At 61.2% G+C, this 67,356-nt stretch overlaps 2 protein-coding genes across 5 annotated transcripts; one reads left to right on the top strand and one right to left on the bottom strand.

Annotated features, from left to right (window-relative positions):
* Positions 1-35,638: 35,638 nt before the first annotated feature.
* CACNA1H (calcium voltage-gated channel subunit alpha1 H) lies at positions 35,639-60,296 on the top strand. 4 transcript variants are annotated; one of them, XM_028515006.2, is made up of 33 exons: positions 35,640-35,788; positions 35,907-36,040; positions 36,482-36,579; positions 37,754-37,913; positions 38,236-38,554; positions 38,737-38,829; positions 39,918-40,707; positions 41,858-42,300; positions 43,939-44,090; positions 44,766-44,951; positions 45,558-45,675; positions 45,952-46,107; positions 46,335-46,425; positions 46,556-46,764; positions 47,931-48,341; positions 48,868-48,968; positions 49,139-49,262; positions 49,343-49,411; positions 49,561-49,745; positions 49,902-50,028; positions 50,214-50,339; positions 50,582-50,671; positions 50,910-51,102; positions 51,641-51,658; positions 52,915-53,066; positions 53,955-54,064; positions 54,309-54,442; positions 54,625-54,695; positions 55,987-56,065; positions 57,067-57,188; positions 57,263-57,692; positions 57,817-57,977; positions 58,513-60,296. In XM_028515006.2, the coding sequence occupies exons 1-33, from the start codon at positions 35,696-35,698 to the stop codon at positions 59,479-59,481; spliced, it is 6,714 nt and encodes a 2,237-aa protein (XP_028370807.2). In that variant the 5' UTR covers positions 35,640-35,695; the 3' UTR covers positions 59,482-60,296. The 4 variants fall into 4 exon arrangements, 3 of the variants coding, with proteins under 3 accessions (XP_035876992.1, XP_028370807.2, XP_028370801.2); XM_036021099.1 differs by lacking the exon at positions 57,817-57,977 and having other exon boundaries at positions 35,639-35,788; positions 58,513-58,694; XM_028515000.2 differs by lacking the exon at positions 51,641-51,658.
* A 2,709-nt stretch (positions 60,297-63,005) lies between these two features.
* On the bottom strand, positions 63,006-64,740 carry LOC114503298 (tryptase beta-2-like). The gene is made up of 6 exons (XM_028520807.2): positions 64,718-64,740; positions 64,446-64,506; positions 64,127-64,298; positions 63,751-64,016; positions 63,431-63,594; positions 63,006-63,356 (listed from the first exon to the last, which is right to left on the bottom strand). Exons 2-6 carry the CDS (start codon positions 64,504-64,506, stop codon positions 63,192-63,194), a joined length of 828 nt encoding a protein of 275 aa, XP_028376608.1. The 5' UTR covers positions 64,718-64,740; the 3' UTR covers positions 63,006-63,191.
* Between the last annotated feature and the right edge of the window lie 2,616 nt (positions 64,741-67,356).

Here is a 67,356-nt window from a genome sequence, read left to right as displayed (position 1 = left end):
CCCGCCCTTCAAAGGATGCCCTTGGATTTGGGGGGGGCTTCATACTTGGACCACCCAAACTCTGCCCTGATCCAGGGGGGCGGTGGGTGCCCTCCCTTGAAGAGCGGAGTGCTTGGGGTGGTCCAGGTTGTCCTTCACAGCGAAGGGGGTAAGGCAGCCCGCTCCCCCAAACTGCCGGCCAGACTCCCTGTTCCTGGGCCGGGATGTGAGGGAATGCGGGGGATGGGCCAGACTGTTTAACGTTCTAGGGATGAATGCAGGTAGCAGCTCTGCACTCAAGGTCAGGCGGGAGGTACGTCACCTTTATTCACTGGGCGTCACATGCGCTCCCTCTGCCCTGCCCCTCAGAGCCTGCCCAGGAAGTGTGGGCGGCAGCCCTTGAGGCTGAGTGAGGAATATTTTTTCTTTCTCTTTCTTGCAAGTAGGTATTTAACTCAGTGGCATGAAAAAACAATCACTCTCACCTTCCCTCAACGGTGAATTTTGACACAACTGGCAACAACTGTAAGTCGTGTGACTCTCAGTTGAATTTTCAGGTGGATAAATGTGGGCACCCGTCCTGGACTCACACGAGGAGGGAAGTCGGCCTGTCAGCCCACAGCCTGACGTGGGGCCGGGAGGCCCAGTCAGTCAGCGACGGGGAGGGAGGCAGCCTGGGCTGTGAGCTCGCAGCGGGTTCAGCACCGTCCCCAGGGGCAGGGCACTTGGCTTGTCTGGGTGACAGATGGGGGTCTCTCTGCTTCAGCGCCTGCACAAAGCGAGGAGCAGCACGTGGTCTTCCTCTGAAGGGCCGCAGAATAGACGCTCGCGTCCAAGGGAGGCGAGGGTGTGCCGCCCCGCGTGGCCCTGCAGGCATGCGCGCTAGCAGACTCACGTTTCCCGCCTCTAGGGCGCTTGTCCCTGCCCTGTGCTGCAGGGAGAAGCAAGGAGCCGTGTTGGTGGTGCTGTCAGCCTGGAGTTCTGACTAGCAGGGGCAGTTGATGAGCGTGCTAAATTACAGCTTGGGGTGGGTCTGCTGCCGCCTCTAGCTCCCCCGGATCAGGGGGAGCAGGGAGCCTCATACTGTGAGCAGCTGCCTCTCTGTGCCCCAGCACCTTCCTTGGACTTGGGAGGATTTCTTGGGCACCAGGAGCAACCCCTTCTTACATGTGATGCAAACAAGGGTCAAGGTCATGTCCCAGAGCAGCCCCCCCGCACCCTAGCCTCAACCACAGTTTCTCTTTGTGAAGTTGGAAGTAGGGCTGGCAAAGAAGGGAACCTGGAAACCACCCCCTAGGCTCCCTCCCAAAAGTTAGGGATGGCCCAGGGTGAGACCAGGTGTGCCCCCCTGACCCCCGGTCTGGTGTAAGAGAAGGGGCCGGTGGGGATGGAAGCCCCAGCAGGGGCCTTGAGGATAGGAGGGTGAGGGCATGCAGGGCTGGCTAGCAGCACAGGAGGGGCTGGGAGCCCCCTGACCTGTGTGGGGTGGGGGTGGGACACACCATAGGCATCCTCCTAGGTGGGCACAGCCCGCTGCCCCCGGGACCCTCGCAGATGTGCCTGGCATGCCGCTGCGGGCCTGGTTGGTCACTGTGTCCTCTTTCTGCTCTGGGCTCTGCTACTGGCCCCGCCCCCAGGCCTGCCCCCAGGTGAGGTCAGGGAGCTGGCAAGGTGGGTACCATGCCTGGGGAGGAGGGGGAGAGGGGCTCAGTGCCCCTTTTCTGGGCTGCAGTGGCCTCCAGCTGGGAGCCCGTCTCTCCCCTTCCCACCTTTGTTCTAGTCTCTTTTCTTTCCCTGCCCTTCTGCCCTGGGCTGGCAGAGTACCTGGCAGGCGGTGGCAGTCCCTCAGACCCTCACTGCTTAGAGGACTGTGGTAGGGACACCCTTACTCCTCTTCAGGACCTGTGGCCTGCAGTCAGTGGCCTCAGAAGTCAGTGACAGCCGCCGCGGGGAGGCCAGGTCTGTGGCCTCCTGGGCTTCCTGGGATCTCCCTGGCCACGGGAGGAGGGGGTCAGCTGCCTCCTGCAGCCTAGGTGGTTTCTCCCTCACACCACCTCTGACCATCCTTCTCCATCACCCACAGGGTGGGACGTACCCGGATTTGGCTGCTAGAGGGCCCAGTCCAGCCCACGGCCTGCTGGAGAGAGGGCCGAGCAGCGGAGGCACGGGGGTTCTCCCGCCCTAGCTCACACGGAGGGTGGGTGTGATGCCTGTGACGCGGTAACCGAGGGAAGGAGTGGCTGGGGGAGAGTTTTCCGGAAGGTGTTAGATTCTTTGGACAGACTTTGTGTCCCTGAGGTTTCCCTCCTGCTCCAGGCCCTGTCAGGGTGTCAGGCTGGGGCCCCGCTGCCAAGGCCAGTACCCCAAAGCCACGGGGCCTTGGTGGAGGAGGTGACGTCAGGGGCCTTGGCTTTCTGAACTGGATGGGTCTGTGCCCCTCGAGACCTTCAGTTGTGGTTGCCCGTGGACAGCTGGGGTGCCAGTCACGTGCCCCCGGACCCACTTGCTCCCCTGGCTGGAGCAGTGCCACAGGGTGTCACTCGGGAGGAGACTGGCGGCTGGGACCATCTGCTGGACTGAGGGCTAAGCACCACATCCCCCCCGGAAGGATGCCTGGGGAACGGCTTTCTCAGCCTCTTCCAGGTACTGACAAGCTTCCCCAGTGGTGTTTGGGGAATGGGCAGTGTTCGTGGGAGCGAGCCCCCTCATGTTTTTAGGTGCGTGCACCGGACGGGGTGTTCCTGGTTCCAGGCCTGATGCTGAGTCGTGGGCCACCCACTTTTTGCCGCTGGGGACTCCTGAACCCCTGCTGCCTCCAAGATACCCTAGGAGGTCTGGGGCTGGCTGCGCCCTGGCTTCCCCGTCCTTTGGCTGGTGCTGGGGAGCTGACAGGGGCAGAGAGATGCAGAAACGTAGGGGGCAGTGTTAGAGGTTGGCAGAGGTGGAACCCCTGCCCTGTGGCGGGAGGGTGGGGGGCGTAAAGCAGCTAGGCCGGGTGGGTGTGTTAGGAGCTGTTGGGGACAGGACGGTGGACAGAGTGGCAGGAGGGCACGCCTGGCAGGGGGACGCAACGTCTGAGGGCGTGGCTGTGGGGTGTGAACACCATCCACAAAAGCTGGCTGTGCGGGCCGAGTGCACTGGCTTGAAGAGCATCCCCCAAATTCACGACCACCTGGCTCTTCTGAATGTGGCTTCATGGGGACATAGGGCCCTGAGTCCAGTGACTGGTGTCCTCACAAGAGGGCACAGAGCATCCACATAGAGATGGGACGGGTATTGTGGTGACAAGTCCACAAGCCGTGGGATACCAAGGGCTCGCTGCAGCCGCCAGAGCTGGGCGGGTCTTGAACAGACGGCACCTCACAGCCCCTGGGAGGAGCCAGCCTGTGGTGCCCTGCTCTCTGCCCTCCGGCCTCCACGGAGACTGTGAGGACTCCTGTGGTTCAAGGCCCCATCTGTGGAGCACTCTTAGCAGGCAGCCCCTTCCCCAGCCCGCACACCCAGGCGTGCCCTCGCCACCCGCAGAGGGAGGGGCAGGAGGTGCCGGACGCGTTAATGAGAGGCAGTCCCTTCTACAATAAGTCGCCGTCAGCCACCAGGTCAGGCTCTCTGATGAGGAGTGGACCCACTGGGGAGGGAAGCCAGCTGAGAATCAGCCATTCTGAGCCTCGTGGAGGGGAGGCCTTATCGCACCCTGTGCCCTCGCCTGGGGGGAGCCCAGTGCTGTCTCTGAGCCACCCAGGGGACTTCCCTGAGGATGCGTCCACTGGTGTCTGTCTATGGTGTTGGGTTTTCAGACACCTTTCCCTAGTCTGGTCTCTTCCCCCCGGGGACAGAGCCTCTGGAGACCACTGTGGGGGTCTCGGACCCTCACTCAGCAAATGCTCCCCCTGTGATCTCAGGCGACAGCTGCAGAGGGAGCCTTGGTTTGAGCCCCACCCGGCTCTGTCCACAGACCCTCAGCCAAATGGAGAGCTTCCTTCAGGGTACAGTGAGGGCGGCTGGCAGGGCTCACCGGGCTGGATGCCCAGCTGGGGTCCCCTCTGCAGCGGCGAAGGCTCTGGGAGGCGTCTGGGCTCCAGCTGCTGCCGCCGCATGCTCTTCTGAGCAGCCATTGAGAGGCACTCCCCACAGGTGGCCGAGGAGAGACAAGCCAGAGCTGGGCTCCCCTTAAGGACCTCCCTTTCCAGAGCCTGGCCTGGGCTGTCCTGGGCGATGAGTACGCGCTGCCTCAGGTCCAGGATTTCCAGAGTCCCTGTGGTCCCAGCTCACCTGTGGAGGGTCTGGGGTGGCTCAAGGCTCCTCCCTGGTGACCCTGGGCTTATTGGGGCCCTTGTAGAGAACATGGGGCAGTGCTTGGCTGCGTGGTGGGGGAGGGGACACGGATGGATGAGACCCTGGGAAGGCCGAGGCCAACTGTCCGTCCTTGGTGGACAGTGTTCAGGTTCAGGGTTGGGGGACAGTTCGCTGGGGCCAGGCTGTGGGTGTGAGCAGTGCGTGGGATGCTTTCAGGTTGCTGGGGAAGGCTGTGGCCAGGCGGGCAGGTGTTGGGTGGACCCCTACGTGCCTGTCTGAAGGGGGCGGTCAGGGACCCGAGACGGAGAAAGGGAGGTGTGGGGGCATCTGAAAGTGGGCTGGGAGCTTCAGGTCTTGGAAACGTCTTAGATCTTCCTAGAAGGGGGAGGTCCCTGGCGTGGTGTGACCTGGGAGGGTCTCTGAGCAGCTGGCCTGTGCCCACCACTCTCCCTGGCCCCACACGGCTCAGCCCGCTCCAGGGACAGGAACCCAGAGCGCAGCGGTGGCTGCCACCTGCCAGGAAGTTGTGGAGTGTGTTGCCACTCCAGAGCCAGCTAGGTGCAGGCCACACACACCGTCCAGCTGTGTCCCTTTGTCTTTGCGAGCCTGGCCAGCCATGGCGCAGTCCGATGAGTCAGCCCGCATTAGCACCTCATTGAGATGGATGAGGACACAGCCCTGGTCCCGGGCGGCTGGCAGGGCAGCCTCCCAGCCCTGGCCACGGAACAGGCCCGCCGCTCTTGTGACCACGAGTTTGGTAGGGTGCAACGTGCCCTTGGACCTGGCCAGCCGGGCACTCCTCAGGTTCCCATCTAGCAGGAGCACCCTTCAGCAGCTGACCTCAGGGGTGGCTGTTGGTTCAGTGAGAGTTTGAGGACATGAAATGTGTCCCATGTGGGGGCACAGGGAGTGGAGTCCACCATTGGGAGGAGGGCAGGCAGTTCAGGGCGGCCTCTCCCAGTGGGGGTGCCTGCAGGTGGAGCATGTGAGGCGAGGCTGAGGCAGCAATGAGGCTGGCTGAGTGCTGGAACACTAGGGGGACATCTAGTCCCTCATTAGCTGAGCTGGGGGCTGCAGTTGATGGGAGGGAGGGGGCAGGAGGGCCATGCCATCCTCTGGAGGAATGTTCTGGAAGCCAGCAGCAGCATTGAGGAGAATGACCTGCTGGGTGGGCTTGGGACACAAAGGCTCACAAACGGCAAACCCTAAAGCACAGTTTATGTCTTAGAAGCTGAGCTTCCTGACACTCCTTCCTGAATGTGTTCCAGAGCCTTTTTTCCTTTAAACCTACATTCAAAATCCAGATCAATTGAATAGGAGGCGCAGGCGGAGCCGCTCGGGGAAGCTCTGGCCCAGGAGGGTTGGCTCCGGGAAGGGAGTTGGGCCCCGCCCGGGGGAGTTTGTGGGCGTTGTTGCTGGGGAGAGGGGTGCCAGGGCAGAGTGTCTGGGCCTTGGGCGCTTGCGGGGCTGGCTGGCCCTGAGAAGGCGTGAGAGGGCCGCCGCCGTTCGCACCTGGTTCTGAGGCCTGAGCAGCACCCCCACGCTCCCTCCCTGCCTTGCCCAGCCTGCATTTCCTTTCTGAAGTTCAGGGGTGGGACCGTCCCCCTGCCCCCGCCCGGCCACTCAGTATGAAAGGGCAGCCCTGGGATTGTGGCTCCTGATTGGGCAATTGGCTGTCACCACATGGGGTGTGAATGGTGGCGCTTGCATTCAGAACAGGCCTGGGTGTCCTCCAAGTACAAAGCCCACATTCCTGGGCTGTGATGGCTCCTCAGCCATCTTGCACGTGCCACCAGGCATCTGTCCCGTCTGCACATTGAAACTGAGCAACTGCGACTTGGTGGCAAGGATTCTTGCATTTGCACGTTTGCTTACTGGGACGGCTCCAGGACTGGAGGATGACGGGGGCAGGCCACCCCAAGTGACCAGGATGGGCTTAGGGGTGGCCAGGCTCTTCCTGGGAGGTAGGTGCCTTGGAAGATCATGCTGGGCTCTGGGTCACGTTCTTTCCCGCAGCAGATGGGGTGCCCTGTGGGTGAGTCATCTCTGACCTTGAAGCAAGGTAACTGAGGATGGGCCTCACCCCATGTGGTGGAGGAGCCCCTTGTTTTGTGTCAGAGGCACCCCAGCACCCTGATTCTGTCAGCCAGTGAGTAAGTGGGCTCCGAGTGGGTCCTGTGTGGCCCCAGGGTCTGGAGCCCACGCTGGCCACTTGGGCCCCCACGTGGGTGCTCGGGTGTGACACACACACTGCACAGCTCACGGGAAGTGCACAACTCGGTGGTTTTCACTGTGGTCACAGAGTCGTGCAAGTGTGACTACATCAATTTTGGAATTTTTTTGTTACCCGAGAGGGACACCCTGTCCCCATGAATGGTTGGTCCACTCTCTGTCGCCCCCTCAGCCCCTGGCACCTGCTGACTCCCCGTCTCCGGGTCTGCCTGTTTGGACACTTCGTGCAAATGCAATCAAATAGTGTGTGACCTCCGTGTCGGGCTCCTCTCGCTGGGCTTCATGTTCTCAAGGTTCACCTGCATTTGTTGTACCATCTGTCGGTGCTTTGCTCCTTTTCGTGGCTGAGTGATATTCTTGTAAGTTTTGTTTGAACCCCCGTCTTCAGTCGCTGGGTCCCAGGGGAGTGGTGTTGAGGCGTTTGTGGAGCAGCACCTGCTTCCTCAGCCCTCACCTGCTGGACTTGGGTCTCTAAGCCGTTGCAGCGGTTTCCCCAAAGGAGGCAGCCAGTGGGCATGGGTCGCCACAGGTGGCCTCAGCCCAAGGCCAAGCCAACCTGTGGGAGCAGGACGTTCTCTAGCATCCCCTCAATAGACACTTCAGGTGACCCCTGGGAGGTGGGCAACCCTGTGCTGTTGATCTAGAGGAGGGCTCTTTAAAAACATTATTTTTAGAGAGAGGGGGAGGGAGGGAGAGACAGGGAGAGAAACATCAATGTGCGGTTGCCTCTCGTGTCCCCAGCTGGGGACCTGGCCCTTAACCCAGGCATGTGTCCTGACTGGGAATCGAACTGGCGACCCTTTCGTTCTCAGGCCGGCACTCAACCCACTGAGGCACACCAGCCGGGTCTTGAGTGCAAGCTGCCCTTCTGACCTGGATCTCCCTTCCATGGTCCGTCCTGCGGGGCATGGCCGAGGAGCCACGTGGTCTGCAGGGCCGGCATCCTGGCGCGGTGGGCACAGGGTGGGCGGGGCGTGTGTCAGCAGGGAGCCCTGGCAGGGCTGTGCCAGGCTGCGGGTGGGAGTACCTGGCATGTGCGTTTGCTCGGCATCCATCCCTCCGTCAGCCCTCTGGAGAATTTCGACACCCACACTTGGCATAAAAAAAAAATTATTAATGAGCTTGGTGCGGTTGCCATGGGAACCTGTTGCTAATGAATCTCTTGGGCTTCCTTTTACCTTTGCCTAGCTGCGCCAAGGCCTGAGTTGAGACGTAAGTTTCCCACTAATCAGGTTGCCGTGGCAACACGTGTCACTAATCCCCTGCCAGGCTCCTGGTTTACTGGTCTGGTCCAAGTTACATAAAGCAATTTATTGAGTTCAAGGCTGCTCCCCGATTAGAGACCTCTCAGCCTCCCTCCCTCCCACCTCCCAGGGCCCCATGTGGGTTCCTCAGTCACAGGAAACGGAGGCACCCGGAGCCGGTGGTGGCGTTGGGCATTTGACTCGAAAGAGGAGTCCTGGAGCTTTGAGCTTGGCTTGGTCCCCTGTGTCTGCCCAGCTGCTAGCTCACCCTAAGTGCTCGGTGGGCGCCGAGCGGGGGAGCAGGGGAGCACTCAGGTCCGCGGGGGCTGGCGGCTTCCCAGGTGGCTGCTCGTTCCCGGGGCTGGCGCCCGTCCCTCTCTGCCCGCCCCACACCCAGCATCACCAGAACTTTCTAGAAGGAGTGAGGGCACCTGCCCCGAGAGGTAGAGCAGAATCGTCGGGTTTCTGTGTGGGACGTGAGGGTGATTCAGGGGCCCCCGCCCGTCCTGAGACGGGAGGGAGGCCGCGCTGGTGCCCACGAGGACTGTTCACGCTCTCTGCCCGCTCCAAGAACCCACACGATGCCAGCCAGACACCGGTCCGCGCTCGGTGGGCGTCTGCAGCGGGCGTCGATGGCCCCTCCCCGTGGGTTCCTCTCACCGGAGCGGCTGAGGCCCCAGAGCCGGGACCTGAAGCAGGGGTGGGGGTCCCGCTCACCCAGGTGCTGCCGTCTGCCCCAGGCCTGGCTGCCGGGCAGGGCCAGCCCCGCCGAGCGGTGCTGTGAGGCTCCTGAACTGGGCCAGGCGGCCACGAGGCGTAGGGTCCTGGCTCGCTCTCTAGCCACTCTGGGACACCCTCCAGCTGCCTGAGTAGGTCCTGGGTGAGTGGCAGGTGGCCCCCATAGCGGGAGCGATGCAGTGCTGCAGCGGGGAGGTCCCTACATGGCTCCGAAAGGACTGGGGGTCTCTGTCAGGGTGAAGCCGTGTGTCTGATGGACCCTGAGAGGCCCTCATTCATTCAGGATGATGCCTGCACCCAGCTCAGAGATCTGCTAGGGACCTAGAGCCCCCTGCACCTCTCCGCTCTGGGAATGCCATGTCCTGGGGGGCCCAGAACCCCCCAGGCCTTGCCCCCCTGGATTAGTCTGCTTGGCTCTCATGACAGAGCACCGCAGATACCACAGACACCACAGGCAGGTGAGGGCCACCACACACCTTCATTTTTTCCCGGGCCTGGGGTCTGGAAGTCGGAGGTTACACCAGGGGGCTGGTTCCTTCCCAGGCCTCTCTCTGTGGCTTGTGGGTGGCTGTCTTCTCCTCGTGTGCCCACTCGGCCATTTCTCCGTGTGTGTGTGTCTCAGTCTCCTGTCCTTGTAAAGACACTGGTCACACTGGATTAGGGCCCACCAGAGTGGCTCCCTTTCATCTTACCCCTATAAGTGCCCTTTCTCCAAGTGCAGTTGCAGGCTGAGGCCCTGAGGGCCAGGGCTCCGGTGGAGGGCTTGGGGCATCCCGGCCGCACCCCACTCCCAGCTCCGCAGCCCCTGCCTGGGCTCCGCCTCCAGCTCTGGCGTCTCTGGCCTCCCTGAGCCCCCAGGTGGCCCCCGTGGGGGCTGCTGCAGTTGAGCCAAGCCTCCCTGTGCCCTCCTGACACCTACGTGCGCCCACACGGGCTCCCCTGGCTCCCCACTCTGGAGCCTCTGGGGAGTACTCACCCGGGAATACCTGGCACGCGGGTTTCTCAGCCGTGGGCCTAAAATAGGCCTCTTGGAGGCAGCACTTGTTCTGGCAGCCGCTGGCAGCTACGTGTATGCCCTGCGCCGCTGCGGCCCCGTCCAGGGCTTCCCTCTGCAGACCCCCCCCCCCCCCCCAACACAGGCCCTCGTGACCCCGGCCTGGGCAGCCTCAGAAGAGCCTGTTCCCCTCCTGAGCTGAGCTAAGGGGCACCTTTGCCTGAGGCCCATGGCTTAGGAGTGGGGTGCTCAGTAAAAACGCAGAGTCCGACAGCTGGGAGGATGAAGGGGAAGTTTTAGATAACTGCAGTTGGTGGGGTGATCTCCCGCGGTGGGGTTTGCTGGTGGTGGGCCAAGACGGAAGAAGGGACGGAGGGGGCCAGGCCTGGGTGGCAGTGTTAGGCCCAGGGCCTCAACTCTATACCTGGCTCACACGCTCCCTGGCCTGGGGCTGCGTTCGCCTCGGGGCGCCACCCGTCTCGTGGCTCCGGGAGGCCTGGGCGGCAGGTGGGGTCTGGAAGCTGCCGCACCCCTCGGGCGTACTGCCGGCGGAGGGCAGGTCCAGGCCGTGCGTGGAGTCTGAGTGGCGCCTTGTGCCCGCTGCCAGCGCGTGTCACGCATGGGGTGTTTCTTCCCGCGCTGATGCCACGGGCCGGGGAGCCGCTGTTAGGTCAGAGGGAGCTCCAGGGAGCCCCAGGCCACCGGCGCTGGCTGCATGGGGGGCCCTCCTGACCATGCACCCCTGCCCTGCTCCGCTCCCCGGAACTGCCACGTCTGGTGGGTTCACACCCGGAGTGACTGGGGCCCCGGTGGAGCCAGGAGTCTCGGTTCATCAGCACCGGCGCCTTGGCAGTGTCCAGGGCACGTGGGGCCCCCAGGCGTCTGCGCGGCTCGTCCTCCTGGCGGCCGCTGCGGTCTGGACCGGCTGCTCTAGCGCTGTCGGCCTCCTCCCGCCAGAGTGCCAGCTTGAACTGCACTGGGCTGGGCAGTCACGGCTCTCGAGTGGCCGGGGGACGGTGCAGAGATGTTCGGCGAGTGGCAGCGTGCAGGGTGTCACCAGGGGTCCTGCAGGGGCTCCCAGGCCGAGGCAGGGCAGGCTGAGGCGGGCCAGGTGGTGTCTGGGGCCAGGTCCCCAGTGTTCGCTCTGGCCAGTTGGGTTCTGCAGGTCAGCCCCCTGCCCTCCCTGCCTCTCACAGTCGCCGAGAGGAGCACGTGCCTCCTGTGCCATGGCTGAGCTGTGTCTGCTGGTTCTTCGTGGTGGGGGGTGGGCTGGGGCTGGTGGAGTGTGTGTTTGGGGGGTGAGAGCCGAGAGGGACAGGGACCCGCTGCGCACAGCCAGAGTGGACAGGTCTCAGCCATTGTCACCAGACAGGTTCCCAGATGAGGGTGTCGGTGAGAGCTTTGGAGTAGGGCACCCAGTGGCAGCAGGCACCCCAGGAGGCATCTTCTCCCTTGCCTGGGGCAGCCGCAGGCACTGTCCACCTAGGGGCTGCTGTGCAGGGGAAGAGCCCCTCCCTGGGCCGGTCCACCCTCCCCGCTCTCAGCTCCTGACACGCCCCCTTCTCCCAGCTTGACCTTGGCCCCCAGTCCTCTACCCAGACCCCCCCCAGGAAGGTGGGGTCCTCTGTACCACCCTGACACCTGTCCCCTGCCTCCTGGGCCCCAGGGGACCCATGCTGGACTGGGCCAGGCGGCGGTAACTCGGGGACTAGCCCTGGAGTTCGGTCGACTCGCTGAGGCCTGAAAGTCCAGCACAGAGCTGCCTCAGTCCCAACTGCACCCTGCTCCGGGCAGCACCCCACCCCCAGGTCCCATGGGGAGTGGGTGGGTAGGATCCGGGTTGGGCGAACCCGGGGGCACAGGGAGGGGTGTCCCTGTGGCTCTGCCCTCCAGAGACCCCACGTTGTGCCTGAGGGTGGAGGTTCTCACCCGGCCCCACGGAGCCCTCTCCCTGAGTGGGAGACGGTACAGTCGGTTAGCCAGGGTGGTCAAGGGCGTGTTTACTCCTCCTCCTCGCAGCCACGGGGCTCTGTGCCCCCATCAGTCCCCCTTCTTGGGGGCTGGCTGGAGGCTGGGCAGGGCAGCACGGCCCCACTGGGCACTGGAGGCCCGGACTGGGCCGGCTGGCTCAGGGAGGCCGGCCGGGGGCAGGCAGCTGCGCCCGGCACAGACTCTCCCTCTTGCGCAGCCGGATCCCACAGAATCACGTTAGGAAGTTCTGAGGCCGCAGTGGCTGGGGTGTTTCCTGCATGTTTGAAATACAGCCTGCTGGCTGGTGGGAGCAAGGGATGTTTTAATTCCTAATTTAGACTGTTTATCTGCAGAGCTCTGGAGGCCGGGCAGGAAGAGACAGTGTTCCCCCCCCAGCACCCTCCCACCCTTCCCAGGGTGCCTCCTGCCTTCGAGGCTTCAGTGCCTGGTGGGCACGGAGGTGGGGGTTTCGCCTCTGGACCTCAGCCCAGCCAGCCCCAGGGGCATCCGTGCAGTCTGCTGGGCAACACCCAGCCTCCTAGAGGGGCAGCCCCCTTCCCAGCCTTCTGGGCCTTTCTGTGGGCCAGCGCTCCACCAGCAGGGTGGGGCAGGGCCTCGGGAGTTCTGAGGAATCTGGGGCAAGGCCGGCAGACTGCGCTGCGGCCTCAGGTCAGAGTTCTGGTGTGGAAGAGAACCAGAGATACCAGGGGACGTGGGGTGTGGGGGCAGCCAGGCCAGGGGAAAGCAAGTCGGACGCGCTCCCCCGGCCTGGGCAGAGCCCCTCCCACATCCCCGACGTCCCTGCTGACCGCTGGGGATAGATGTCGTCTCTCCCGTCTTAACCAGAGTATCTTTCTCTTTTGAACACGTAGTGATCCTGTTGAGGTCCGGGCTGGCTTCCCAGTTGCCATGCCAACCGGGTCTGTATCCCCTCTGATGTCCCTCCTGGCACATCCTGTGCAGATGGGGTTTGGCAGGTGTGTGGTGGGGAGAGGCCAGGACCCCGCCTCTGGTGGGGGCCTGTGGTGGGCACTGGCTCGCATCTTCCAGGTGCTGTGTTTTATTTTCATTCCACATGTCCCCTTGCTCACAGGGGCACCCGTGACGTGCTTGCCACAGGTAAGTCACCACTAGGAGGGCCCCGGGGTGAGTGGACTCCTCACAGCCATGAAAGGCAGCTCAGCAGTGCGCCGGGGTGGGAGCCCGAGTTTTACATGGCGGAGGGACTCGTTGAGGGCCCACAGCTCTTGGTCCTGGGTCGTCTCGCGCTTCAGTAAGCAGCTGCCCGGCACCAGCCATGGGGAGTCAGTCGCCTCGGGACCTTGGTGCCGCCGGTGCAGGTGCTCCAAGGGGATGTGCTGGCCAGGCCCCCACATCCAGCTCTGGCTCACCCCTTGCCCAAGTCCTCCCCTGACCCTGTCACCTCCCCACCTCCACCCGGTACAGCGGCCCCAGCCCTGTTTCCTCTCTCCCTTCACACGCTCTTGATGCTGGCTAACCAAGCCTCATCTGGCCCCACACAGGCCTCTGTCCCTGCTCAACAGCACATGCCCCCATTCTCCTGGAGTGTACTCTGGGGGACCCCTGGTTACCCAGCAGCCCCCTCATGCTGCCTCCTGGGGGGGGCATCCCCACTCCTTTGGGCTGGAGCTCCTGAGAGTCTGGGGGCCTGCAGGGGTCCTGGGCTGCTTGGGGCAGCTGCTGTCCCACAGGTCATCATGGGAGTCTGGGGGAGGCCAGAACTGGAGGTGGAGATGAGCTGTCCTTGGAGAAGCTTCCTGGACTGTGGCAGCCAGTCTCTGGCCTGCTGGCAGCTCTCCAGGCCTCACGCGGCCCCTTCTGGGTGGGGAGCTTGCGTTAGTCCACGTGCTGGCCACAGGCCCAGGTCCAGCCTCCCTGGTGCTTCTATCTCATCCGGAGCCAGAAGCCAAATTGCAAACCCTCATACCTCTGAACCTTGGCCTCACAGAGACTTCCAGAAATGTGTGTGGGGCAGGGCAGCAGGCTGAGCTTCCCAAAGTGCCTTCTGTGTCCACACGTGAAGGACGCGCCCGCCCTCAGGCAGATGCAGGTGCGCCTCGCCCCCCACCCACCAGCTTCCCCCAGAGCTCTCTGCCCCAGGCGCTGCCCTTCCCCCAGCAGCCGGCAGCACGGGCCTGCGGCGGAACCCTGGGAACCCTGAGTCGTGGGAACAGCGGCTAACCTGCAGGCCTGTCCTTGGAGCGGGATTCCCTAATTAAAGGATTTATTATTAAAGCGCCTGGCTTCCTCAGAGCTGCCTTCCTGTAACCACAGAGACGGCCCTCACTGCAGCAAGCAGCCTCCTGGGCAGTGAGGATGAGCCTCAGGGGTGCCTGCCCCTGTGGAGGTCACTTTGGTGCCTTTCATCAGGGAGGGTCTGCCAGTGGGAAGGGTGGGTTTCATCAGAGGCCCGCCAGGCACTGAGTGGCCCCACTCGGGGCCTTGTGGGGCAGGGTCACATCTGGGTTCCCTGGGGCTTGGGCCAGCCCCTTGGTGGTGTGCTCAGGTCTGTGGCAGACACAGGGAAGGGGTTCTAGGAGGGAAGCTCGGGTAGTAGGGCGGCTGGCATGGGGTGGGGGCGAGGGGCACTGTCCACTCGGGGGTGGCGTTTGTGCGGCTGAAAGGCCTTGCAAGCACTTTCTGTTTGGTGGTTGTTGAAGAGTGTGTTCAGGTGGGTTGTTACTGGGGTCTGTCGAAACCTAGGGGCTGTCCCCGGTTGGGGGGCTGACTCCCATTGGGGGTCCCTGAGAGATGAGCAGGTTTGGGACATGGGGGGCAGCAGGACTGTGGGGGCCGAGAAGGGAGCCCATGGAGGGGCGGGTAGGGGGTTGGGGGCCAACAGGCAGTGGGGTGGGCGGTGGGGACCTCCTTTGGAGTGTGGGAGCCCCTGGCCGGATGTGCCTGGACACCCAGGTGTTTGCTGGCAAGCCCCTGTTCCCCAGCTCAGGAGAACAGAGGTCTGCCACCTCGGGCTGTCAGAACGGTCCCACTCATGGGTCCGTGGGGCCCCAGAACTGTCACGGGACTGTCTCGGCATTCACTTGACTGGAATTTAAAACTGAAAAACTTAGAAGTTGCTGTTTAGTAATTCACTTAAAACAGTAGTAAACCTCTTATGTGTTAACCTAGCACTTTTCTCAATGAAAAGTGAGTATATTTTCCAAAACAAAAATGCGGCAAGAAAAGGGGTATTTTGTGGTTTTGCAAGTCTCCTGACTGCCTGGCCCGATGGGAGAATCCTGCCCCTTCTGCCACCCCCACCGCACGGTTCGGTCAGAAGCCTCCGGACTAACCTGCGTGCACAGGAGGGTGCGGGTGAAGAAGCCGTCACCTCAGATCACCTGAAGGGGCTGGGTCCTCAGCCCACTGAGAATTCTACAGGTTCTTTCCGAAGTGGCTTCTGGGTGGAATGTGAGGTCTGGGGTCCCCATTTTCTCGATGAGGTCATGTCTGCAGTGCTGGAGAAAGTTCCCCGGGGAGAAGCCCAGGAGTCCTGGGGCCCAGCCCCCCCCCCCCCCCGGGGCCCCCGGCAGGTGGCAGCCTCCCACGGCTCCCCTCTGCCACAGGCCTGGGCGCAGAGTTCGCCAGGCTCGCTCTGGGCCCTGGGCTGCCGTCAGGCTCCTCCCCCTCCTGGCCCAGGTTCCCTCAGAGCCCACACTTGGTTAGGGCTGGACCCTTGAACGGCGTATGTCCCTCCAGGAGGAGGTGCTAGCACGCAGATCCGCCCCCCCCCACACCTCCCTGCTGTGGTGGGGAGCGCCAGCCCCCAACCAGACTGGACTGGAGAGGGAAAAGCAGTTATGTGGCCAGGCTGCAGGTGGGAAGGGCAGGGCCCGTGATGCCTGGAGGGAAGATGGGGCCCTGCAGGCTGTGGGGTTCCGCATGCCCATGGCCTCCCCGCCCCCAGCAGGGGAGCCAGCACCCTGGGCCTTCCTGGATGCAGTGAGTGTGGATGGATGCTGTGCTGGGGAGGGGAGAGGCACCCCATCAGGCGTTTAGAAAAATGACTCAGTTCACAGAAGCCATCCTATTCCTGATGGTTTACAAGAATTTTGCTCAAACATTAATGGATCGAGTTATTAGGGGATCGATTCAGACTTGGGTAGCTGGAGGGGAGCCAGGATGGGCCAATCCCCGTGCTGAGTGGCTGCAAGCTCCCTGGGGCCCCAGCCTGCAGTCAGCCTGTGGCGGGGCGGGTGGCCAGTGCAAGATATCTACTCTCGTCAGGGCTGGGCCACCAGCTGTGTGGTGGCAGCTGGGTACCAAGGGCCTACTGTGTGCATAACCTGTGAGTGTGCCTCTCCTTCAGAGGAGCCTCAGCTCAGTGACTCTCAGAGGTGAGGCCCCACTATGCAGAGTCCTCCATCCACAGCCCCACCTGATGTGAGGCCCTACTGAGTGCTCGTTCCATTGAGAGTGAATTCCTACTGTGTGCACAGGACTGAACCCAAGCCCCACATAATTTGAGGTCATACAGAGTGATTTCATTAAGGTCCTACTGTGTGCACCAGCCCAGTGCACAGCTTTATGTACCATGCTGTCTTCATGATCCATTTGGGAGTGAGGTCCTACTGTGTACACTAGTGTACCGACCAAGCAAAGCCAGCCGTGTGCTGGGTCTCCTGAGGGTCCATCCCTCGGTGTGGGGGTGAACAAGGAGTGCTCTGAGGAGGCCCAGGAGGGCTCCTTGTCTGCCTTTAGTTCTGTGCCTTTCCTCGGTGAGTCGTCCTGCGTTGTACCAGGAAGCCCCACCCACAGGACCCCCGCTCTTCATTGTCCGGTGCTGTGAGTGAGGTAAGGAGCTGGGACTGGGAGTTGCCTCAGTAACTCAGGAGACTGCCACGTCACTGGCCCCCACTCTGCTTGCCTGCGGGACTCCCCGTCCCTGCCGCTCTGTCACTACCCCACTCCACGCCCACTGCAGGGCCCGGGCGAGGGTGGGAGTGCCCTCAGCAGCCAAGGGGTTCCTTTCCTTTCAGACTGAGGTGTGAGGGGGGTTCAGGCCTGAGACACCCCTCACTGCATGGACATCTTTGTTGGCACTTGTGACTGCCGGACCTGTCATCCGTTTGCATGGTCTGCCCAGTGCCGTGAAGGTGCGCCCGCTCACGCCCGGCACCTGAAGTGCTCCCTGACACACAGGGGTTGCTCAGTGGAGGACCGAGTCAGCAGAGGAGTCCTTGGTGGGGGTTTTGAGGGGTGACTAGGAGTGTCCCCACGGCAGGATGTTAAATGGGTGTCACAGGGGGTGGGCTCCCTGGGGCTGGGCTGCAGCCAAGGGTGCTCCAGTGATTGTGTCAGGCAGAGTGTGGGTTCCCCGCTGTTGCCACCTGGGCTCCGCTCCCTGGTCCCCCGTCTACTCTGGCCTGGGGCTGCGATATTCAAGGACATCCTGGTGGCCATCCAGGGGTTGGTGCTCCTGTGGCTGCCGCCCCATGTCCAGTCACGTGGGTGTGCGTCGTTCAGCAGTCTCTGCCTGTGGTGCTTTCGACTTCTCTGCAAATTGGCTGCTATAATGGCTCAGCTGGCTTCTCAGCTTCAAGACTTTCAGCCCATAAATGCAAATACTGTGTCTTTTGAAATGTTTGTGCCGGGGCCTCCCCAACTCCTGGCGGTGACTGTGCTGCTGCGTGGAACTCTAATTAGTGCTGAGGGGAGCCGGTGTCACCTGTCTGAAGGACTCCCTCCTTTGTCTCGGGTGGGGCCGACTGTGACTGCTGACGGAACAAGGGCCTTGGCCTGTGGGGAGACGTGGCACCTGCTCGTGCCCGTCTGCACTGGAGGCTTTCCGGAAGCCCAGCCGTGCGCAGCCACCTGGGTCAGGGGCCTTGGGTCTGGGGCCTGTATCTGCAGAGCTGGTGGCCAGCCTTGGGCAGCACAGGGAGCCTGCCTCTGCGTGTGACCCAAGCTGCTGGGTCTTCTCTGGCAAGGACAGCCTTGGCCCCGGGGAGGGTGAGGGCACTTCGCAACACAGTAGAGACAGTGGTCCTGGCCGCCACTGGGGAGGCCAAGAGCGGTGTCTGTGGCAGGGCAGAGCCCCTTGGGGCTGATGGGGGCCGAGTCTGCCTGTCTGGGGAGGATTCCCAGAGAGTGCAGGGGACGAGGGTGCCAGGTTGAGTGTCCACAGGCACTGCCCTGGGCAGCGAGGTAGGAGGGCACACTGGGGTCCTGGGGCTGGCCAGGCTTGGGTTCTCTGGTGACCGGCAGGTGAAAAGTCCTGAGCCTCAGTTTACCTACCAGGAGAGCAAGAGTGTTTGGAGGAGACCCGCCTCGGCTGGGGAGCCTCCACTGTCCAGTCGTCTCTGTTTCTGGGCAGCCGGTGTCCCAGCCCCGGCCATTCCCCCAGGTCTCTTGACCCAAACTTCTGGAAGTTTGTGGGGGCAGGGCATCGTGGCCACACCCCCAGGGGGCTCCAGCCAGGACGGACCAGCAGACAGGAAGGGCCCTCAAGGATGTGGTGTCCCATGGTGGGAGCACTCATCGGCTCAGGGCCATGGAAGCAATGCCCCAGAGGCCTGGTGGCTAAGTTTCCCGGAGGCTGGGAGTCCCGGGGCGGTGGCAGGGGGCAGGGCCGGTTCCCCCCAAGGCCTCTAAAGGCAGTCCCCTCCCGGTGTCGTTGCGTGGTTGGTGTGGTTGGTCATAGAGCCTGTGTCCCAATCCTGTCCTCTTTCAAGGACAGGTTGGACTGGAGCCCACCCATACGGCCCCATTTCACCTCGATCACCTCTTTAAAGGCCCTCTCTCTAAACCGTTGCTGTGAGGTCCTGGGGGCCAGGGCTCTCACGTGTGAAATTGGAGGGAAGCAGCCGAGCCCTTAACCAGGGCTGAGGGGCAGGGCTGGGAGGGGCCTAGAGAGAGGCAGTGGCCTATCAGGGGTGGTCAAGCAGGGAAGGTGACTGCAGCCTGGGCAGAAGGATTCAAGGAGCCAGCATCCCCTGGGCCCAGCACCAGGGGCTTTTTGCACCTTGGCTCCAGGATTCCTCGCGTCGAGTGTGCGCTGCACGCCATGGCCCTGGCCAGAACTTGACCCCGAGCTGCGGGAATCTATTCATCATCTGTGCAGAGGGCCATCGGCCCTCAACTGCGGGCAGTATCTCCAAGGACACCAGCAGTGGCATTGTGTAAATGTCAGGTCTGGGGCTGGGCCGGCGGGGACCGGCCCTGGAGAGCAGTAGCTGGAGGTGTGGGGGGCGGCAATGCTGCGTCACTGACCCCACACCTGGCTCCTTTGACTTTGAAGTTGACATTCTGAGGGCCTGGGTTGTCTTTTTAAAATGGCACTGCTATTAATAACCTGGCTGGTGGAGGGAGGACTGAGGTCAGGCACCTCGTGTCCCAACCTCCGAGGCCAGGGGGCCTTTGGGGTTCAGAGGGGGGTGGCGAGTGGGGCTGGGGGAGCAGCTCCCAGTGAGGAGCAAGCAGACTGCCCGGGCCTTCCCAGAGGAAGCAGTGTGGGTTGGGGGTGTGCTCGGACGAGGGGTTCCTCAGGGGCTGGGAAGAGGTGCCCTGGCGTGATAGGAGACTCCTCTAGTCCCCTTACTGCCTGACCGGGAGCAGTGAGTCCCTCTGCGTGTCCATCTGAGACAGGGACGCTGGAATCTGGCCTCCATCCCCGCCCCCCACAGCCCAGGACATTCCTGGCTCCTGCTGTCTCTCTCTCGCTCGCGCGCGCGCTCTCTCTCTCTCTCTCTCTCTCTCTCTCTCACTCACACACACACACACACACACAGAGCGCTCAGGCTGGGCACTTCTCAGCTGTGGCTGAAAGCCACCTGCTTCTCCCGTGGCCTCTCACATCACAAGCCAGCCCCCAGGTTCCCGGCATCTCGGTGCCTGGCCTGGCTCCCCACTGGCCCCGTGCTCTCACCCCCTTCTTGCAGTCCCAGGATACTGGGTTCTTTGGTCAGCGGAGCCCGGCTCATGTCCTGCTTGCTGTGTGGCCGGCTGAGTCTGTGCCCCACTCACACTGCGTCCCACGGGCAGGAGGTTCCCACTGCTGTGGGAGTGTCACTGCCCTGGCGGGGTCTCGGGAGCCGTGGTGCCTGGGGGTGGCCTGGCGGGCCATTAGTCAGTCCCTGTGTCCAGTGTCTGTCCAGGCGTCTGTCTTCAGCAGCCCACTGGGGCTGCTCTGGAGAACAGAGGCCACCTTAACTCTCAGCGATGGGACTTGTCTGGAAGGTTCTGGACGCTCCCCACAGAGTGTGAGACCATGGCGCAGCCTTGGGCCCTGCTGGGACGTCCTGCAGAGGGGCCCAGCCCTGTCTGGTGGGGCACGGGCTGCAGGGAGCCCTTGACTCCAAAGGCTGGAGAGGAGTTAGCTCCTCTCTGACACGCTGCTCCCCGGACCTGCCTGGCGGGGAAAACACTACGCCCCAAGGCCCCAGCCAGCTGTCCCCGCCGCTGGGGGAGGGGGCTATATTTTTATCCAATACCCCAGGGATTCTTGAGCATCAGCGTGTTTGGAAAGGCGCCCAGGGGGGCTGGTGGACAGGGTGTCTGGTCCTGCCTGTGGGTGGAAGTTGGACTCTGGGGTCTCTGACCTCAGCTTCAAGGGTCTGGAGCCATTTCCCTGCCCCCCACCCCAGAGGGAGACCGTGGCTGACCTAGCCCTTGGGCTCTGCCCTGGTGTGGTAAGAGAGCAGGCCCAGAGGGGGCCTGTCCTTCCTTCTTTCTACTGAACACCCGGTTGACAGGCAGCGCTTGTGGGCAGGCCAGGGTTTGCAGGGCGTGCCAGCGGGGTGAGCTGGGCTCGTGTTGGTGCAGAGGCTTATGTCCACGTGGAGTGCGTGTCCCCACCACGGCCGCATGTGTCCCAGCTGTGAGCTTGATCTTAACACACAGGATGAGACCACGAACGTCACCAGCAAGGGCAGGGAGGAGGGACTCAGCTGCCTCGGATTCCCACCTAGGGGACAGAGCAAGGGAGGCCAGGCCTACCCAGGGGCACTCCTGGCCCTGGGGTGAGGAAGACGTGTCCCAGGTGCTGTAGGCCCGGGCTTGCAGATGCCCTGTCTCTACCTCCCAGCTCCCGGGCAGGTGGCTCACCCCATTTTCTTGCAGGAAGGAGCCTTCTTCACCCAGCTTCTTACAGGCCCTGAGCCTCTCTGGGGCGCAGGCCAGCAGTGGGGCACTGCAAGCCTCGTTCCCATGGAAGGAGTGTCCAGTCCCATGGTGTCGCTAATTCAGGCCTCGGGCAGCTGTGTGGCTGTGCTGAGGCAGTTATTTCTGGCCTGGAGAATTCCTGCCTGGAGCAGGCCCTGCAAGCCTGTCCCCATGGGCAGGCGGTCATCTTCCCCAGGGGCCCCTCCTGGCTCTGTGCCCCCCACCCCCGCCACCCACGCTTTTCCTTTTCAGGGTCTGGGTGGGGTTGTGCAGAGCCCCCGAAGGGTTCCAAGATGGGCACGGGTGTGGCTGGGAAGGAGGCCTCACCTGGCAAGGCCAAGTTCCTTCCAAGCTTTCCTCTCCCAGACCCTGTCCTAGGAGTGGTTCTGAGCCCTCAGCTGCTCCCAGCAGGAACGGAGCCAGAGCTGTGACATGGAGACCCTGCGGGGGAGCCTGGAAACATGGCGCAGACAGCGCTGGGGGCTGGATCCACTGTCAGGCTGGAACGCTCTCCGAGAGGAGGGCCTCCCGCGGCACTCGAGACTTGACTACGCCACCACAAGGTGACTGGCGAGGTCTCTGTGAGGCTCTGCAGGCTGCGTGGCCAGACTCTGCAGGCACGGTGACCACAGGTGGAGACGTGGGGCACTTCTCTGCCCAGTTGTGCCTTGAAAAAAATGCCAAATCAAGGTCTTTATTAAGAGCTAAGCAGAGACATTAGCACTTTTACTAATTAGCATGCTCTTTGAGAATGTGCAGTTAAGAGGGAGCTGTGGGCAGGTGCTTGGCTCCGTGGTGTCTGTGTGAGCATTTCCTTCAGTGCTCAGGGCGGGGATCTTGCTTCCTGAGTAAAGCTGACCTCCAGCTCCTCCTAAGGCCAGTGCTTTGAAGGGGCGCATCCGAGTCTGCGTGAGAGCGTGTGTGTAGGTGTGTGTGTGTGACAGTGTGTGAGATTGTGGTTGGTGGGCATGGGTGAGTGTGTGCACACGCAGACAGTCCTGCTCAGATGCGTGTGGGGGGAGGCACGCAGGAACAAGTGGTGGGTGCACATGTCCAGACGCTGGTCTCCAGTGCCCGGTGCACATGCCTGCCGTGGCACCGGCTGGCTCTGTTGCCAGGGCCTGGGTTCCATGTGCCACGCGCCTGCTGCCTGTGGGCCCTACCTGGCTGGGATCAGGGGACTGCCCGCCTCATTCCCTCCTCCCCCCGCCATGGCTGATGGGTGCAGACACCACTGTTGAGCTGAGAACAATGCACTGCCCAGATTAGCTCAGTAATTACGTAGGCGTGGAGGGGGCATTCGTGTCTCAAGCTGCTCAGAACCCCATGGCAGTTTCCAGGCACTGGGCTCTGCTGGGCAGGAGGCAGGCCTCAGCCCCTGGGCCTAACCCCAAGCTGTGTAGGAAGCCAGAGACCCAGTCCTGCCCGTCCAGAGGTCCGCAGCACCCCTCTGTCCTGAGGGCCTGGGCCCCAAGGGCTCAGGGGTCTGGGGAGGGGTTCCTTACAGGCTGGGGTCAGAACTCACTTCCCTTGAGCCACTGGGCACGGGGAGAAGCTCTCAGAACACACACTTGGGTCCCAGAGAAAGGATGTCTGGCAGTGGAGTCATCCACTGGTAGGGTGATGAAATGGGTGGCTCCTGTGGGGTGTGGGCCCGCAGCCCCTCAGCTTCCCAGGGACAGCCCAGCCCCGCTCCGACTCCTCCTACGTGACCTTGAGCCATCAGGGAGAACAAACAGCTCCATGTTTGGCCAGCTGGCTCCCCACCCTGGCCAGCCGACTGAGTACGAGAGCTAGTGAGTCACGCAGGCCTGGGCCATGGTGAGGATGGGCTGAGGGAGAGGAAGGGCTCCCCGCACTGGAGTCCAGCCAGAGCGAAAGCTGGGAGGAATCTGGGGCTCAGACTGGGCGAGGCCCATGGGATGCACACTGGGCAGGGGGCCAAGAGAGCCTGCAGGTGGGGACCCCAGCCTCGGTCCTCAGGGTTGCTTCTAAACTGGACCCTCCTTGGCTACTGCCACCTGTCAGGACCATGGGTAGGCCATGGCCCTGTGATGGAACAGGGAGGGGAGTGGGGGTACTGCTGTACCCCACAGTATCAGGGCATCTTAGAACGAGTGGGCGGACCTGTGATTCCGAGGGGCGTCACAGCCTGGCAGTCACCTGTCCCTGCAGGGATGGATGAAGGGGCACCTGGGCAGAGACTTCCTCATGCAGAGCTTGTGGGAGGGGCTCCCAGTGACCCCGCATGGCCATTTCATTTCTGACTTTAGAGTAACCTGCCTGCAGCCCGGCCAGCTGACACCCAGCCTTCTCTAGCGTCTGTGCCCCCTCTGGCCTCCTGCTGTCCCAAACTAAGGTAATCCTCCAGACCCTACCCCGTCCCTCAATTAAAGCCCCGTGGGATGGTTTCCCCCAGGGCAGGTTTGGGGGGGATCCTCTGCCAGTAAGGAGTGATGGAGGGTGGGCTGGGGGGCCCTTCTTCCAGAGGCCCCCTTCTGTTCTCAGAGGCTGCACCGGGTCTTCCTCAGGAGTTGGCATCTCGTCGTCATGGCAACAGCTGGGGAAAGCACACTTCAATAGTGGCCGCCTGCCCCTGCCCTCAGAGGCCTTCTTGGGAGACCTGACTGTGTGCCCGTCTGGGCACTGGGGTGGAGGATGCGCTCAGGCCCTGCTCTGGGAGCCCTAAGGGCCCTCTCTGCTCCCACAAGCTGTTGGACGAGGTTTCTGTCACTTCCCCCATGAGACGGGACTCCCTGGGACCAGGGCCGGTCTTGGGTGGCACAGTGGGCTGAGGATCCCAGTGGCTGGCTTTGCCCTGAGGCCGTGGGGGCCAGTGCCTTCCCCCAGAGCCCCGGGTCAGCGCTCCTCCGTGTTGGAGGGGGGGATGTTCCCACAGGCGGTGGCTCTCCCGCATGTCCTCAGCAGCCAAGGGGTGTGGCCACAGAGGTGTCTGTGCCCCCTTGTGTGGCTCCTCCTAGCTCCAGGGCGTTCCCGTGGGTCTGGCACAGTTACAGTGGGGTCCCGTCCACTGTGCAGGACCTCTCGTTTCAGCCATCTGGACGCGGCCTTGGTGTCTCCATCGCCGACCATCCGTGGTGCCGCAAGGGGGTGTCTGAGGCTGTGGGTCAGTCCCACCTAACAGGAACCCTGGGGCTTGGGTCAGGACATCTGATGCCACCGTGGGGGCAAGCGTGTGTGCGTGTGTGTACACATGTGTACCAGATGACCAGTGCCTGCTCTGTCCCATGGCCCAGAGACCCTAAAATCTTCAGATGAACACCCTGCCCTGGGCCAGTGCAGTTGGAGCTTAATTAACTGCCTCACTAATTAGTTAACCAAGAATACTTACGGAGCAATTGTCCTAAGCCACCGGGGAGGGCCCATCTAACCTGGGGGGGGCTATGCTGGTGCTTCAGGTGGGGCCAGCTCCCCCAGACTGAGGCAGAAGTGTTACAGCCTCAGGGGGCTCTTCCTGGACCTATTGATGGCAAGATGGTGGCTGGCAGTGGGGAATTGGTGGTGACGCACCCACAGGGTGTAGGCAGGGTCCATACCCTCTGCCCAGAGGGGATTCTTAGTGCCTCGGGAAAGGGAACCCCCCTGCCCCGCCAGACTGCCTCACAGGTCAGATCTCTGAGATCAGGAGCAAAACCCTCCATCCAGAGCTGAGTCCCCGAAGCCTTTGGGCATCACTTACAAAAGGAAAGCTGGGGATGAAGGGGGGTCATCTAGCTGTGGGGTCAGAGGTTAATTGGGCTGATAGCCCAGGGCGCGCTGCCAAGTGGCATGGCCCTAGTACCCTGCCTGCACCTGTAGCTTCACCTTTGAAGGTGCAGAGGACCTGGCTCCCCATTGGTTAGGCTCAGCCCTGCCTGGTGAGTCACTTGCAGCCCCAGCTGCTGGTCACGGGATCCCTGAGCCTCCTCGCCCTGGTTGATGGCCACTGAGCTCTGGGAGGAGTTGCTGGACTCTGCTGCCTGACCCCGCCCTTCCCGTGCATTGGGATCTACTTGTAGGAGGCAGGTTTCAAACAGTGTCACCCAAGCCTGGTCAGCAAGAGCCCACCAGGAAGACTCTGGGATGGTGGGGGCCCCCAGGATGTGCTGGGGAGCACATCACCCAGAGGGTGGTGTGCATCCAAGTTGGGGGGCCATTGGGCCCTGTAGGGAGGCCACCTGGCAGAAGAGCCAGGATGAGTCCCCACTCGTCTGCCCATGTGCTGGGTCTCTGCATCTCCATCCTAACTGTGCTTTGAGTGATGCCAGCTGCAGGCTGGGGGCTCAGGCAGGACAGATTGTTGTTGAAAACCCCAAAATATGGATTATAGTGATTTTTGAGGTGAAACTAATATACCACACAATTAGCCATTTTAAAGTGAACAGTTCAGCCCCGGGCTGGTGTAGCTCAGTGGATCAAGTGCCAGCCTATGAACCAAAAGGTCGCAGGTTCGATTCCCAGTCAGAGCACATGCCTGGGTTGTGGGCCAGGTTCCCGGTTGAGGGTGTGCGAGAGGCAACCAATTGATAAATCTCTCACACATTGATGTTCTTTCTTCCTTCTCTCTCTCTCTCTCTAAAAAGTAAATGAATAAAATCTTCTGAAGCGAACAGTGCAGTGGCATTTAGCACACTCAGTGTTGGGTCATCACTAACTCTTTCTAGTTCCAGGACATTTCCATCACCCCAAAGAGAATCCCACCGCCATGCCCCAGGAAACCACTGTCTGAGGATTTGCCTGTCTGGACACTTCATTTCCTTTCTGTGGAATCCTGTAATTCCTGTCCTATGTTTGGCCTATTTCACTGAGCATCACATTTCCAAGGTTCATCCGTGTGGAAGCATGTGTCCATTGAATGGACCCACCATGCTTTATGTACCCATTTGTGTACTAGTGGACATGGGTTCAGCTTTTGGCTGTGGTGAGTCATGCTGCTGTGAGCACGTGTGTGTGTGCATCTGTCAGAGTGCCCACTCTCAGCTCCTTCGTGTGTGTGCCCAGGCGTGGCATTGCGTGGTCACGTGTGAGCACTGGGTTTTATGATGAGCTTTGAGACTGTGGTGACTTGTCATGTCTTCCCTTGGGCTTGTACGAGCTCCCTGGGTGGGAGTGCACTCAGACGGTCTCTGTGGGTCCTGTCCGGAGCCACCCAAGGTCCATGTGGAGCTGGCTGCTCACAGAGGGCCCAGCTGCCCGGCTCAGCTGTCACCTATCCTGTCTGCCCTCCTGGGGCTCCTTAGAGGTGCCCAGAAAAGCCTGCGTGTGGGTGCATAAGAACAGAAGGTGGGGACAGTCACAGGGCCAGAGGTACAGGTCTGGGGTGTGCACTGCCAGCCCTCCTTCGGGATCCCTGCAGGTGTGAAGAAGGGTTGGGAGAACCCCTCATTAGTGATGTATGTCTCAGCTCCTTGTTAAGATGCCTGGCCAAGGAGGAGCTTGGCGTGAGTCTGTTGCCATGGCAACTTGGAAGCTGTAGTTCACCAGCTGATGCACAGAACAGAAGACTGTGGGCACCCGCTGCTCCACTAGCAAGGAGCTAAGTGTGTCTGCTCTGGGTGGGCAAGGAGCCTCCCATTTGCTGGGGGAGCCCGTTAGGCAGGGGACCCTTCCCCCAACTCATTTATGCCGCCAACTGCAGACCATACAGTTGGGCTTTCTGACCCCTCGCTTCTGTCACTGCACAAGCAATGCATAGCCACACTGTGCAGAAACCCAGACAATAGGAATAGGGAGAGCAAAAGTGGCCTCTTGACTCCCCTCTGGGCGCCATCTCACCCCCTTCCCACAGTGAGCCACACATGGGTCCTCCTGTGAGTCCCCAGAAGTTCCCTGTGCGCCTGTGTGTCCGCACACCCTGAAGAAGCATTCTTCCGTGCTATGGCCTTTTCATGAATGAGGTCGCCTGTTCTCCCACTGCTGGCTCCTCCCGCTCCATTCTTCCCGGCCGTGTTTCTGTGCTAATACAAGCAGCACCACTACCTCCTTCTAAGCTGCCACGTGGTGCTCCATGGCCTCACACACCCAGCAATAGAGACGTCCTGACGTCTGTTAGCCAGCCTTGTAGGACCACAAATGGTGCTGCCTGACACGCTGGCCCTGACCACGGGGCCTCTCCGCACCCTGGCCGAAGGCGCTGTAGGTGGCTGGTCCTGGGAGCCCCAACGGCTCTCTGAAACTGCTCTGGTTCTCAGGGACCTGTGGATGGGGCCAGCAGGGTTGGGGTTCAGCCGGGCCGTGCTGCTTTCTTTTGTTTTGTTAAATATATTTTATTGATTATGCTATTACAGTTGTCCCATTTCCCCCCCTTCACTCCCCTCCATCCTGCACACCCCCTCCTACCCACATTCCCCCCCTTTAGCTCATGTCCATGTGTCATAAGTTCTTTGGCTTCTACATTACCCATACTATTCTTACCCTCCCCCTGTCTATTTTCCACCTACCATCCATGCTACTTATTCTCTGGACCTTTACACCCTCTCTCTCGCTCCCACTCCCCTGTTGCTAACCCTCCATTCTGTGGAGGGTTCTGTGATCTTCATTTCTGTGGTTCTGTTCCTGTTCTAGTTGTTCACTTTGTTTTTGTTTTTGTTTTGGGTGTGGTTGTTAATAGTGAGTTTGCTGTCATTTTACTATACATGTTTTTTATCTTCTTTTTCTTAGTTATATGTATAGTTATATTTTTCATGATTATATGTATAACCATGGGTTGTAGATATATGTTCTTTCAGTCCTCTGTTTCCTATACCCTTTTTTATCTCTCCCCATCTATTTTATGCCTACTAATTATGTTTCTTCTCTGTACCTTTTCCCAGCTATTCCTCCCTTCTCCCTCCCCACTGATCTTTCTCCATGTGGTGTCCATTTCTCTGATTCTAGTCCTGTCCTGGTTGTTTGCTTAGTTTTTGTTTTCATTGTTTTTCTTTTCTTTTAGGTTTACTTGTTGATAGTTGTGAGTTAGTTGTCATTTTATTGTTCATATTTTTTATCTTTTTCTTAGATAAGTCCCTTTAATATTTCATATAATAAGGGCTTGGTGATGATGAACTCCTTTAACTTGACCTTATCTGAGAAGCACTTTCTCTGCCCTTCCATTCTAAATGAAAGCTTTGCTGGATAGAGCAATCTGGGACATAGGTCCTTGTCTTTCATGGCTTGGAATACTTCTTTCCAACCCCTTCTTGCCTTCAAGGTCTCTTTTGAGAAATCAACTGACAGTCTGATGGGAACTCCTTTGTAGGTGACTGTCCCCTTTTCTCTTGCTGCTTCTAGGATTCTCTCCTTCCTTTTAATCTTGGGTAATGTAATTATGATGTACCTTGGTGTGTTCCTCCTTGGGTCCAACTTCTTGGGGACTCTCTGAGCTTCCTGGATTTCCTGGAAGTCTATTTCCTTTGCCAGATTGGGGAAGTTCTCCTTTATTACTTGTTGAAATAACTTTTTCACTTGTTGCTCTTCCTCTTCTCCCTCTGGTACCCCTATAATTCAGATGTTGGAACATTTAAAGATGTCCTGGAGGTTCCTAAGCCTCTCCTCATTTTTTGGAATTCTTGTTTCTTCATTCTGTTCTGGTTGGTTCGTTCTTTCTTCCTTCTGGTCCACACCATTGATTTGAGTCCTAGTTTTGTTCCCATCACTATTGGTTCCCTGTACATTTTCCTTTATTTCACTTAGTGTAGCCTTCATTTTTTCATCTAATTTGTGACCAAATTCAACCAATTCTGTGAGCATCCTGATTACCAGTGTTTTGAACTGTGCATCTGATAGGTTGGCTATCTCTTCATCGCTTAGTTGTATTTTTTCTGGAGCTTTGATCTGTTCTTTCATTTGGGCCTTTTTTTTTTTTGTCTTGAAGCACCTGTTACATAGTGAGGGACGGAGCCTTAGGTGTTAACCAGGGTGGGGCTGTGTTTGCCAGGTTGTGACGCTGTGTATGGGGGAGGGGTCCAAGAGGGAACAATGGTGCTTGCTCCGCTCTCAGCTGGATTTCAGTCCCTTCTGCCACTTCCCACAGCAAATTGGGCCCTTCTGGTGCTGATTCCCGTGTGGGTGGGCTTGTGTACGTTCTAGGACCCTGTGGGTCTCTCCAAGGAACTCTGTGAGGCTGGGAGTCTCGCCCGGCACCTCAATCCCCACAGGTGTTTTCAATGAGTGGCTTGAGGCTTTATTTCCCTGCCCTGGGACCTTAGGTTGCACAGTCTGTCCTGCTCCCCATTAGTGTCTCCTGGTTTATCTGCGTGTGTATGTGGGACTGCCTAGTCGGCAATCTGCCACCTCACCGGGTCTGCCAGCCGCTGCCTTGAGTGCCCCGCTCCACAATCCGCTGTCTCACTGGGTCTGCCAGCCACCACCTAGCCATTAGTCCTCTCTGTCCCAGCTCCCCATCTCCGCCCCTCCTACTGGTCTGGATGAATGTTTCTTCTTTAACTCCTTGGTTGTCGGACTTCCATACAGTCGATTTTCTGTCAGTTCAGGTTGTTTTTGTTTTTAAATTGTTGTCTTACTTTTGGTTGTGCAAGAGGGCACAGTGTGTCTACCTGCGCCTCCATCTTGGCCAGAAGTCTGGGCTGTGCTGTTTTCTGAGTGGCGGGTCTCTGCACTGGGTGCTGCCCGCTGGGCCCCTTAGTCTGCAGCCAGCTTGGCCTCACGTGGGGCACTTCTTTGGGCTCTGGAGCTGCCATTCTCTCCGCTACCCTCCTGATCCTCTCATCTGAGTGGGGTTAGCTCATGTTCCCTCTCCATTGGCCCAGGGTCATTCATGCAGGATGGGCTCTATCCCACCAATAAACATGCTTTTCTTCTTGAGCAAATTGGAAAAGCAAAGTTGAGTGCTCCTGAGAATGAGGGGGTTGTGGGGGAAGGTGGTGGCAGTGTAGGGGTGCGGGCTGGGCGCGGTGGTCCCTTTGAGCAGAGCAGTGGGGAAAGGCTAACCCAGTGTCCCCACCCCCAGGGCATGGAGGGGTTTGCCCACCAGGAGTCCACACTGAGCAGGGAGTCCTTGGCCCAGGGTACCAGGGCCTCAGTCGCCCACTGGCTGTGTGCCTGGGGGCAGGTGTGCGTGAGTATGGAAGTCCTGGGCCTGCCTGGACGTCCACCCTTTTGATCTTGTTCTTGCATCTCTCTACCTGTTGGGCCACTTGTCCATGCCACAGGGGAAGGCTTGAGATCACGAGTCTGACCAGGACTGGAGGCCAGTCCCTGTGGTTGCAGGCCCACACGTGGCCAATGCCCCTGGTGCTCACCGGTGCCCCAAGCCTCTTTCTGTCTGCAGCTGGCCAAGATGGCCTGGAGTACAGGTGGCAAACACAAGGCTCGGGGGCTGAATCCGGCCCCCCACCTTGTCTTATCCAGCCTGGCACCTTGTTTCTACCCAGCGGCAACACAGAACTCCTTGCTCCCTAGTTAAGGAGTAGTTACATTCATGAAGTCCTAAAATTGCCTTTGGCCCTTTGAAGGCAGCTGTGAGGCTGGTGTGGCCCCTGGTGAAAATGAGTTTGACACCCCTGGCCTAGAACCACCTCTCTGGTCTGTGTGTCTCAGGCCTGGAGGCTCTGGCAGTGGGGTGAGGACGTGTGAGAGGTCTGCTCTACGTACAGGACAGATAGCAGGGACTGGGGAAGGCTACAGTGGTCCCAGCAGGAGTCAGCATCACTTGGTTGGGGTGTGCTGAGTGGCAGGCTCTGGGCTGTCCGATCCTGGGCTCCCTCCTTTCTGTTCCATGCCTTGGTGCCCAAAGGGGCTCAGGAAGCTCACATCAAGCTGTTGTGGATTCGGCCTAATGGAGCTTAGCCGGCTGAGCAGATTGCTCTGGGGAGTAGCAGCAGGCAGCATAGGGTAGGGTCAGCAGCTGGTGCCTTCTCCTCCCTGTCCCCGAGTGTCTGTATGATCTCATGACAGCCTGGCAGGGAGCTGGCCTGTGGGATCAGAGCCTTGTACCCACACAGCCCTCTCTTACCACGGGGGCCAGGCAGCAGCCATGCCTGGGGATTGCATTCCTTGTGCCACTGTGTCCCTTATTGGTTTGTGGCCCTGGGGTTGGAACCACATCTTAGCAAGGGGTACCCAGCTCACCTGTCTGTGTTACACAGATTAAAGCACCCCTCCATCCCTGGCCAGTGTGGCTTAGTTGGTTGGAGCATTGTTCTATAACCAAAAGATGGCAGGTTCAATTCCCAGAGAAGGCACATACCTAGGTTGCTGGTTCAACCCTTGGTACAGTTCCCTGGTCCGGGCCTCGATCCCTAGACTGGGAGGGTACGGAAAGCAACCAATCGATGCTTCTCTTTCACATTAATGTTTCTCTTTCTTCCTTTCTCCCTTCTTCTCTAAAAGCAATGGAAAAAATGTCCTCAGGCGAGGATAAAAAAATTATCTTACAAAATCTTTGTCCTACACACAGAACCAGTCCACCGCCCAGTGCTCTCAGTGTGGTCGAAATGCCTCCCTCCCTCCACGTGTCTGGGGCAGGTGGTTTGTAAGATGAGGGACGAGATGGGGGACTTGGAGCCTTTATAGAAGACCCTTAGACACTTCATAGAAGAGAATCTGGGTGAATCCTTCAGCCTCTCTCGCCCCCGACTCAGCCAGGCAGCATGAGAAGCAGCTGGCTCTGTGGGCCCTGGGCACCCTGCGTGAGCAGTCCTGGGCAGGCTGAGGATGCTGCCTGTTAACAGGATTTGATTCAGGCACCAGGGCCGTCCTTGGGTGCACACTGTCCTGCACTTTGCAGCCCATCCTGGGGGTCCCGCCCTGTTCCAGGACTCTGGAGGTCCCTATTATTGGTGAGAGCCCATGTCAGGGTCCCCCACTGCTGCCAGTGAGGGGCTTGCGGCCCATAACATTCACTAAGTGGCTGTGCGCCCCTTCTTCTGGCTTTCACACACGCTCCCAACAGCCCCAGGCTTTGCCTCCCCTTCCAGGTAATTTCTACCAGATGACGGGCATGTGGGCTCTGTGGCACTCAACAAGGCAGGTCACGTGCCCCTGGGGGCCTCCTCATGCACATGCCTGGGAAGAAGGCATTTGTGGGCCAGTGCCATCTTTAAAAAGAGACCTTTGGCGGCTTTTATTGACCAGCTGGGAATTCCCAGCAATGAGAAAGGGAGTTTTTTAATTGATTTGACAGAGAAAGAAACATCAATTTTTTGTTTCACTTATTTATGCATTCATTGGTTGATTTTTTTATGTGCCCGATCAGATTGAACCCACAACTCTGGTGTGTCAGGACAATGCTCTAACCAATTGAGCTATCTGGCTAGGGCAACTGATGGGGTGGTTTCCCTTAAAGCCTGGATGAGCAGTGCCCCTCTCCAGCCCTGAGTGTGACCTGCACAGGGTTGCTTCAGCACCATGGACAGAGATCACAGCCTGAACTGTCCCACAGGGCATTATCCTCCTCTTGGCCAGGGGACCTGACATTGGGAGGTTTGGGGTGTGTTGGAGCTGTGTCTAAGAGGGAGCACTGCTCATGGGGAGAGTCACTCCAGGCCTCTCCAAGCCAAGCTCTACACCAGGGGCCTGTTTGGCTGGGGAGGGCCTTGTAGTCTCCCTCACAGCTGTCCAGAAAAGGGAGCATCAGGAAGCTCTCTGGGGGCCAGGGAGCTGGGCCCAAGGCAGTCATGGATCTTGGACCCAGGCCCAGGCCCAGTGCCCCTCTGTGGCCAGGCCTCAGGCAGCTCGAGAGCCACCTCCCCGCGCCAGCATGGCCTCCGCCTCCTGACCACATGTCAGCCTGGCTGTCTTGGACCTTCAGTGGAAATTGATTCTAATTTGTAAAACTTGATTTAAAACCTAAAGGATTTTTAATTAAAACCCAGAAAATCCATCTGTGTAATTAAGCCTCCAGAAGTCACTGGGCCTCATGTGATGAGTGGCCAGTTGGCATGGTCTGTCCTCAGCTGTCCACCAAGGCCTGACTAGGGCACAGCTGTGACATGTGGGGGTCGGCCTTGTGTGCGGGGGTGCTGACTGAGCCCGAGCCCTCCCTGGAGGGGACCCGTGCATCCTGGGCTGGTCATCACCCAGGGCAAGAAGGGCAGGGTGGCTGCATGGCGCTTCTCTCAAGAGCTGAGCACACGTGTGTGCACCTCCACGCGGACCACGGCAAGGCCTCCAGGCCCAGGTGCAGGACCCCGGACCTCGTTCCTCCCAGGCGCGAGTTTGGAGTAATGGGGGGAGAAGGGCAGGGGTGTGTCTTAAGGATAGTAGCCCCGAAAGGGTGAGTGCTTGCAGGGATGAACGGGGAACTTTCCGGGTGCCCGGGCTGTGCTGACTGGGTTCGTGACTCCAGCCACTGTGGTGGTGATGTCTTCACTTCTCAGACAAGCTTGTGTTCATGGTCTCCCTGCTGTGTCCTGGGTCACTAGCCATGGCTGGCTGGCCTGAGTCTCAGGGTGTGCCTCAAGAGCAGGGAGGCAGGCTGGGGCCGGCAGGGTCAGGGTGAGCTTTGCTTGTCAGAGGTTGGGAAGGTGCTGACCCAGGGACCCCAAGCTGGCTTGTCTTTGCAAGTGGCTGGGACTCTGGGTTGTAGTCCGTGCTGGGGAGTGGGCCTTTCCACCTCCTGACCTGAGTAGCTTCTCAGGGGCCTGGCCCAGAACAGTCCGGACACCTTCACTCCACCACCGAGGACCAAGGTCCTCAGCTTTGCCCGACACCAGCTCCAGGGTCCAGAGCAGGTTCCTTCAAGAAGCTTCCAGGTCCAGAGATTCCTATAGCTGCCCCTTCCATCCTTGTCTGGTACCCAAGAACCAGCTCCATGGGTGGGCCCAGCACCCTGTGACATAGTCCAGGCCCCTCAGGCGAGTCACCCAAGGCCCCAGTCTGTGGGGCAGAACCAGAGTCCACCTCATGGGCTCCTCAAGATGCGAGACAGAGCCGTTCTAGTGCACAGGCATGACGTGGGCATTTGGTGCAGCTTTTCGCCATAGATCTGTCCTCTCCGCTCACCTACTCACGGAGACTGACACACAGCAGGCAGGGCCTCCCAGGGCTGGTGCAGGCTCTGCAGGCTCTGACTGCAGAGCTGCCCTGCCGGACCATGCAGCCGGTCCCCATGGGGCTTGGGGGACAGGGCCCTCGGTGCTGCTTTAGCAGGACGCCGATGTCTTGTTTTTCCACAGCTAAATCACAGCAAAGGCACTTGTTACTGCTGAACCCATTAAGTGTACTTACGGCACTCTCGGCGGGAACGTGTAATTACATTGGTGGCCCTGTGCCACGCTGCACACTGCGCTGTGGGCATGGGCTGCCAGCATCAACTGCTGTTCCGCCCTCCCACCCCCGCTCTTGTCTGGGAGGCTGCGGGGAGAAGGGGTGAGGCTGGCTTTCGGGGTCCCACAAAGGAGGGGTTACACCGGGTGTGACTTCCTCCTGCTCCTCATCACTGAGCGCATCTGCCTGTAGGCATGGAGGCCCTGAGCCTCCCCAGACCAGTCCCCTCCTTGACCCATCACAGCACAGCCCTTGCCGGTTTGTCACCCAGGGCTCAGAGGCCCTTGAAGGCGGGGCTGCATGGATCCCCAGCCCCCCTGCCCGCATACAGCAAGTGCAGCATGAGTGCCCAGAGCTACTTTATGGAGCACAGCCACGTGCCAGGCAGCGTCCTGCTGCTGTGGTCACCTCCCAGCCCCACCAAGGGAAACATGGGGCGGGGAGCAGGCGGGCACTGACCCGAAGGCCCTGCAGCCAGGATGTGCCGCAGCCAAGGCTCCCATCCCTGTCGCCTCAGGGCCAGGCGGGGTGGAGCCTGCAGGATCCCGGCCCTGGATTTCCCAGGGCTGTCTGCTGACCAGTGGTGTTTTCCAAGCTCCCCCATCCACCTCGCACCAGCTTCAAGGTGGGCTGGGGGCCCTTGCTCTCTAGCCTGAGCAGGGCAGGCCAGCAACCCCACAGAAAGCCCACCTTAGGGTGGGAGTGTGTAGGAGGGTTCCTGACCTGGGGATGGTGTTGGGGTGGGCACGTGGAATTCCCCTGAGGTCTTGGGCCCTCCCAGCTATGAGAGACAGCTGACTGCCTGTATCCATAGGGTTCGGGTGAAGCCTCAGCCCTCCAGCTAGGGGCCCCCTGCACACAGCCCTGGCCCCATCCTGGTGGCCCTGGGCTCCTGCCTGGCCCTGTGGGCCCGGGATCTGGGACCTTTCCTCATACCGTATATGGCTGGCCTGCTGCAGGGCTCCTTGGTTTCCTGATGAACCAGCTGGTGCAGGTGTGGGGGTGCACCCCTGCTGGAGGCAGCTGAGGAGGTGACCCTGCCACACCACAGCCTGCGTGAAGCCATGGTGCCATCTGGTGGCCACTCCTCAAATGGGCGGGAGTTCTCACTGAGGTTCTGAGTGGCCTCTTGTTCCTGTACTCAGGGCCAGCGAGCCCACAGGGTGGCTGGCCCACCTGTGCTGGACACATTGTATGCCAGATGCACTCGCTGCTGACAGCACTCTGAAGCCCCGTCCTGGGCCGGACACCCTCCTGCCAGCAGGGAGATGCTCCTGGATGTGGCTGTCCAGGCAGCTTTTCCTCCCGGGACCGACTGGCTGGTGGGGGGCCCGAGGGTGTAGGCCCTCCCCCACCTGTCCTTCATCCACTTCCCGTTACCCTTTATCCAAGCACGCAGTAGGGCTGCATATCCTCCAGGCCCTGTCACCGAACTGACCTGAAACTCACATCCTCCTCCCCCCATCGCCACAGTTGGGGCTTTCTGTCTGCTGGAGTCACAGGGGAGCCAGGGCAGTGCCACGGGCGGGGGCTCTGGGTGCACCCCCCACCAGTCTGCAGACATCTGCAGCACTTGTCGGAGCCCGGGCAGCTGTGAGATGTGCACCTGCGTGTGTGACCTTGGTTTAGGTCACTAGTTGGGAGAAACCTGGTGAAGGGCAGCAGATAGCCTCCAGCCTCCATATAGGGTCTCACTCTGTGCCTCTGTTTCTCCTCTGCACCCAGGGTTGGTGTCAGGGTTCTGTCCCTTAACACCCAGACGATGGGGCAGGTGCAGGGGTGTGGAGGGCTCGGCACCCTGGCGGCAGTGGGGGGATAGGGTGCAGCCTCCCCTCCTGCTTTCCCTTGGCCATCTACCAGCCTCCTGCATCGACCCTTAACTGCCTGTCCCACGTGGTTCGAGCACGTCAGCATGCTGGTCATCATGCTCAACTGCGTCACCCTGGGCATGTTCCGGCCTTGCGAGGACGTCAAATGCCGCTCAGAGCGCTGCAGCATCCTGGAGGTGGGGGCCTGGGCAGGCGGGGGCGGGGCTGGCCCGCTTGCCATGGATGACCCTTGGGGACACCCCCTCCCGGTATGTGGAGGGCATAGGTCCCACTCTCAGGCCCTCCTCCTGCCAGGCCTTCGACGACTTCATCTTCGCTTTCTTCGCGGTGGAGATGGTCATTAAGATGGTCGCTCTGGGGCTGTTCGGGCAGAAGTGCTACCTGGGTGACACGTGGAACAGGCTGGACTTCTTCATCGTCATGGCGGGGTACAGCTCCACGCCACCCGCAGCCCTGCCCTGCTCAGCCAGGGCTGGCCTGGGGCCGTAGCTCCTGAAGCAGCCTCTTGTCTGACCAGGCCTGGCCGGGAGCCCCCCACCCCAGGCTCCACAGGTGGCTCTGGGACCCCCAGGGAGAGGGATGGAACAGGTGCACTCCAGAGGGCTCCGGGCTGTCCCTGGGAGGCAGGAGGCCAGTATGGCCTATGTCAGGGGTGGACACTTGTCCTGGGGACCCCTGTGCTAGCAGCAGTGATGGTGGGATGGACATGGGATATCCAGGAGGGCGAGGGAGTGCCCAGTGGTGACTCAGGGTCATGCCCCTCCTGCCTCAGGACCCAGCCTGGCTGGGCACACGGCTTGGGGGCCAGCTCTCCAGCATGTGGTCACCTGCCCACCACCTCAGCCTCCCTCCCTGTACCCCTCCCCCAGCATGATGGAGTACTCTCTGGATGGACACAATGTGAGCCTCTCAGCCATCCGAACAGTACGTGTGCTGCGGCCCCTCCGCGCCATCAACCGTGTGCCCAGTAAGTGACCATCCCTCCCCGGCCTGGAGCAGGCTTCATGGAGCAGCCCTGAGAGCTCTCCAGGGCCTGTTGGGACACAGGACCAGGATGCCACATTGCCCTGGTTTCCGGACACTGTGGCCCCTGGACACTGTGGCCCCAGCACTGGAGGAGGGACTGTGGTCCCTGAGCATTTGCCACTTTTTCTGGGAAGGAGAGAGCAGACCCTGACCGAGCCGGGGTGTGGTGGGCAGGCTTCGGGGGACCCTGGCCACCCTGAAACTCAGACCCCTCACCTGCACAGCATGAAGGGTGGTACTGGGTGAGGGGGCTGCTCAGGCCCTGGTGGCTTTTTCAGCCCATCAGGGAGGCATGGAGAAGCTTCTGGGAAGTTATGTGGCAGCTTATGGGGAAGATGGCTTGTCCTCACACTAGTCACCTGCCCACACGGGATGGTTCGGGATCTTTTGGTGTTTTCAGAGTGTTCAGTGCTGTGGCTGAGTTCGGGGAGGGGGTAGTGCCCATGAGACTGTGTGAGGCTCTAGTGTATACATGGGGGGGAGGGTGGGTGCTCTGTGTGTACCATGCAGCTGTGTACACAGCCTTCTGGTTTCCTGGCCTGGGTCCTGGTGGCCTCGCCACCCAAGTCCAGGTTGTTAGGACTTGTCCTCCAGCCCTCTCTGAGAAGTCACATACCCCCCAGGGCAAGTGCCACCTTGCCCTGGGGCCATCAACTCCACAAAAAGGCATGTGGGTCAGGGTTGTGCTATGGGGAACCCCCACCCCGCCTCCCTCCAGGGCAGGGCTCTGCTCCCCAACCCCGTACCTGCTGCAGTGCCTCTAGGTTCCCCAGCGTGGAGGCAGACCAAAGCCCATTTGCTGGCGGCCCCTAAGGCTGTGCCTCTCTGCCGGAGCTAGGACCGCTGGACTCACGACCAGACCTGGGGCCTGAGCAGGGTGTGGTTCTGGCCATCGTTCAAAGGGAAGAGGGTTGCACCTGGCCAGCAGCCTTGTTCCCCTTGCTGTGGGCCTGACCCAGAGGTGTCATTACCCCTCAGTGCCTGCTGGACATGTAGGGACCAGGTGCACGTTCCCCCGATAGCTGCCCTACCCGTCTGTGAGCAGTGGGAGGGGCTGGGGGCGCAGGGCACGCTCCAGAAGGCCCCCGTGCTGACTCCCACCCTACCCCTCGCAGGCATGCGCATCCTGGTCACGCTGCTGCTGGACACCCTGCCCATGCTGGGGAACGTGCTCCTGCTCTGCTTCTTCGTCTTCTTCATCTTTGGCATCGTGGGCGTCCAGCTGTGGGCCGGCCTGCTGCGAAATCGCTGCTTCCTGGACAGCACCTTCGCCAGGTGCGAGGCCACACCCACCAGCAAGTCCCGCCCCCTCCAGGGCTCCTCGGAGCGGCCAGCCCCCAGCAGGCACCGCCCCCAGGGGCTCACCCTTCCTGGGCGACTCTAGCTTGGGCCCAGGGTTCTGGCTTCTGGGTCTTTGTCTCTTTATCTTTGTTTTTATGTCTGTTTTTGTTTCTCGTTTTCTGTCTCTCTGTGTCTGTACCTATTTTCTGCTTCTTTATCTTCCTCTCACTGCTGCTTTGTGTCCCCCACTGTCTCTCCCTCACGCTGCTTTCCCGCTCTCTGTCCTCGTGCCCCGCCCCGGGCCTCCCGCCCCCAGGAACAACAACCTCACCTTCTTGCGGCCGTACTATCAGACTGAGGAGGGCGACGAGAACCCTTTCATCTGCTCCTCACACCGAGACAACGGGATGCAGAAGTGCTCGCACATCCCCAGCCGCCGTGAGCTGCGCGTGGAGTGCACCCTGGGCTGGGAGGCCTACGGGCAGCCGCAGGCCGAGGGCGTGGGCGGCACCGGCCACAACGCCTGCATCAACTGGAACCAGTACTACAACGTCTGCCGCTCCGGCGACTCCAACCCCCACAACGGTGCCATCAACTTCGACAACATTGGCTACGCCTGGATCGCCATCTTCCAGGTGGGCTTCCGCGAGTCCCCGTCGTGCTGGGTGCCCAGCGCGAGGGCCGTGAGGAGGGGTGGTGTTGGCCTGCCCCGCCAGCCCCACGTCTGGACCCCGGGGGGACACAGACCCGCTGAGCTGCGGGTGCCCCCCTCCCAGGGCTGGGCCACCTGTGTGCCTAGCCACCTGCCCCCACACAGGTGATCACGCTGGAAGGCTGGGTGGACATCATGTACTACGTCATGGACGCCCACTCCTTCTACAACTTCATCTACTTCATTCTGCTCATCATCGTGAGTACCGGGCGTGGGACGTGTCCCAGGTGGCAGGGCAAGACTTCTAGGGCCGTGGGTGTTGGTGGGTGGAGGTGCCTCTGAGTTGCTACAGTTAATCTCAGAGCCGTAAGCTCCTCGGTAGACGTCCTCCTGGTCCCCGGGGTCCATTCGTGAGCCTGCTTGTGCCCCTGTCTCGTGCATTCCCAGCCTCTACTTGCCCTCGGGGGCCCTGGCGTTGGCTGAGCTACAGGGTGGGGGCTGCAGAGACCCAGGGCTGCCCTTGGGCTGCTGGGCAGACAGGTGGGGCCCCGTGATGGGGCTTCCATGCAGTCCTCAGTGGGGGGGACCGGGAGGGTGCGGGAGGACCGCAGCCTCCCAGGCGTAGGTGGTAGGCGAGCATGCACTTCCAGGGGGCCTCAGACCCCAGGCTCTCCCAGGGCCGGATCCTGTCTGGAAGTTGCAGAAGAGTCGGGACTCTGCACACGACCCCCCAGGAGCAGCCCTCCCCAGTGCGTGTGGCCCCAGGTGTGTCCCTCGCCTAATGCAGCCAGGGTCTGCGAAGACCCAGCAGTGCACAGAACAGGCAGACAGCCGTCCTCGTCTCAGACGATCCTCACGAGCAGAGGAGAGTTTCCCGTGGTGACCGCGTCACAGAGGAATGGCTGACTAGAAAGGGAAGGGTGGCCGTAGTTGAGAGGGTCTCATCAAGGACAGACCTGAGGAGGAGGGGGTGAGCCTCACAGATGACGGGAAGGAGGGTCTCCCCATGTGTCCTCCATCTGTCCCCAAATAGATGAGAAGCACCTACTATGCACCACCTGTCCCAGAAGCTGGGCTCAGCAGGGGTCCCACCCATCGTGGGGTGCTCCCGCTGGCCACACTCAAAGCCATACCCTTGGCCCCCGGAATGGGCGGCGCACAGTAGGACTCAGTGTCTCTCTCATCAGGGACTGAGTCACTGTTGTTTAGACACCACAGCCACTGCCCGGCCTCCGGGGCAGATGGGTCTCCGTGTCCCCTCTTCCCCAGTTCCCTGGGGCACACAGCCTGGTGAGCAAGGCCCCGGACAGGCTGTTGGAAGGCTCAACACCGCCCGCCCGCCACAGGTGGGCTCCTTCTTCATGATCAACCTGTGCCTGGTGGTGATCGCTACGCAGTTCTCAGAGACGAAGCAGCGGGAGAACCAGCTGATGCGGGAGCAGCGCGCCCGCTACCTGTCCGACGACAGCACCCTGGCCAGCTTCTCAGAGCCGGGCAGCTGCTACGAGGAGTTGCTCAAGTACGTGGGCCACCTCTGCCGCAAAGTCAAGCGGCGTGGCCTGCGCCTCTGTGCGCGCTGGCAGAGCCGCTGGTGCAAGAAGGTGGACCCCAGCAGCACCCTGCACAGCCAGGGCCCCGGGCACCGGCCGAGGCGGGCGGACAGGCATGCGGCCTCCATTCACCATCTGGTCTACCACCACCACCACCACCACCACCACCACTACCACTTCAGCCACGGCAGCCCCCGGCGGCCCGGCCCCGACCCAGGCGCTGCAGACACGAGGCTGGTACGGGCCAGAGCGCTGCCCTCACCGCCCTTGGCCAGCCCCGGACCCCTGGACACCGAGTCGGTGCACAGCGTGTACCACGCAGACTGCCACGTGGAAGGGCCTCAGGAGAGGTCCCAGGGGGTGCAGGCTCCGGCCACTGCTGCCGGCCTCAAGCTGGCCATGGGCCTGGGCGCCATGAATTACCCCACCATCCTGCCCTCAGCAGCTGGTGGCGGCAAAGGTGGTACCAGCCCCGGGCCCAAGGGGAAGCGGGCCAGTAGGCCACCAGGAGCTGGAGGTCACAGCTCCCTCAGCTTGAGCAGCCATGACCCCTACGAGAAGATCCAGCATTTGGTTGGGGAATATGGTAAGGACCCCAGCTTCGCCCTGCTGGGATTGGGATGGGACCCAGGCATGTTGTCCCCACCTGTGTGCCTTCCAGGGAGACCCTGCTCTTTCTTTTTTCTGCTTTGGAAGAGGGGAGGGCCTCGGGTACCTCGCACTCTGACACTGCAGGGACAGGACAGACTTGGGTACCCATTCCATCCCCCCTGTAGTAGCCCCAAACAGCCATTGGCCTAGTGGACTGTGAGCCTTTGCTACATCGCTCGACGTGACAGTTCTGAAGCTGGCAGAGCATTGCCCCCACTTGGCTTTGAGAAGGATTGTCTGCCTGTGTTCATGGCCTGGCGCCTTCTCCTGAGGAGGGGCCGGATCCCTTCTGGATGGGGAGACTGAGGCAGGGGGATAGGGAGGAGTCAAGGGTACAGTGCCTTTAAGGGTTGGGGAGGGGGGCCAGGCGCCCCTCACCATACCCCCACCCGGGGCCTCTGCTTCATCCCCCTCAGACTTGTGGTCGAAGGAGAGACACTGGGCCCCGTGCAGGCTGCAAGGCCCTCCCACGTGGTGCATGCAAGTGTCTAGACCACTAGACCACGGTGCCTCTGGGACACATAGGGTGCCTCGTGTCCAGGGTGTGAGAGGCTCTGGCCATGTGGGCCCCTGAGTACCAGTGAGTCGAAGCCGCAGCTTCACATGCAGAGGTGTCCGGGCCCCAGACACTGAGCGTGAGGAAATGGCACACAGCGCTCCTTGGCCACTCCCGCGCTTGATCTGTGGTGGAGTGGTGGTGGGTGACACGTGTCAGGTTACGTGCAGCGTCGAAGTTAATTTCACCTGCGTAGCGTGGCTGCTAAAAGTAGCTCACGTCACATTTCTGGATGGTGACGCCCTAGGACAGATGAGCTCCTCTGCCCCTCCGTGTCCCTGCCCCTGTATGTGAGCGGAGCACACCTATGCAGGGTGTGCACGAGTGTGCCCAGGTGTGTCCCTGGGTGTGCATGTGCGTGGCTGGATGTGCATATGAGTGTGTCCAGGGGTGTGTATGACCCCAGGTATGAGTGTGCCCAGGTGTGCGCTGTTCACCCTACACCAGCCTCGACGTGGGCATGGGTCCCAGGCACTCGCGGGTGTGACGTCTGAGTGGCCTGATCCTGCTTGTGCCCTTCGCCACTTAGGACTGGGCCGGGCCCCCAGCCACCTGTCGGGCCTGAGTGTGCCCTGCCCCCTGCCCAGCCCCCAGTCGGGCACGCTGACCTGCGAGCTGAAGGACTGTCCGTACTGCGCCGGCGCCCTGGGAGACCCCGAGTGGGAGTTCAGCGACTCCGAGAGCGCAGGCTCCGAAGGCAACGCGGTCTACGAGTTCACGCAGGACCTGCGGCACGGGGACCGCCGCGACCCCATGCAGCCGACCCCGGCGGCAGACACGCCGGCCCAGGGCGGTGTGCGGAGGCGCGGGCAGCCGCAGGCGGACTCTGGCCAGCGAGGCGGGCTCGTCCGCGGGTGGTCCGCCGTCAGCGGCAAGCTGCGCAGGATCGTGGACAGCAAGTACTTCAACCGCGGCATCATGGCGGCCATCCTCACCAACACGCTGAGCATGGGCATTGAGTACCACGAGCAGGTGGGCAGGCACAGGGGCACTTGCCCTCCGTGTGAGTTGGGACCATTGTCGTGACCCCTGGGGAACACGTTCCTTCTGTGTCTCAAGGTGTCAGCCTCTGGGGGACCCGCAGTGGGGCTGTGGAGGGTGGGTGATGTTGGAGCCGGATGATTTTTATCAGTTACTCAACAAACGCTCATCTTTCCTCCTTGGGCTGGGTCTCTGCTGAGTGTGGAACACAGAGACACCATGGCTCCTGCTGAGAGGTTTTCTCCATCTGGGGAGGGGGGTTGAGACCACCAAAGACCCAGAGGCAACAGGGGGCTGAGGGTGTTCACCAGGTCATCTGGTGGCTCTTCTCAGGAGGGGATCCTCAGCCCCGTCCTTGCAGAGATAGACCCCCCTTGCGTGAGCCAGACCTACTGGCAGCACCTGCTGGGGAGCCCCTCGGTGGCCAGAAGAGGTGGTGGTGTGGTGTGGTCCCAGGAGGGGCACTGGCATGGTGCCCAGCCCCCGCCCCTGGATGCTGCACCCAGAACACCAGCCCTGGACAGGGCCACACTTGCAGGGGGCGGCAGCCGGGTCTGGTAGGGAGTGGTACCCTCTTGGGACCAAAGCCTGTTCACTTTTAGCAACCAAATGAACTTCCCATCTCCTACCTGTCTGTTCAAGTCATCCAAGCCATTTTCTTTCATCCTGGAGCAGTTTAGGAGAAATCAAGCAGTGTCAGCTGAAGGCAGGTCCTATGTGGGAGGTTCTTTTTATGAGGGGGAGACGCAGGGCAGGGGCAGCAGCTGACCTCAAGGGACCCCTGGTGTGAGAGAGCCTGCACCACACAGGCACACACACAAATGGGTGCACAGTCATACATGTCCACACTGCCACAGGGGTGCGTACACACACACACACACACACGCGCGGGTGCGCAGTCATACATGTCCACACGGGCACACACAGGCATACAGCCATACATGTCTACACCGCCACATGGGCACGTAGTCATACATGTCCACACTGCTACATGGGCACGCACACAGGCACACAATTGTACATGTCCACATGTATACATACACGAGGCTCGCCCATGCAGATATGGGCATGTGTACAGACACACACGTGGTTGGCTGTGCACACATCCACCATGTGCAGTATGTTTCCAGGCAGCACATATGCAAGTCACACTGGCACAGGCATGTGCATGTGAGCACACACGGGCAGGCTAGAACGTCCCCAGTAAGGATGGGCCTCTGGGGCCTTCTGCCAGCCAAGAAGGGTAAGGTCTCCAGAGACCAGAGTGGCTTTCGGAGGCACCACCCTTGATGTCTGTGCCCCCAACACCCCCGTCCTGGTCCCCGGCACAGGTACTCCAGGCCCTGTCCCCATGGCCTGTCCTTCGTGGCCCAGGGGGTCTCTCGGGCCCCAGGGCTCACATAGGCCGGGGCAAGTCAGAGACAGTGATGGCGGGGAGGCTGCTGGGCCAGGGTCCTGCTGGAAGGGACATCCCTGGGGCCTAGCTCCCTTCTGCAGACAGCAGCCAGATAGGTTCTTGAGGTGCCCACTGTAGCCTCTGAGCCCTTGGCTCCTTGATGCAGCCTTACTTGCTCCCCGTCAGTGGGGACAGTGACTCCTCTGCCCTGATGGTCCCTCTGCTGCCCACAGCCAGATGAGCTGACCAATGCCCTGGAGATCAGCAACATCGTGTTCACCAGCATGTTCGCCCTAGAGATGCTGCTGAAGCTGCTGGCCTGCGGCCCGCTGGGCTACATCCGGAACCCTTACAACATTTTTGACAGTATCATCGTGGTCATCAGGTAGGTCCCTCTTCCCACCCTTGCCACAGAGATGGGGATTCGGGTGAGCTCCCTCGCTGGGACCGAGCCCCTCTCAGCAGGCACTGTGGGGCACGCACAGTTAGGTCAGCTGCATGTTTCTAGGATCTATTGGAGCTGTTCCCTGCAGGAACAGAGTAGGTGCTCAGTGGCCCTTCAACCTCCTGGCTGGCCTCTGCTTAGGCCTCGGCTCTTGCAGGGAACGCCAGCTCACCTCTGGGGTGTCTGTTGCAGCAAAATCCATATAGAAAGGAGCAGGTGAATCAGGGGGAAATTCCTTCTCCCCCAGGTGGAAGTGGGGCCCTTGGGAGTCAGAGAGCCCCTGCCCTAACTGGGAGGGGTTTGAACAAGAGTGAATGAGCCAGGCATGGCTGTGAAACGTGTGGGACAGGAAAGCTCTCAACCAAGAAGCTTCTGTTGGGGCCAAAGCCAGGGATGGCAGCTGGTTAGGTGGCTTTGGAGTTGTTGCCACAGCCCCTCAGCCCCATGGGCACCCTGATGCAGCCAGACCTGCTGCTCATCATGGAGTTGAGTGCAGGCCACAGTGGCTCCTGGGCTGGCATTCCTGCTTCCAGGAAGAGGAAGTTCAGGGTCAGGGTAGGTGTGGAGAATTGCAGTCAGAGAATAGCACCTTCTGACCCTTGGCCTGGCCCACAGTGTCTGGGAGATCATCGGGCAGGCAGACGGCGGCCTGTCGGTGCTGCGGACCTTCCGGCTGCTGCGGGTGCTGAAGCTGGTACGCTTCATGCCCGCACTGCGGCGCCAGCTGGTGGTGCTCATGAAGACCATGGACAACGTGGCCACCTTCTGCATGCTGCTCATGCTCTTCATCTTCATCTTCAGGTGGGCCCTGACCCCCACAGAGGAGGACCCCTTCCCACTACACTGGCTTTGGGGGCCTGGGCCTTAGGGGCAGCCAGGAGCCTCAAAAGGTTCTGCAGAAGCTCAGTGGCTGGTTCCTTCATCCTAACAGAACTGATCGGGTGCTTTCCATGTGCAGGCTTGAGGCATGTGGGGCCCTCAGCGGGGCTGAGCTCTCATGGACTCACAGCTTAGCAGGGGGGCGGGGGGACCTCTGGGTGGGTAGGCTGGGGACTGAATGGAGGATTGGAGAAGGTGTGGGGACAGCCAGGCTGAAGTGCGTTTGCTGAGCACCTGCTGTGCCGGCCTGGCCGTGACTCGGGCCCCAGAAAGGCCGGGGTAGAGGGCAGCCCAGGCAGACTGAGGGAGACGGGAGTCCCAGGTCCCAGCCACTGCTGGCCTCTGGTTGTCCCTTCCTCCCCTGGCCTTGGTCTTCCCACCATGGACGTGGATGCCAGGGGTGCAGCGGGGAGAAGCGCAGAGGAGCAGCTGCTCGGTGTGCAGGGGACGAGGCAGAGCGGCTCCCCTGCCTCACTGCCCTGTGCCCCTTCTCTCCCCACTCACCACACCCCTGCCTTTCACCCTCAGCATCCTGGGCATGCACCTCTTTGGCTGCAAGTTCAGCCTAAAGACAGACACTGGAGACACGGTCCCTGATAGAAAGAACTTTGACTCTTTGCTGTGGGCCATTGTCACTGTGTTCCAGGTAAAGCATGGGTGGGGACTGTCCCCTGATGTAAATGTCGCTAGAGGGGAGCCACAGCCTGCTCAAGTGCATGTCTTGGGCTGTGTGAGGCTCCGGCCACGGTGGGGACAGTGGCTCCGCCCCCTGGGATGCTGGGCACTGTACTCGCTGGTGCAGAGCTTCTGTCCCAAGGAGCTGACAGCATGCCCCAGGTGGGGTTAACCCCACCACCCCTCCTCTCCCCACCATGTCATCCCTGCCTCGGGCCCGGGGCCCCATGCCGCCCTTCTCCTCCAGATCCTCACCCAGGAAGACTGGAACGTCGTGCTCTACAACGGCATGGCCTCCACCTCCTCCTGGGCTGCCCTCTACTTCGTGGCCCTGATGACCTTCGGCAACTATGTGCTCTTCAACCTGCTGGTGGCCATCCTGGTGGAGGGCTTCCAGGCGGAGGTGAGGGGGACTTCTGGGAGGTGGGACCCCAGCACGTTAGGTGAGACTTGTGCACAGACTGACACGGAGAGACTCCGCCGTCCTCTCACTTTACCTGCCGGGCCTCTCAGCACAGCCGGCGCCACCCCTCCGACCTCCCTGTGGGGAGCTCCACAAGGGGGTGCTTGGCACAGGTGGCTGCCACCCAAGGGGAACCTCACCCATGCCTTCTGCTCTGTGGGACACAGGGAGACGCCAACAGATCTGATACAGACGAAGACAAAACATCCACCCACTTGGAAGAGGATTTCGACAAGTTCAGAGACCACAGAGCCTCAGGTGTGTAGGGGGACGGCGGGGCGATGCCTGCCCTGGCCTGGCAGAGAGGGGACTCCTGTGGGTGAGTGCTGTGGGGGCAGATTCCCCTTCCCAAGAGCTCTGTAGGCATGGGTGGCCCCTTCCCCTCCAGAGATGAAGATGTACTCCCTGGCCATGACCCCCAACGGGCACCTGGAGGGCCGAGGCAGCCTGCCACCTCCCGTCATCATGCATACGGCAGCAACGCCCATGCCCACCCCCAAGAGCTCCCCCAACCTGGACACGGCCCATAGTCTCCTGGACTCACGGCGGGGCAGCAGCAGCTCCATGGACCCCCCGCTGGGGGACCAGAAATCTCTGGTGGGTACCGTCTCCTGGCCCAGCCTCAGGGCACCTTTGGGCCTTCCCCAAAGATGAGGGAGGGCTCCACGCCCCCGCGCTGGCCCCTGCCGCCCCTCGAGTTCCCTCCTGAGCCCCTGGCCCCGAGCGCTTGCTCTCCGTGAACAGAGCCAGAGTCACTGTGTGTATGGGAGGGGTGCAGCGACCGGCCTCAGAAATGCACGTTTGACCTGTTTTCTCTGGTAAAGTGTCAGGCGGAAGTTTATCTTCCAAGTTACAATAAAAAATAAAAGGTAGCAGAGCAAGATCAGAAGGAAAAACAGGAAAGAGGTGGCAAAAAGGCATAAAAACAGCACGTGAATCGTGACAGCGGCCCGGGAAGGGCTCCGAGTCGGGACCAGCAGTGTCCCCTGGGGACTTCCCACACGAGCCAGGAAGTGCCATCCCCAGGGATGTAGCCACAGTGGCTTCTCAGGAGGGCCCAGGAGGGGTGGGCAGAGCAAGCCACGCTGACAGAAGGGCTGTGGGGTGAGACACAGAGGAAGTCTTCCTGCGGGGAACAGGAAGGGCTGTCCCAGTGAGCCTGGGGTGGGCCCGGCGCCTCGGCAGTGAGACACATTGCAGCCCTGCGGGCGGTGGGCAGGGACGGTATAGCAGGGTCAAGTCAGCGAGTGCTGGACCCGGGAGGGGACAGGAACACCGACAGAGAGGACGGATGCCGCGGCAGGGTAAGCCCCTCGATCGGTGTCGATCTACCTCGTAGGACAGTGGCCGAACTTCTTTTCATAAGGCCGTGGTCTGCCAATTAGAAACTGATTTGGGGTGCACCCCAGAGATCAAGGTCAGCTATGGCGGCGTCCGAGGACGGCCAGTGGCTGGTCCCAGGCCCACCCTCCGGGAGGCCTGCCCCATAACACTTGCTGGCTGTGTCTCCTGCTCACTGTTAGCCTGCTCTGCAACTCGGGCTCGGGCCCGAGGAATAGCTGTTTGCTGGCCTCCCCCTAGCAGGGTGGTCTGCACTCACAAATCCTGCTCATGGGTGTCAGTGCTGGTGGTGGTCCACATGTAAATCCCACCTTGGGGTGCCCCGGTGGGAAAGGCTCCTGTGGCTGGGTGCTCTGGAGCCTGGGGTGTTTTGGGTTGCTTGGGGACTGGACCACCCCTCTCTCCTCCCCCCTCCCCTGCAGCCCAGCCTCCGCAGCTCACCCTGTGCCCACTGGGGCCCCAACAGCGCCTGGAGCAGCCGGCGCTCAAGCTGGAACAGCCTGGGTCGTGCACCCAGCCTCAAGCGCCGGAGCCAGTGCGGGGAGCGGGAGTCCCTGCTGTCTGGCGAGGGCAAGGGCAGCACAGACGAGGAGGCCGAGGATGGCCGGCCCAGGGTGGGGGCCTCGCCCTGCTCTCGCACCACCCCGCTGCGGCGTGCCGAGTCCCTGGACCACCGCGGCACTCGGGACGTGCAGCCCCTGCGGCCAGCCACTCTGCTGCCCACCAAGCTCCACGACTGCAATGGGCAGATGCTGGCTCTGCCCAGCGAGTTCTTCCTGCGAATAGATGGTCACAAGGAGGACCTGGCCGACTTGGACGACGATGTGGAGGACGTGAGTGGGCATCGGGGCCCATGCCTGCCTCCCGTCACGGGCTGGTCCCCAGAGCAGACCCTGCACAGCACTCATGGGGGTGATCCCAAGAGGAAGGGGAGGAAGTGGACAAACTGAGCAGGACTTGACCCATGTGATGGGTCTCAGTTGATCCTCGGGAGAGCAGGAGCAGGATTGGCCCCAGGGCCGGCTCCACCTCCAGCTCAGGGCAGTTCTGAGGCCTGAGTTTTCAGCCACAGGTGGTCCTTCAAGGGGGAGGAGAGGAGGGAGGGCCACCTTCTCGGTGAGGCACTCACTCCATTCCCCAGGCCAGTTCCACAGGCAGAGGGCTTTCGGGCGTGGGGGGTCTCTGTGGGTGGGAATCTGAGAATGTCCACTCACCTGGCCCCGCGGATGCCAGCCTGGGTCACTGACCCAGTGCCTGTGTGAGGAGGGTGAGCTGGGACAACCGGGACCCCATGAGTGGAGGGGCAGGCAGGGCTGGGAGAGTCTGGGGTGGGCCTGAGAGTCTGCCCCCTCTCCCCAGAGCTGTTGCTCACGCTTGCGCAAGGTGCTGGAGCCTTACAAGCCTCAGTGGTGTCGGAGCCGTGAGTCCTGGGCACTGTACCTTTTCTCCCCGCAGAACAGGTAAGGAGTGCCTGGGTGGGAGAAGCACAGCCCTCCTCAGTCCTCGAGTGCCTGGCAGTCAGGGAGCTCCCGGGCCTCGGGGTCTCCTGCCTGCCGTCTGAGGACTGAGGGGAAGCAAGGGCTTCGGCAAGGCTGTCCCCGACCCCTCACCCAGGACCCCGGCCCCCCAGGTTCCGTGCCTCCTGCCAGAAAATCATCGCTCATAAGATGTTTGATCACATTGTCTTGGTTTTCATCTTCCTCAACTGTATCACCATTGCCCTGGAGAGGCCGGACATCGACCCAGGAAGCACCGTAAGGCCCCCTTTTTCCTTTTGGGGAGGGGAGGGGTCTCTTGGGTGCAGCTGGCCCCTCCCACCACCCTGTCTCTGCAGGAACGTGTCTTCCTCAGCATCTCCAACTACATCTTCACGGCGATCTTCGTGGCTGAGATGATGGTGAAGGTACCAGCATACCCGGGAGAGACCTGGGGTCTGTCCTCTGGCCTTACACCCCCCACCCCACCCAGCAGCCCCACCTGCTGTGCCCTGTCTCCCACCCCATCTGCTGCAATATCTCACACCTGGGCTCTTCCTCCCCTGCACCGGGACAGGTGGTGGCCCTAGGCCTGGTCTCAGGTGACCACGCCTACCTGCAGAGCAGCTGGAATGTGCTGGATGGGCTGCTGGTCCTTGTGTCTCTTGTCGACATCGTCGTGGCCATGGCCTCTGCTGGCGGTGCCAAGATCCTCGGCATCCTGCGTGTATTGCGCCTGTTACGGACACTCCGGCCTCTGAGGTGGGCGGGGGGCTGGGCCCCGGCCCGGCAAGGAGGCAGAGACAAATGAGGCGGAGGTGGGGCTGGGATTCGGCAGCATTGCTGCGTGGGCTGCACCCTCTGCACAGGGGCCACCCCCTCGGGGTGCCCAACAGCAGGCCCCTCTGCCCTGTGCAGGGTCATCAGCCGTGCTCCCGGCCTCAAGCTGGTGGTGGAGACCCTGATATCGTCCCTTAGGCCCATCGGCAATATCGTCCTCATCTGCTGTGCCTTCTTCATCATCTTTGGCATCCTGGGGGTGCAGGTGGGCAGCCCCGCTTGTTCGTGGGTGTCCTGTGCGAGAGACAGTGGCCTGTGGTCAACAGCCACTGGGCGGCCCCAGGAAGGCCCGGCCTTGCCCCTCACCCTGCTGCCCAGGAGGCCCCTTGTGGGGGCTGGTGGACTGGGGGGCGCAGGGTCGACCCTCTGGATGACCGCCTGCCCCGTCAGCTCTTCAAGGGCAAGTTCTACTACTGCGAGGGCGCTGATACCCGGAACATATCCACCAGGGCGGAGTGTCGGGCGGCCCACTATCGCTGGGTGCGGCGCAAGTACAACTTCGACAACCTGGGCCAGGTGGGCGGGGTGAGGGTGGGCGGGAGGGGAGGGCAAAGGAGCGGGGTGAGGGCAGGGCTGGATTTGGGGCGCCTGAGGTCTGCACCCCAAGCGATCCTCAGTGGCCTCGTCCTAGTCTCCTGACAGAAGAGAAGGGGGGACCGCAGGGCTCTGGTGCCATGGGTGGAGCAGCGTGGGAGGCCTGTGGGGGTGCCCCAGGAAGGAGGCGGTGAGGAGTAACCGCCCTTGCTGTGGCCCTACAGGCGCTGATGTCCCTGTTCGTGCTGTCCTCCAAGGACGGCTGGGTGAACATCATGTATGACGGGCTGGACGCTGTGGGCATAGACCAGCAGGTGCGGACAGGCCGTGGGCAGCCGGGCCCTCCAAGAGCACCCTTTGGGTATCCTCTGGATTATCTTGGGGAACCTCCAAGATGCCGTCTTTGATCTCTGAGAACTTGCAGACAGTTCCATGTCACGGGGCCCCTTCTCTGGCCCTGCAGGCTGCAGCACCACGGGGCCCTGGGGGGTGCGGCTGTCCCCAGGCAGGACCCTCGGGCAGTGGGGACCCACATGTCCTCATGTGTTGCAGCCGGTGCCCAACCACAACCCCTGGATGCTGCTGTACTTCATCTCCTTCCTGCTCATTGTCAGTTTCTTCGTGCTCAACATGTTTGTGGGTGTCGTGGTGGAGAATTTCCACAAGTGCCGGCAGCACCAGGAGGCCGAGGAGGCTCGGCGGCGTGAGGAGAAGCGGCAGCGACGCCTGGAAAGGAAACGCAGGAGTAAGGCACTCCTGGTGGCGGTGGCGGGTCGGTGCCTGCGTGCCCGTGGTAGGGCAGCGGGCAGCAAGGCAGCGGGAGCCAGCCAAGCGACAGGCTTTGAGGCTGGGTCTCGCTTGCACTTGTGTGCAGTGGGCACCTGAAGCCCCCTACGTGGCGCTGCTCCCATGGGCCTCCCAGCCCTGGCCTCACCGAATGGCTCTGCACTCTGCCTGCCTTGCCTGGGCCTACGTGGTGGCTGGGCCCTCAAGGGGAGGCCAGGCAGAGGAGGGCAGCTGCAGCAAGAGGCAGGGGGCCCCTCCTAAGAAGCACAGGAGATGAGTGAGACTCCCATTTCTCTCCCCCATCACTGCTGAGGAGGGCTCACACCCATGCATTCTCATGCCATGGGGTGGGAAACAAGCCAAGCTGTCTGAGAGAGAGAGGGACTAGGGTAGAGAGACCCTACCCAGCTTGGGAACAAGGAGGGCTTCCTGCAGGAGAGGGCCGCTGAGTGTCCTGCCCACTGCGGCCAGCTCAGACCATCTCCTTGTCTTTCCAGGCACTTTGCCCAACCCAGGTACCTGCCCCCCACCCCGCATGCCTAAGCCCCTTGCTTCTGCCAGCCCCTGCATGGGGCTGCAGGCTGGCCTGGCTTCTGCCCCCTGCCACCTCCATGTGGAAGGGCGAACATCACAGGTGGATGCCAGGCCTGCTGGGGTCTGCTGCAGGGTGGGCATGGGACAGCTAGGGTTGGGCGCCAGGCATCAGTGGGAGGAGGGGTTATCCACTCGCCTGCCTGGTGTCCGCGCTGCTGCTTGCAAGCTCATGTGTGACCCTCTGCCCGGCTTGTATGCCTGTCTGCGTCCCTGCTCTGCTCTGAGATGCCTGTCAGCCTGTGGCCGCTCCGTGTCTTCAGTGCTGGCTCGGCCCGGCTGGCCACCAGCCCCCTTGGCTGCGTGAGCTGAGCCTCCCTCTTTAGTGACTGCATGCCAGACCCAGGAGCATGAGAGTCCCAGGTCAGGGTCAGTTGCATTGGCCCTGCCATCCCAGGCCCTGGGACAACCAGAGCTCTCACCCTCTGGCCCACAGCCTCGCATGATTCTGTGGCTGAGGCAGGTCCTCACGTGCAGTGGTGGCAGCTGTGTCCTCACCCAGTGGGAGCTCAGTGAGCACTGATAGGCCCTAAAGAGGTTACTGCAGGGAGAGCATGTAGTGCAGACAGGCCAGTTGGTGAATGCATGACCCCCAGGTGATGGCCATCAGATGGACCACAAGCCTGGCAAACCCCAAACAAGAGGCAGTGGTCACTGGCCCCTCAGAGGACTAGGACAGGAGGGACTCTGGGCCTGGTGGCCGGAGAATAGCTCATGCCCAGACTGAGAGACGAGAAAGATCCCATCTGCTCACCCCTCATCATCTAGGTGTCTCTGAACCCTGATGCCAGCCCAGGAGAGCACCTCAAGTCCCCAGCTTGGGAGCTCCTGGCAGGGCAGGGTCTGAGGAGGGCCCCAGGGCAGAGCCAGGTGCAGTCTCAGCTTCCAGGCCTTCTCCTGGCACCGCCCTGAGGCCACGGTTCCTGAAGCCAAGGGGCCTGGCGGGTGGCCTGCCCCAGAGGCCCACTCACGCCCCCCCCACCCCCCCGCCTTGTCCATCCGGCAGCAGGAGCCCGACTCACAGGGAGCCAGCCCCTTCTTACCCAGAATAGACTCCCCTTCGTAAGAGAAATCCCCTCCTTCACCGTCCTGACAACCCCTCGCATCATATGAGCCTGGGGCTCCCCCACAGCCCCACCCCTGTCATCTAGCCCTGGTCACAGGCGCCCTCTCCCTGCAGAGGCCCAGCGCCGGCCCTACTACGCCGACTACTCGCCCACCCGCCGCTCCATCCACTCGCTGTGCACCAGCCACTACCTCGACCTTTTCATCACCTTCATCATCGGGGTCAACGTCATCACCATGTCCATGGAGCACTACAACCAGCCCAAGGTGGGGCTCGGGGTGCGAAGCCCTGCCCACCCCCCCTCCAGGACCATTGTGGGAGATGAGCCCCGGGAGGGCCATGGGTGAGGTCCGGCACCCAGCGGGTGGCCTGGATCAGGAGGTGCTACCCTGAGCACTGGGGGTGGGACCTTAAATCTGCAGGCCTGGGTGAGCCCTCACTGGGGTTTAGTCCTCCTCTTAATGTCAGCGGAAACTCTCAGGACCACCTGCCCCGGAGGGTCCTCCCTACACCTCGAGTGGCTCCATCTTGAAACTGGCTGTTGAAGTGTCCCATGAATCCAACTTCTCGGGCTGTGGATACCACAGTCCAGGAAAAAGCCAGACAGGAAGGGCTGACAGGAGACAAGCGGGCAAGAATGGTCAGCTTTTTATTTTGCTCCAATTACATCTGCATCACCATCATTTCATTAAAGAAAGGGCATCCCCCTGCCCCCCACCACGGGAAGGGAGGGGTCTCGGGGCATCAGAGCCTTTGAGTCTGAACCTACTCAGCTTTTTGGGAAGCTGAGCTCCAGCTAGCATGGGCCGGCCCCGCCCCAGGCTGTGGGTAGGGCCTGGTTAAGGCAAGGCCAGGAGTCTGGGCTCAAAGGGGCAGGTTCCTCTCACCTGAGGGCTGTTCTCAAAGAGGTGCAAGGGCTACTCGAGGGGATGCCTCCCAGACATGGCGCAGGCACACGCACACAGTAAGTGCTAGACAGCGGGGCCTCAGACAGACCTGTCCTCTGCTTGCAGGCACTCAGATTGGTACAGGAGAGAGATGGGGCAGGGCGACCAGGACCTAGGCGCTGGAGGGCCAAGTGCCATGGTGGGGGGGAGGAAGAGGAGGGGCAGTCTAGGCAGGGTGGCCTCCGCAGCCTGACGCTCTGCCCCCAGTCACTGGACGAGGCCCTCAAGTATTGCAACTACGTGTTCACCATTGTCTTCGTCTTTGAGGCTGTGCTGAAGCTGGTGGCATTTGGGTTCCGAAGATTCTTCAAGGACAGGTATGTGGGGTGGGGCTACCTGGCACCCTGAAGGACCCATGGAGCTCCTGGGGAGGGGGCAGGTGAGAGCCACAGCCTTCCTCTCCCGTGGTCCCAGCCTCCTGTCTGCAAAGGTGAGGGTGCTGAGCGTGCCCCGTGGGCGACACCAGGATGCTCCCAGGGCGACGGGGAGGGGATGCCTGTAGCTCTAAAGGGCAAGTAGGGAAAAGAAGCAGCACGGCACTGAGCCCAGCCGGCCACCCAGGTGGAACCAGCTGGACCTGGCCATCGTGCTGCTGTCCATCATGGGCATCACGCTGGAGGAGATCGAGATGAGCGCCGCCCTGCCCATCAACCCCACCATCATCCGCATCATGCGCGTGCTCCGCATCGCCCGAGGTAGACACCCACAGGGGCCCCAGGACGGCCGCAGCCTCCTTCCTCACCATGCCCCAAGGCCTCAGCAGGTGGCTGTGCTGGGGGCGGACTGTCAGGGATGGGTGGTCCTGGGGCCCAGCCAGCTGGGGGGTCGGACTGGCCCGGGACCCCGTCTGTCTCTAACATGCGGCTCTTGGCCCTAGTGCTGAAGCTGCTCAAGATGGCCACAGGCATGCGGGCCCTGCTGGACACAGTGGTTCAAGCCCTGCCCCAGGTAGCTGCACAGTGGCCTCGGTGGTGGGGGGAGGGGGTGTGGGGGGCACTACAGACACCACCAAGAAGATGCGGCTGCAGGGAGGGCCTCGTCCACTGTCATTCATTCGGTCACTGGTGGGGTCATAGGCACTTGTGAAAACCACGCGTATCCCCCCACGTGTGCAGGGAATGATGGCTGTCTGCCTCCTGGGCCTCCGTCTTTCGGGGGGAGACTGAGAACCAGTGCCGGCCTGCCCTGGCCCAGTGCTGGACACAGTGGGGTTCGGGCAGAGAGCAAAGAAGGTAGCCAAGGTGGGCTTGTCTGAGTTCTGAAGACCCCGCCGAAGGTTCAGGTGCTGGCTGAAGACCTCTTCTTTTGGAGCTAATTCAGGCCCTGTGCCCTCACTTCCTGTCAGTAGTCCCCACCCTGACCTTTTGTGGACACTTAAGCTGGAAGAAACCCTTTGTCTTGTCTGGGCAGTATCCAGTTTTTCTGCCAACCCATCCTGTTCAGCCATGTGTCCATCTGCCCACGGTTCTAACCCTTTCAGCCAACCATCCACCCATGTGTCCGTCTGTCCGTTTTCTAGCTAGCACTCATGCCACAGCTGCGTGCCCACCTGACACCCTGTCTCTCCACCACCTACTCACCCATGTGCCTGTCCACACACCCATCGACCACGTGCCCAGCAGCCCTCCGTGTGCGCCCTCCTTCCGCCAGCCCTACTTCCCCTTCCCAGCGTCCCTCAGCCCTGACTTGCATTCCCCAAGGTCCTTCGTGCCTGCCCGGTGTCTGGAAGTAACAGGAGGGGAGGGAAGCCTGGGCCCGGCCGTGTCCCAGAGTCTGGGGCGTGGGAGGCATGTGAAGACAAGGCGCCCCGCCTGGAGGGCAGCACCGGGAGGATGGGTCGGCGAGGTTCGTGGCAGAGCCTTGGACAGAGGTCACTAGGCCTGCAGAGCTTGGCTTTGGCCTTCCTGTGGGGACCCCCAGGCTGGAGGCCAGCCCTTCACAGTCTGTCAGAGCCTTTGGAGGCCGCCTGGGCCCTGGAGGCAGGGGTGGCCCTGGGTGCAGAGTGGGTGTGAGAGGCCGAGGAGGGACCTTGAGCACTTACACGCAGAACAAGGAGCCCCCAGATACCGTGGAAGCTCCAGGGCTGGGTTGCCGGGGGAAGGTTAAGAACAAAGCTTCAAGGCCAGCTCTGGGAACTTGACCTCCTGCCAGGGGTAAGGATGGCTGGGAGGGCACCAGGTGCTGAGTGCACAGCAGGCAGAATTGAGGCCTGACTTGGTTCTGCTTCTCTCCTGTGTAGGTAGGGAACCTCGGCCTACTTTTCATGCTCCTGTTTTTTATCTATGCTGCCCTGGGAGTGGAGCTGTTCGGGAGGCTCGGTGAGTGTGGTCCAGGAAAGCGCAGCCTCACCCACATGCGTGGCCGCAGGCGGCTCAGGACACTGCAGGCCGTGGCAGGGCCCCTGCTCCCTCAGCCCTTCACCACACGAGGCGAACGTGACTGGGTGCACGTAGGAGCATCTGCACGCACACAAGTGTGAGGCCACACCTGTGACACGCGTGCACACACACCCCACCAGACATGCACAGGGAGCCGCACACGCACTCAGGCCCTGGTGAGGAAGGCAGAGCCACGAGGGAGCCTGAGTGCGTGCACGCGCCACACACACATCGCCCCGGTCTGCGTGTGGCCTCCAGGGGACAGAGGCTGCAACGAGTCCTTTTTCATGGTCGCCCAGGGTTTCCTTGAGCCAGTCGGGGTGGAGAGAGGGCAGGAGGGGACCCTGTCTGGCAGCCGGGTTCCTGTAGGGTGCCCCTCCCTCCCCTGCCAGATCTTCTGCACACTTGGTGTTACCGAACACTCAGTGTTTCCAGGAGCCACCAGTGGGCCTGCCTGTGAGGGGGCAGAGGTGGTAGTTTGGGGCCTACCCAGAGGGGTCCCTGGGACCCAGCAACTGATGCTCCAGACCCCAGGCTTGACTCCCGCCCAGCCCCTGGCCCAGCCTCATGCTCCGAGGTGGCCCCATCGCTGAGGGTGCACTCACCTGAGAGGGGCCCTAGGGAGCAGTCAGTGTGTGTCCTGGGGCTGAGCCAGAGCTGGCCGGCACCGAGGGCCTGGCCTACCCCATCTAGACCTGGAACAAGCAGGGCTTCCGGCAGCCCCCATGCCAAGAAAGAGGAGGCATTCCTCCCCCTGATTTTGAAGAGATGTGCCTCCCGCAGGTGCCACCTGCCGGGGATGCCTGAGTTAGGCCTCGGCCCAGTGCCCAGGGGAGCACGACTGCCCCGGGGCAGGGCCCACAGCTCACCCCAGGGCCTCCCAGGTTCAAGAGCGCCCTGCCCCCACGGTGCAGCTCACCACCAGGGTCTCTGCCCTGCAGAGTGCAGCGAGGACAACCCGTGTGAGGGCCTGAGCAGGCATGCCACCTTCTCCAACTTTGGCATGGCCTTTCTCACGCTGTTCCGCGTGTCCACGGGGGACAACTGGAACGGGATCATGAAGGTACTCGCCCAGGCCAGGTGGGCGGAGAGGCGGGGTCAGCCTGCGCCCTCCTGCAGCCTCCCCTCTGCCCCCAGGACACTCTGCGGGAGTGTGTGCGTGAGGACAAGCACTGCCTGACCTACCTGCCGGCCATCTCGCCCATCTACTTTGTGACCTTCGTGCTGGTGGCCCAGTTTGTGCTGGTCAACGTGGTGGTGGCCGTGCTCATGAAGCACCTGGAGGAGAGCAACAAGGAGGCCCGCGAGGACGCCGAGCTGGACGCCGAGCTGGAGCTGGAGCTGGCACAGGGGTCCCCCGCTCGTCCCAGGCCCACAGCCCCGCAGGGCCCGGGCACTGGGCCCGACGCTCCCAACGTCCCGGTTGCTCGAAAGGTGTCCGTGTCCAGGATGCTCTCACTGCCCAATGACAGCTACATGTTCCGGCCCGTGGCACCAGCCTCAGCCCCGCACCCGCACCCGCTGCAGGAGGTGGAAATGGAGACCTACGTGGGCACCACCCCCTCTGGTATGGCCCATGGAGGCAGCTGGAGGACTTGGGCAGGTGGGAGGCCGTGGGCAGGAGGACTCAGGCAGGTGGGAGGACTCAGGGCAGGCGACAGCTGCCTGGTTTAGACACCTTCCTGCCCCAGGCTTGGTCACCTTTGAGCACTCACCACCTGTGGAGTCCTGCGCCTCCCTCCAGGTTTCGTCAGCTTCGTCCTCCCCTGCAAGAAGCAGCAATACCCTCCTCACCCTGCCCCCTCGGGGCACAGCTCACTCCCCCAGCTTTAGCCACCTGCTCTGCAGACAGGTAGGAGAAGCACCCTGCAGGGCCTCAGGGGTATCCTTTCCGCGGGGACACTGAGGAAAGGGGGTGCTTTGTCACTGGAGCCTGTGATGACAGAGTTCCCAGGCCCCAGGAAGGACCACATCCCCTCTTTGGGCGGCAACCTTAGTCCTTCACAGCACCCCAGCAGCCGGTCCTGTGGGCCTCACCCACACCCACAGACCACCCCCGCATCATCAGGGCATGACACTGGGCTGGTGGCGCGCAAGGTTGCCTCAGCCTCGCCCTGTGCCCAGCAGGATTTCCAGGCTCCAGCTCTCCACTCCTCACGGCCCCTCCCCGTCACGACCTGCATGGATGGTTGGCACCCACATGCAGGGCGGTTCCCAGGGTGGTGTGGGTGGGGCTGTGACATCCATACCAGGGGCGCTCAGCTCTGCCTCACCCTGGGCCCCAACCTCAGGGCTTTGAGTGCCTGTGGGCCCACGTGGGGAGGGGTCTCTGGCCCTGGCTGCTGGTTGGGCTGTGCCTGGTCTGCCCTGACTCTGTGCCCTTGCAGGAGGCCGTGCACACCAACTCCCTGGAAACACAGGTTGAAGGCTCTGGAGACTGCAGCCTGAGCTTGGGGGAGCCTGGCGGGAAGACCCCCTCAAGGCAGGTGTCCTTGGCGGACTCCCTGCAGTCCCCGCCCCTCTCCCTGAGGCTCCCCAGTGTCCGTACCCGAAAGCACACTTCTGGACAGCGGTGCATCTCCAGTCGGCCTCCAGCAGCAGGTGGGGAGGAGACAGAGGCCCCAGACCCAGCCGACGAGGAGGTCTGCCACATCACCAGTTCAGCCCGGAGCCCCTTGCCTGAAGCCCACGGCGTGGTGGGTGGCGAGCCAGACCTGTGCAGGCTCTACAGTGTGGACACCCAGGCCTTCCTGGACCAGCCCAGCCTGGCTGACTCACACCAGCAGCACTCAGTGGAGCCGGACGGAGGGGCCAGCCACTCAGAGACTGGCGAGGTGAAGGTTCAAGCCTTGGAGGCTGAGCCAGCCCTGGGGGCACGCAGGAAGAAGAAGATGAGCCCCCCGTGCATCTCTGTAGACCCCCCCACGGAGGACGAGGGTGCAGCCTGGCCCCCTGCAGCGGAGGGTGGCAGTACCACCTTGCGGCGGAGAACCCCATCCTGTGAGCCCGTGGAGGGCGTGGGGGTAGACCCTGCCACCAAGGGGGAGCGGTGGGGCCCCGTTTCCTGCCGTGGGGAGCACCTGACCGTCCCCAGCTTTGCCTCTGAGCCGCTGGTCCCTGGCCCCGGTGGGGACCTGTTCTTGGACAGTGGCCACAGGGTGGCCCAGGGACCCAGAGCTTCCTCAGGGGTCCCATCTCCTGCTGAACCCCACAAAACAGAGTCTCCTGTGCTCTCTGTCAACCCTCCAGAGAAGGGGCAGGGGCTATACCTCAAAGTTCCCCAGAGCCCCCCAAAGAAAGTGGGGTCGCCTTCAGCCAATCCCACAGTGGGTGACAGTGTGGACGAGCCTGTGTAGCTGGGGGCATGATGCCACACAGGCTTGGCACTGGGGTGGGATGTACTCGGTGTGGCGGTGGCCCTGGGCGGGTCCCTGCATGGACCCCCTGTCGGGCCCCACCTGGGGCCGAGGAGCCAGGAGAAACTTGCCCAGGGAGAGGGAGGCAGATGCTCTTCTGGGCAAAATGGAACAAGGTTAGCTCCTTGGACTGCGGGCCTCCGCCCATCCATTCAGGTCCGGGTTTTCCGAGTCCCGCCGCTGTGGTCTGAGACGGCCCGCAGCCCTGGCAGCAGTCCCTGAATGAGAGAGCTGCGTTCGTGGGACCAGGACTAGGAAGTGACCAAAAGGAGAAAGGCAGAGGTCGCCCAGCACATCCCCGTCTTCACGTCCATTTGTTTTTATAGGGAACACACACGGGGTGCTCGTGCCCTCGAGGGTGGCAGCTCGGCCCCTGAGGCCCCTGCAGCCACGCTTCACCACAGCTCACGGCCTGAGCTCCCGTCGCTTTGTCCCAGCCCTCGTCACTGTCACTCCACCTCCCCTTCCAGGCCCGTCCCCACCATCCCGTCTAGAAAACACCCGTTGACTCTGGTCTCCCTGAAACACCACGTTACCAGGGAGTGGGAGCCATGCAATAAGACCCGCCCCCGGTGCCCGCGCCCCCGAAGGCCATCCTGGGGTCTAGGAGGCGCTGTGCCCACTGAGGCCCCTTTGTTTCATTTTGTTTCTTTTATAAATTCAGGTTAAACATTGCAATAATCTGATGCAGAAAATTCAGCTCAGAGGGAAGGAGGACAGAGCAAAGCAGAATAAATACTAACTTATTTAAACAAGTTGGATGACAATCAGAATCAGTCCCTTATGAGTGGGCAGTGCGCCTGGGTGATGACAGCCAACACTGGGGTTTCAGGGTCCCCTCCTAAGCACCTGCTCCACCAGTGCCTCTGGCCCCCCACTCAGGCAGACCCACATCCTGAGAGTTCTTCGGCAGGAAAAGTTGAACCTGTCATAGCAAGTCCACGTGGTGTCATTCACATGCTGGAGAAACCACACCTGACCACACGGGAAGTTGTTTTTGCCAGAGCTCCTGGCTGAGGCGGGAGAGACCCACCGTCGCAGGGAGCTGGGCAGTCAGCCTAGGGCTACAAAGTGCACCCCACTCTAGCAGTCTCCCTGCCCTGAGGTCTTCAACCCTCACGCCCTGACCCTGACCTTGCCCCACATCCTTCTGGCTTCTCAGGGACCAAGCTTCCCCTGCAGCCACATGAGCCTCTTATCCTTGAAACCTGGTCTTGGGGGGTTTCTCAGAGTTCCTCCTCCAGGCCCGGGCTGAGTTCGGCAGAGACATCTCCAGCCAGCCTCACCAGCCCACCCTCCCCACTGTCCCCGTTGCTACATCCGTTCCCTAGTCCCGTGGCCTTCGCCACAGATGAAACAGACAGAGAGCTGTTCCGCTCCAGGCAGCCCTTCCTAACTGTTCTCTGTCACACCAGGGCCCGATGACCGAGCTGATCAGAGGCCTCTGGGTGGGGCTGGGGCTTTCCTGCCCAACACCCTGCGCAGCTGCAAATCACAGGCCTGACTTGTAGGTCCCCCTGTGTCCGCATGCCCTCTTACAGGCAGGGAGGGAGGTGCACGGGGTTGGGTGAGGGCACAGCTTCTCAGAGCGCAGACTTGTCTCCTTCCGTCCAGCACCTGGCTGGAACCATAGTCAAAAGTGTGCCACGTTTGTCCTAACAATGAACGGCGTGACAGTGGCTTCGTCTCGGGGATGCAGTGGACCCATTGTTGGAACATACCTGGGAGGGTGCTGCTCCAGAAAGAAGAAACGGCCCTTTCTGTCCAGCTTGGGGACATGGGGCTGGAGCCCAGCCAGCCTTCCCAGGCTCCAGAAGGCCTCCTGTCTCCCAGGGTGTGGGCTGGGGGAGTGGGTCTAGAGGAACCCTGGTTCTCTGCCTTCTGGACCCCCAGTGCCCTCCCCAGTGCCCACAGGAGAGGATGTCAGGGCCTTCAACTGTCCCGGCTCAGTTCCCCTAGAGCACTGAAGCCCTTCTCTCCCCACTGCCACCCCATCACGTGGCTCCTGGCAGGGCGCTTGCTCCCTCAGGGTTCCAGGCCTGCTGTCAAACCAGAAATTCTGAGGACCATCCATGTCGTCCCATCAGGGACTCTGTGGCTGGACTGGTTTCTGCCGATGTTGCAGGACAACACAGGGAGGGGCGTCGTGCCCCACACCACCTCCCCCTCCTGGCCCTGGGGGGACGGGCCGCCTGCAGCCCCCACTGGCCCAGTGGAAGGCCAGTTTGACCCTGATAAGCCAGCACTCACTTTATCTGTCACTTGCCACTGGCTGAGCTGGCTGAGTTCCTCCAGATCCAGGACCAGATGAGGGGAGGCTGTCTCTGCTTGCCCAGTCTGGGGGGGTCTCAGCCCCAGGCCCTGCCATCTATCTTCCTTCCACACCCACTGGAGGAGGCTGGTGGCTGCTTGCCCCTCAGTGTCCTCCAGCACAACAGGCACTTAGAGCTAAGTGTCCACGTGCTTGTGTAAGGTGGGCAGTCCGAGGAGGTCACCCCCCAACCACCAAAGCCACCTCGAGAGTGCGGGATGGGCATGAGGGAGGGAGAAGGGAAGGGCCCAGTTCATCTACGTCCTTCAGCTCCTAGGGAGGGCGTGCATTCTGGCCACGATGAAATGATTAAAGATGAAAGGAAAATGAGGAGGGCTGGCACCTGCCCCATGACAGTTTCCACAGCAGCGAGGGCTCAGGCTGAGAGGGGACAGAGGCCCTTCCCACCCAGACCTGCAGCATGTGCACCACCGGGGGCAGCAGGGCTGCCGGCTTACAGCAGCCTGTGTGTCCAGGAGGCGACCTGAGAGGCATGGCAGCCTGACGTGGGAGAGCGACAGGCTCACCCACAGGAGCGGGGACAGGGAAGCTCGCCCAGCGACCAGAGCGTCCTAGGCGGTGGGAGCAGACGTGGGCCTGAGGGCGCTGTCCCCAGTGCTGCAGGTGGACAGTTGTCCCCTCTCCTGCCAAGGGGAAGGGCTTCACTTGTGAAGGGGCTGCCCACATCAAAACCACCAAAAGCTCATTGAAACTGTCATGAGGTGCCACCGATCACATAGACGTGAAGAGCAGCAGACGCACGACTGCCCGAGTCCATGCACACTGAGGCCTGGGGGTGCTGGGGGGCTTTGGAGGGAGAGGCAGGGCCCTGCCTGGCTGGAGGGACACAGGGTGTGGAGGGGCCAAGGCCACATGCTATGACCCCATGGCTGGGCACCTGGGCACCCCTAGAATTGTCTAGTAAATGCTCTGTGTTGCTTTCCGTGTCCTGAATACAGGTGGCTGCTCAGCACAGGGACATGAGCCCTGGGCACCAGGGGCTGGGGAGGGGGCTGTCCCCACCACAGTGCCCAGGGCTCAGGGTCCTAGGGACCCCACAGTGACAGACAGTGGCTGTGCTGGCTGCCCCGGCCCCGCCCCTGCCCGTCAGGGACACCCACAACCAGAAAGACTGCCACAACCACAAGTGTTCTCCATGAGCTTTAATGGGGGTTGTTACTGCCACCTGCTCCCTGGGCTGAGGGTGCGGAAGGCAGGGGGATCAGCACAAGGAACAGGGAAGGTGGTGAAGGTGCACCTGGGAGGGCAGGGAGCAGGGGTCTGGGGACGGGAGGGGGCTGGGTCCTCCACGGACCAGGTGTCAGCGCCAGGGGCAGGCTCAGGGCTTCTCAGGGACATACTGGCGGATCCAGTCCAGGTAGTGGGTGACACGGGTGTAGATGCCGGGCCTGTTGGGCTGGGCACAGCCTTCACCCCAGCTGACCACACCTGCCTGCAGCCAGGTGCCATTGACCTTGCAGACCAGGGGCCCTCCAGAGTCACCCTGGGGAGGAGAGGTGTCAGCAGTGGCTGCAGAGGCTGGGGTGGGTGGGGACTCTGGGGAGGACAGGGGCCCACCTGGCAGGAGTCCTTTTTCCTGTTCCCAGCGCACATCATGTCGTCATGGACGATCTGGACGTTGTCCCCCGTGTTCAGGCCAGTGTGGTATTCTGAGTCACACACGCTGTTCTCCACAATGGGGACCTTTACCTGCTGCAGCGGGTATGGCGGTGGTAGGGGTTCTGGGGGTGAGAGGAGAGCATTCTGCCTCAGTGGGGAGGTGATCACTCTCCTCAGGCAGCTGCTAGGGCCCCTCCCCCAAAGGGAACCCCAGAGCTGGGTCATGGATGTGAGCAGTCCCCACTTTCCTAAGCTCTCCAGCTGTTCCCAGCACTCACCTGAATTGCCCAGATTGCCCCAGCCTGTCACCCAGCATGAAGTCCCCGGGGCAAAGGTCTCCGAGGCAGGAGGCAGAGTGACCAGCTGGACATGGCTGGAGATGCTCACGGGGTCCTCCAGCTCCAGCAGGGCAATGTCTGCCCCGTTCTGAGCTGTGTAGTAGTTGGGGTGAGTAATGACCCGGCTGACAGGCAGCAGCCTGTCCCGGTAGTAGAGGTGCTGCTCCCGCAGCTGCACCCTCAGGACTGCAGGATCCGTGGTCTCCCTGGAGAGAGGGGGCACCCACTCGGGGCTGAGCAGCCTCCTCTCCTGGACACCTGGGAAGGAGGGTGGAGCCCTGCCCTCTCCCACCCACCAGGCCCCCGGGACACTCACGGTCCAACGCAGTGGGCAGCGGTCAGCACCCACTGGGGGTGGATGAGGGAGCCCCCGCAGATGTGCATCCAGTAATTAAGTTTGAGCCTCAGGCTCACCTGCCAAGGCCATTTGCTCTCAGGGGCCTCCTGCCCCCCGACAATGCCCACTCTCTCCAGGTCCTGGCTTGGGGCTGAGGCAGAAAGCACACTCAGGACAGGACACAGCTTGGCCCCTGTGCCCACACAAACCTGGGCTTCTGTGAACCCACCCACCCATAGTGGGGCCTGGGGGTGTGGGGAGAAGGGCAGGGACAGGGCTGGCCTGAGTCAGGACTCACCAGGGGCTGCATGGGCCAGGCTCAGCAGGAGGGGCACTGCCAGCACCAGCAGGCTCAGCATCTGCAAGGAGCAAGGAGGGACTGTAAGGCCCAGCTGGGGGCTGGGCCAGGCAGGGGTCTGCAGGCTCTGGGGTGCAGATGGAGTTGGGGACCCCAGGGTCAGGGAGCAGTCGGCTCATGCCTGGAGTCTGAGGCCTCGCTGCGGCAGATCTGAGGCTCAGCTGCTCTGAGCCCTGACACCCAGCTGTTGGGGTTTGGCAGGGCGTGCTCACCTCGGCTGCTCCGTGCTGCTATTGCCCAGCCAGCTCTCCCTTCCCCATTTATCCTTGCGGGCCAGGAGGGGGTCAGAGGAGGGCTGTGCAACCCTCCAATCCAGTGTGGAGGAAGTGGGTGATTCTGACCCAAGGTCTTTCTGCACCGCCCACTGGGATTCCTTGGGTGGTCCAACAGTGTCCGTGTGTGCGGGCTATCTGAGCAGTTCTGCTGTCACAGTGGGGCCTTGTTGTCTTGGGGTCTGAGTGCCATCAGTGGAGGGCCAGGTAGATGGAAGTGACAGTGAGATAACAAGCAGCCAGTGCCAGCTCTTGCATCACTCCACTGCCACCCAGGTGGCTCGTCCTGTGGCCTGGGGCCCCTCAGCCTGCCCCAGCCCGCCCAGACAGCAGCCTGGCTCCAGGGCCCACCTGCCCCTGGCTGGCTGCAGCAGCATCTGCCCCACGTGCCCAAGTGCAGTCGTGTTCCTGTCCAGATTTTGGGTCAGCTGTTCGCCCTGCGACCTCAGGTCTCTGATGGGGTCAAGAAAAGGTGTTGAGTTGCAGTTCGTCCAGGGGTGCGAGCGATGTTTGTTCCGGCCATCTACCTCCCTGAGCAGACCCTGGTCTTGTACATGACCTGAGGTCGGGCCCAGCCTCTGATTTTGCCATAGAAGTTCCTAGTGTTTCAGCACACCTGTTGAAAGATCGCCCTTTGCTCACAGAGGAGGGAGGGGACAGGGACATCGGGAGGGCAGGTTGGCACAGAGACCCCAGTCACGGGGCCTGAGCGGTCGGCGGGGCTCCGTGGAGCCTGGGTCTGTATTTCCGTCCCATCAGACTCAGAGGTGGGTCTGCCCCAGACTCCGCTGCAGCTCCGTTGGCCCGTGTCTCCGTGTAACCGGAGCACGCCGTCTCGATTGGTTTGCTGAGGATTTCTGTTGAATTGAAATGAGTGTTGGATTTTTTAAAATTCTTTTTCTGCACCTAAGCATATGACAATAGCTTTTCTTTTTTTAGTTTGTTAACGTGATGAATTACATGGATTGTTGTTCGCATGTCAAAGCGACTTTGCATTCCTGGAACGAATTACACTTGACCGTGATGCGTCATCCTGTCCGTTTTCTGAGGAACTCAATTTGCTACAACTGGATTAAGGACTTTGGTTTGTCTTTGTAGAACAGACACTGGTCTGTAGTTTTTTCATATAATGTCTTTGGTTTTCTTATCCAAACTTCTCGTGGTCACATTGCATCTCCTAGACCCTTACATATCTCTAAATTGGATTTGCTAACGCTTTGCTGAAGATTCTTGTCTCTGTTGACGAGGCACATTGGTCTGTAGTTTTCTTTTTTGTAATGTCAAACTAATTTTGTTATCAGGGTAATCCTGACCTTATAGAAAGAAGTGTTCCCTCCCCTTCTATTTTCTGGAATAGATTATGTAGATTTGGTATTATTTCTTTCTTAAATGTTTTTTTAAAGAGTTTTATTTATTTATTTTTAGAGGGGAAGGGAAGGAAAGTGGGAGAGAAACATCGATGTGTGGGTGCCTCTCTCACACCCCCCACTGGGGACCTGGCCCACAACCCAGGCATGTGCCCTGACTGGGAATCGAACTGGCGACCCTTTGGTTCACAAGCCAGTGCTCAAGCCACTGGACCACACCAGCCAGGTCTCTTTCTTAAATGTCTGATAAATTTACCAGGAAGATCACCTGAGTTTGAATGCCCTCAGACTCAGTGGTACGACACATTTACTTTCCCGTGGTTCTTAGGTCAGAGATACGACGTGGGTCTCCTGGGGCTAAAACCCGGGTGGGGGCAGGACTGCATTTCTCCTGGAGGCTCCAGGGGAGAGTCAGTTTCCTGGCCTCTTCCAGCTCCTAGAAGCCCCCAAATTCCCAGCTCTTGGCCTGTCCTCCATCTTCAAAGGCAGCCTTGAGCATGTCTCTGAGTTTCCATCCTCACAACTCCTTACCTGGCAAAGGTTCTGTGGTTTTAAGGACCCGTGTGAGGACACTGGGTCCACCTGGATAACCAGGAAGCTCTCCCACCTCAAGGCCATCACCTTAATCATGTCTGCAGAAGTCCTTGGCCCACGAGCTCTATAATCCCCAGTGCAGGGCATTAGAATACGGATACCTAGGAAGGGCCGGCCTTCTGCTTCCCCTCCAGAATGGGCTGCAGGTAGGGGAAGCGGGATCCCAATGGCAGAAGCTAACACAGGCTGGACAGGCAAAGGCCCCGAACTCCCTTCCTGTGGGGATCTGGGGGCGGCACTAGATGGTCCAGGAGGCAGATGACCTGTGTTCCCACAGGCACACCCTTCTGTGCCCCCAGACTGGGCATGTCAGGCCTCCAGGGCCTGGGCGGGTGGTGCAATTGTCACCCTTATTTTCATCAGGGCAAAGGTGGAACACCCACTTCTGAGCTGAAGCTCTCAGCCAATTGTTGGTGGGAAGGAGACAAGCCTGTAGCCCGAGAAGCCTTGTCCTGGCGGATCATCAGGCAACCCCCTCCCCAAGTCTCCATCGCTGACTTAGAGGGACTCTCCCACTCACCTGTGAGCTGGAGCTGGGGGAGTCCAGTCCCCCTCCCAGGGCCCCGAATAACAGTCACCAGGCTGTGGCCCGACAGAGGATGGTTAGGAAGGGCTTCC

This window comes from Phyllostomus discolor, chromosome 3 (assembly GCF_004126475.2).
Source record: "Phyllostomus discolor isolate MPI-MPIP mPhyDis1 chromosome 3, mPhyDis1.pri.v3, whole genome shotgun sequence".
Taxonomy (NCBI): Eukaryota; Metazoa; Chordata; class Mammalia; order Chiroptera; family Phyllostomidae; genus Phyllostomus; species Phyllostomus discolor.
Note: the sequence above shows the minus strand (reverse complement) of the source record. Positions and strands in the feature narration are given on the sequence as shown.

Bases quoted from the DNA above. Each gene is read 5' to 3' on its own strand.
- CACNA1H (XM_028515006.2), top strand. From the start codon at position 35,696: ATGCTGGTCATCATGCTCAACTGCGTCACCCTGGGCATGTTCCGGCCT. The intron at 44,091-44,765 runs GTAGGTCCCTCT...CCTGGCCCACAG, and splicing joins AGTATCATCGTGGTCATCAG to TGTCTGGGAGATCATCGGGC. The intron at 53,067-53,954 runs GTGGGGCTCGGG...CTCTGCCCCCAG, and splicing joins AGCACTACAACCAGCCCAAG to TCACTGGACGAGGCCCTCAA.
- LOC114503298 (XM_028520807.2), bottom strand. From the start codon at position 64,506: ATGCTGAGCCTGCTGGTGCTGGCAGTGCCCCTCCTGCTGAGCCTGGCC. The intron at 63,595-63,750 runs GTGAGTGCTGGG...TCTCACCCCCAG, and splicing joins GGGCAATCTGGGCAATTCAG to AACCCCTACCACCGCCATAC. The intron at 63,357-63,430 runs GTGGGCCCCTGT...TCTCCTCCCCAG, and splicing joins GGAAAAAGGACTCCTGCCAG to GGTGACTCTGGAGGGCCCCT.